This window comes from Leucoraja erinacea, chromosome 3, assembly GCF_028641065.1.
Source record: "Leucoraja erinacea ecotype New England chromosome 3, Leri_hhj_1, whole genome shotgun sequence".
Lineage (NCBI taxonomy): Eukaryota > Metazoa > Chordata > Chondrichthyes > Rajiformes > Rajidae > Leucoraja > Leucoraja erinaceus.
In genome coordinates this window covers 47041524-47113612 of record NC_073379.1, presented here as the reverse complement: position 1 = coordinate 47113612, position 72089 = coordinate 47041524, and positions in this window count along the sequence as shown.

Below are 72089 nucleotides of genomic sequence, written 5' to 3'. Positions count from 1 at the left end.
CACATGAGGTATCGTTAAGTTAATGTATTATGTGAAGGCAAAATTAAGAGCAATGTTTCAAGAATAAAAGGGTCATAGAGTCTCCACCCTTTCAGAATCTTTCAAAGTACTTCATAGTCAAAGAAAATCATAAAATATAGTCACCATTATAACCATTTAGCCACAGGAAGGGGTTTTGGGAATAAAGGTAGACAATACTTTGAAATAAATGTTGCCCAGATTACCAGGAAAAGTTCCTCCACCATCCTGCTTATCAAATTTTGAATTTCGCACAATCCCCATTGAAAAAAATTGTATCAAAACTCAATTTTGAAATATTTCATTTGTACCAACATAACAACTTTCACGAGGCGATGCTGCTGAATATTTGAAAACCCTCTCTGTAAAAAGTATAGGATGACTTAAATGATCTTCCTTCAGTTTTAAGGTTAAATTGTCTTGTTTTGCACTTCCCACTGTCGAATCAATTGCTTTAATAATCTTAAACACTTAGATCAGCTCTGAGCCTTTATCCATGCGGGACAATGAGCCAAGTGAAAGTAACTTAATTCCTTAAACCTTCTAATGAACCTGCATTCCCTGTTGGGCTTCTTTTGCTGCAAAGCCCAGTACTGCACGGACTACTGCAGATGCAGGTAATTGTGGTGTAACATTCATTCCTTCATGTTCCATTATCACCTCACACCTGACATAAAGACTGAAATTCCATTTGTGGTCATAAGGATATTTAATCTTTGCTGCCCCTCCACAGTTTCTAGCTACTCGTCCTTTCAAAATATTTATTTCTGCTTTCGAGTCCCATCCGCTCAAATAGATCTTTCATTTTATCTTGTGACATGAGCACATTTAGATACGTGACTCTCAACTCCTTTATCTGAGAGGTGTTTACATTTCAGAAACAATGGAAATGCAGAAATGCAGGTTCTCTGCAGGAAATGTGGACCCAAGAAACTGCATCTTGTGACATGAGCACATTTAGATACGTGACTCTCAACTCCTTTATCTGAGAGGTGTTTACATTTCAGAAACAATGGAAATGCAGAAATGCAGGTTCTCTGCAGGAAATGTGGACCCAAGAAACTGCAGTTGTTGGGACCCAAACCCGAAGGATCACGACCTGAATCATTCCCAATCCCTGTTCTCCAGAGATGTTGCCTGACCCGCTGAGTTACTCCAGCACTTTGTGTCCTTTTGTCCTCAACAGAAAATACATTGACAAAGATCTCGACCTGAAATCTTAATGGGCCTGTCCCACTTAGACGATTTTTCAGGCGACTGCCGGTGACTGTCAAGTTGCGATGAACAGGAAGGTTGGCGCTGTAATTAAGAAGCTAAAAAGCACAGTGTATGGTGTCCTTTAAAAGAGGGTTGGGGGGAGAGTGGGGAAAATGTGGAGAGAGGGGGGAGAAGGAGGGAGAAGGAGGGAGAAGGAGTGGAGACAACTTTTAAGAAGCCAGAGATACACGGCTGTGAAGCTCAGCGGACATTTAACATTGCCGGTCGGTTATCCTTATACACGGCTGCGAAGCTCGGCGGACTTTAACATTACTGGTCGGTTATTCTTGGTTCTGAATACTACTGCTTACGTTTTTTTTCCCAATGAGCCAATGAAATTCATCGGTCAGCAGCGGCTACAACCTACGAGAGCCTAAGATAACCTTCGACCTCCTGGCAACCCACGAGGACCTCCTGGCGACCCACCTACGGCACGAGAATTCTCGCTGGCAGCTTCATTCGAGTCGCTGCTAATTTTTCAACATGTTGAAAAATTTGCAGCGACCATAATGAGGCCGTGACTAGTTCCCAGAATGCGGGAACTCCTCACGACCATGAAGGCGACTCCCCGGCAACCACCCGCGAACATGTGGCAACCATGTGGCGACTGCATAGTCTCTGCAGTTGTCTAAAAAGTCGTCTAAGTGGGACAGGCCCATAAGTGGCAACGAATGCGGTTAGACGTTCATCTAAATATTTACCTCAAAATTAGATATGAAAAAGCCTTAAAATCACAAAAACTTCAATTTCAATAAGGAAATATAAAATGAGGCTCGGTTTGGGTTATGGAGGCACTTCTTTGGGGGATTTTTAAAGACTAAAAGTGCAGTTCACTTCCTCATTCTAAACTTAACTTCAACGCAACATTTCAGATTCATAAGGAGTTTCATTACTAAACTATCTGCATGATTATGAAGATTTTATTATATATTTCTAAACTTTAGTTTTGCTTGCTTCATGAATAATAACCTATAATAGATCAGAGTTGTCAAACTTAAGCAATACTTGCATCTAGAGAGTGAACTTCAGTTACACCTCAGTGATACATATGCTTTTCCTGCAGCCTTAAAGTAACATTGGGGACCACAGCAGAATGTCATTCCCACCAACTATCCATTCATCCATCCATGAGCCCATGAAGTTATCACGCCCGTTTTATCAAATTGCATTGAGCAATGAGTAGCTTTGTGCTGTAAAATCAGTTTAAGATCAAAACCTGAGCAAAACACAAAGTTTGAAGAAGGGTCTCGACCTAAAACATTACCCATTCCGTCCAACAAGTGATGCTGCCTGTCCCGCCGAGTTACTCCAGCATTTTGTTTCTATCTGTGGTGGATGAATTCATTGGGTCAGGCAAACAATAACTTTTCAGGTTGGGTCAGGTTCTTTGTCCCTCAATCAGATCAAAACGCAATAGTTTTTGTGATATTTACAACTGGTAAAGACTTGTGCTGAAACAGCTTTACCTGACATTCAAACTCCAGGTTGCACAGGTCAATTAATATCAATGTCTCCATTCAACTATCAATTACAGTGGTTCAATTAGATTGTAAAATTCATCTGGAGAAATTAAACATAAAAAGCTGTCTATAACTTAACAGTTAAGCTAATAAATTATTTTGTTTAATTTGAAGAAATGGTTTGAGATGCACCAATTGTGATTATTTGCAACAAGCATGAAAGGACTCATAGCACGTGTCACACATGCATACACATCCAAAAATGGTGGAAATGTCCATGTTTTAATGAAATTCCGTCAAAGAAATACATCAATTATCAGTCATTAGTACCTAAGAAGAAATATTCATTGGATTAAACCAAATTAATTGGCATTTCTCAGATATGATATTTCGTACAATGGTTTAGGTGAACTTTTTAATTATTTTATCACCAACAAGCGATGCAGGGTACAGTGGTGGAGTTGCTGCCTCACAGCACCAAAGACCTGGGTTCAATACTGACTATGGGTGCTGTCTGTATGGAGATTGCAGTTTCTCCCTGTGACTGCATTGGTTTTCTCTGATTTATTCCCGCATTCCAAAGACATGCAGATTTCTTGGTAAATTGGCCTCTGTAAAAATTGCCCCATACACTATACAGGTGATATTGGTTGGCATGGACTTGGTAGGCCAAAGGGTCTGTTTCCACGTTGTATCTCTATCTCAGAATCTCTTGGCATGCGCTTTGTTAGAAATGCTTCTTCATGAATGGACAATAAGTATAATGACCTTGTTTTCTTTAACAGGAATTGAGATGCAGCACAGTATAATAAAATGCATGCAAACTAATACAATTTCAAACCAATATTACTGTCACCATCTCCTGGAAGCATACATACACCTGGATGTAAAGCACATTATTCCACATATGTCCAAGTAAGTCTTGCTGCTGAAATCCCTGATATCTGTCAGGGACAGAAGATCTCCCAAAAGACTCAAGTGAAAGCTTGTCTCCAGGCTAGTAAGCCAGGCCAGGCTATTACTTTTGCTAAAGATATACATAAAAAGCTGGAGTAACTGAGCGGGTCATACAGCATCTCTGGAGAAAAGGAATAGATGACGTTTTGGGTCGAGACCTTCAGACAGTTTTTTCGACCCAAAACATAACCAATTCCTTCTCCTTAGAGATGCTGTCTGACTCGCTAATTTCGTCTAGCTTTTTGTGCCTATCTTTGGTTTAAACCAGCAACTGCAGTCCCTTTCTACACATAATACTTTTGCTCGTAAGATATTAAATATATTGTGTTTTTTAGATGTGTCTCAAGTACAAAATCAATTCAGTCTGTCATGACATCCCAGAGACTTGGTGTCAATTTTGGAAGCTTGAAAGTAGAAGGGGACATTGTGTTGAGTTTACTGGGAATTGAAGGAATGTTCGTATTATGCAGAATTTATCAGATAAAGTATGCAATGCAAAGAAGGATGGTGATCGCTAATTCCATAACATATATTATTGATTGACAGGACAAGTTCCTAGAGTGTCAAAATATGGCTTTCTGACTGCTGAATGCTTTAATAAAGTATACGTTTTATCTTATTCTATATTAAAGATTAAACTACTTCTGGAAGCTGGAATATGTAATATGATAGCACATACTTTATAGCTCTGCATAACTACTAAAACAACAAATATCAGTCTTTTATCTCACTGCTTGAAGTATCACGTACAATTAAATTCTGGAGTTGCCAAGCCAACAACAGCATATGAGTACACCTTCATCACTACCTTCTCAAGGGCACCAGGGGATGGGTGATAAATCTTGTCCTTGCCAACAGCGATGGCCAAATACTGAAAAGTGAATATAAAACAAACCTGATAAAGTAACGTGTCCAACTGAGTGGCAAATACACACACATCATGATTATGTCTAATCTGTGTTCAATTAGTTATAGGTAGCTGGAATTGCATCAGAGCTCTGGATTCTGACTCATTGTCACTGAGTTAAAGAACCAGCTGATTTACAATGACCTTTAAGGGCCTGTCCCACCAGCATGCGATTGCATGCGTCCAGCGCGACCAAACGGAAGCGGAGTTCGCGCTAAGTACGCGCAAAGTTCGCGCTTGACGTAATTTACGTCAAACTCACCAATCAGCTGGGCAGGAGGTGGGCCGACTGAATTTGGACGTCGCACGGCGTCGGGCGGTGACGTCATCGCGCAATGGCACGCCGGGCGGTGACGTCATCGCACAACGCCACGCGCTAGGTGTACGCCGTCAAGATGCTGCGTAGGACGTCAAGATGCTGCGTACGATGTCGAGACATTGCGTACTCCCGTCAAGATGCTGCGTATGCCCTCAATGCGCCTGCGGGCCGATAGGCCGTTGCCGCACGGAATTTTTGAACAGTGCAAGATTTTTGGACCCCCGCGCGATGTCGGGCCCAGCCCCGCACAACTCCATACACCTCCGGCTATCGAAGTGTGACATGCCCCGAGGGAAGATTTATCCCCAAAAATCTACATAACCAACAGTAAAAAAAGCATTAATGAAAAAATTGAAGCAACATGCCTTCAATTATTTTGAAGGATTGATAAACGTGGACAATCTAAAACAAACAATATTATTTCTTTGTAATATACCTGAATCAACGCAAGTTATCTGCAGAGCTGAATGAGAGATAATAAATGCATTAAGAAGTAGTCAATTGAATCTTAGACACAAGGAACTGCAAATGCTGCTTTTACAATAAGGACACGTGGTGCAAGACTAACCCAGCAGGTCTGGCAGCATCTCTTGAAGAGAGGAATAGGCGATGATTCAAGTTGGAACCCTTCGGCAGACCGTGATTGTCTGAAGAAAAATCCCGACCCGAATCATTATCTATTCATGTCCTCCAGCTATGCTGTCTGAACCGCTGAGTTACTCCAGCACTTTAATTTGTTTTTCCAACTAAATCTGAGTTCTTAAGCTTTAGTTAACGGAGGAATGCAATTACACAAAGATAGAGCCATCAGCTGTAGAAGGACAACCTGACACAGCAAGCAATGTTAGGTACTGTTGGGTGAGAGAAACAAGCAGAAGTGGTTGTAGTAGCAGGGGGATGTGAAATGGCTGTGATACAACATATCATGCTGTTGCTTCTCCAGTGGGAAACAGGATATCACAATATTTCTGAAACATGACAAGGCTGTCTAATGGTAAGATGGGATCTGTTGCCATGGTTCTCTGAAATGACAAAGAACCCAGAAGCAGGAGCTGAAATTGCAAGCTGAACGGGATTCTTTTAACAACAGATCTGTGCAGATAACAACAGTAGATATCCTTGAAGCATTTTCTCACATCTGGGAGTCACTATTTCAATATCAATAGTGACTCCCAGATGTGAGAAAATGCTTCAAAGAGCCTTAGACAAGATTTACAATGATGTATATTGTAATTATTAGTGAAGGGCAGAAGGTTGGTGGAATAGCAAACAGCAGCAGGTTATGGATATCTCCATTAAAACCTTTTAAATGGCCATCTATCTACAAGAATAAATAAATTATGTACTGAACAAGCTGTGATCCACTGCCTCACATTACAACCAATTATTATTTATGTATTCATTTCTTTGTTGTCAACTCATCATTACTTTAAAATTAATTTCTTCCATCCAATGAATGTGATGTGCTTCATGGGGTCAGATAGGGTGGGATTTGAGTTTGGAATAGACAAGTCTTTTCTCCACTGTTAATTCCAATAGCGGGTTGCTACCAGATGTACTGGCAGTCTCTGCATCTTCAACAACCAATTTTCAAGCTCTCTACAAATTAAGATTCCTTTAGTTACTGTTTACAGTAGCATCATGAAATAAGCTTATGAAGATTTAATTCAATACAATATTTCGAGGAAAATTGCAGTGTGCTTGTTAGATCATTGTCATTTAGAGTAAGTTCATAATTTCTCCAGGAGTTTAGACTTTACTTTACACAATAGAGATAGCGTGGAAACATGCCCTTCCACCCACCGAGTCGGCGCCAACCAGTCATCACCCCATACACTAGTATTACCCGACACACGAGGGACAATGTAAAACTTTAACAAAGCCAATTAAGCTGCAAACCTGCACGTCTTTGGAGTGTGGGAGGAAACCGGAGCACCTGAAGAAAACCCATGCGGTCACAGGGAGAAAAATAAGAATCTGTACAGACAGCACATGTAGTCAAGATTAAACCTGAGTATCTGGCGCTGTAAGGTAACAACTCTACTGCTGTGGCATTGTATAACCCCTAATGAGGAATGTAGGTTGATATCACAAACATATTCAAAATATACCTCTCTACTCACATTCTTGACCAAAACCATTCAAAATTATGATAACACTAAAACATCGTTGAACTATAAACCAACAACATATTAGAGCCTGTGCATGTTGTTACTTTTAATCAAGCTTAAATGGGGCAAGAAGACATTATGGTCTGTTTTATATTCAGAAAATACTAAAAAATACATATTAACAGAATATGCAGAGGCTATCTATGGGACAATTAATTTGAGGTCTCTAAGAATATGAGAAGGCCACATTTGGAACTCTTATGATGTGACAACTCATTGGGACTCATGTGCCATGTTTTTACCATTTACTAAATACATTTTCTACTTTGTTTTCTACTTCAGGGACTGAAAACACACATGAAAGCATTGCTATGTGAAGCCCCATCAGAGTTGCGATGAATTTGCCAAAGAATGAATTGTAAGAATCAATAAAAATAATGCAGTGCTTTCAATGTAGCCAGTATCAATTAAGTTGAGGTGCACAAATCACAAAGTTCCTACACTGGACTACATACAGGCTCAGGAGCTAGAGCGATAGAAAGCTGGTGACATAATACTAAATTCAGTCTGGGCTCTACACTGAAGATTTTTATTGGAGACACAAGAGACTATAGATGCTGTAATACTGATCAAAAAGTAAAGTGCTGGAGGAACTCATTAATAGTTTTTCAAATAACAACATTTTTTTGCCAAGCCATCTTATTGTTACTTAAAGATAGATAGAGATTGGGTTGGGATGACGTTAGGTCTTTGATGTTCAGTTCACTGACAATCCATGTTGTTTGAAAGGCAAAGTTCTCAAAGAAGTTCATACTTGCTTTTAAGTTGTGTTAAGAATCCACATCAGATTTACTGCACACATTTACTGCACAAATTATGTCAATGATCCATGAGTCAGGAATCAACTGTATGGTTACATTATAAAAAAATGCACAAATATATATCCATGTTGTATGACACTTAGAAAATGTCTCACACTTTATAAATGGAAGACATTATCTACAATTAAAGGTTCTTGTCACTGTGTGTTGCCAGTCAAGTACATTTTCAAATTTCACCTTGACAAAAAAATATATAAAAGCTGATTTCAGATAGGTCATCTTATAATTGGTTCTAAATATTCTAATCTCAAAATAGTGTAATGCATGCTGTCTATTCAGGGTCACAGCTGGGGTTCTACTATCGACCTGAGGAACTGGGAGCTAATGAGGCACAAGCAGAAGTTCAAGGGGAATTTGCTTATGTTCAGTGCGCAGAAATCAAGGAGATGCGGTTTGAATTCAGTTTTGATATCTTGCATTGCTTCTTGTTAGGTTATTTTGGGGCAGCAATTTCAGGAGGTAATTAAAAAAGCTGCAATTAATTGACGTGAGAAAATTTAGAGTTCTGCTCAAAACTTGTGTGTTTTCCCATGACGTTACTAAACTACGCAGGGCATCTTGCCCCAGATTTTATTTTGAGTCCATGCAGACTTGGCTGATCTCAGGGGAACGCCAATTGACTGCTGCATCTGACTTACGATGCAGAGGACTGACAGGGATCCTCTCCTGAATGCTAATCGGTCCCCCCTGATTAGTGTTATTGAATGGAGGTTGGGTAATTAAAAGATTATCGTAGCAAAGTCTTTTCAGGACCATCAATTTAAAAAAAAAATTAACCAATCTGAATAGGCTTTTCACTCGGGATCAAAATCTGTTTGGTGATTCTGATATATCAGGTTTATTGAAATATTTTAGTTTACTTTAGTTTAGACATTCAACATGGAAACAGACCCTCCGGCCCACCGAGGCTGCACTGACCAGGGATCACCCAGACACCAACTCTATTCTGCACACTGGGGCAATTAACCTTCAAACCTGGAGGTCTTTGTAATGTGGGTAGAAAGCGGGGCACCTGGAGAAAACTCACAGGGAGAACGTGCAAACTCTGTATAGACAACACCTGTGGTCAAGATCGCACCAGGGTCTCTGGCGTTGGAAAGCGGTAACTCTACCGCTGTGCTGCTGTGCTGCCATGTGGCCCAATATATGACAGAATTTCAGAAGCATGCGACTAAGTGGATGCATGCACATTGTCATTACTAAATCTTGCAGATGTGGAACAAGGTATTAAACTGCAGCTGCCACCTTAGCTACCGGTGGTTATTTCTGGGTATACAGGGATGGATACCAGCACAAGACTAATGGAGTGAACAACAACTTTCCTCCTGTGCATCCCCAATCTGCATCATACTACATCAAGGGCTGTGTTAAAACAAAGAAACAATAGAAACAAAGCTATGGACATTAATTTTGATTATTACTCCCTGTCCCCAACACCACTTTCTCACTCTCTCTCCTCACTCTCTTTCACTTTCCTCTTTCTCTAGAAGTAAATGCTCCACAAAAAAAAACTATTTGGTAATCCTGTAATATGCCTGGGGATAACATAAGGAGTGGAAACTTTACTGTCACCAGCAGTGCAGTGTGAACAAGCTGATGGTCCCTTCAAGTCTTCCAGCACTAGATGGCACAGTGTTCCTGCTGAGGATGTTCTACATCATATGTTGTTGATCTCTGAGATCCAGACAGCTGATAGGATCTGATACAGGGTTGGTTAATTCAGTGTCTGGCACATTTATGCTTCCATACCTTCATCTCACCTGCTGACTAATACATAAATGGTGGTGTTGCAGCTATTTCTGAGAGATGGAATGAAATCTTTATGACTCGCGTGATGATCTTTCTGCATTGTTGTAACATTACATTCAGTATTAGATGTGTACTTAAAGTCATCCAACCATGCATATGCACCATCTACACACATCCATACATCTACGCATTAACACGATCTCAAAGGGCTCCAAAAGCAAAGGTGTATTTTCTTTAACTAAAAGAAATCAGGTTTGAGAAAAGATGGAGACCTAAATAGTCATAAATTCAGGACGGTGTCCGAGGTCTAAACCATCTTCAGTTGCTCCATCACCGACCTTCCTTCCACCTGAACTTGGAATGTTCTCTGATGATTTCCTGAATGTTGTTTTGCTGCTGGCATCCACGGGCCTCTTCATTTACTGAGAAATTTTGATGGAATTGGAAATCATTCAATTATCATTGATAATTAGACGCAAGGAAATGCAGTTGCTGGTTGACAAAAAACAAACACAAAATTGCTGAAGTAACTCAATGGGTCAGGCAGTATCTCTAGAAGTCAAAGATATGTAATGTTTCCATCCGAAGAAGGGTCCCAACGTGAAATCTTCCAAAGATGTGTAGGAAGGACCATCAGATGCTGGTTTAAACTGAAGATAGACACAAAAAGCTGCAGTGAAGGGGCTGTCCCACTTGGGTGACCTAATTGGTGAGTTTAGAAGAGTTTGAAAAAATGACATGTTGAAGACCTCCTTCGACTATGTAGAAGACTTCCTTCGACCTCCTTCGACTATGTTGAAGACCAGCTTCGACTAGGTACGACTAACTTCGGGAAAATTGGATACCGAATAGTGGAGAGTGAAGACAACCTCCTTCGATCTCCTTCAACCTCCCTTCGACTCTGATGAAGACTATCTACGACTACCTTTGACTACCTTTGATTACCCTCGATTACCTACGACTAACATGCCGACCTACTACGACTACACCTACGAGTAAAAAAAGTATCAATTTTTTCCACGGCAACCTTTTTTAATTGCAGGCATTTTTTAACATATTGAAAAATACGCCGCAACCTAGCTGAGGCTTCGAGTACGCAGAGCCCACTCTTGAGCATGAAGGAGAGTTACGAAGACCTCCTACGACCTCGTGTCGACTATGCTGCGAGTATGAGTCGAGGGCAAACTTGCCAGAACACGCGGATTAGGTCGCCCAAGTGGGACAGCCCCTTAACTCACCGGGTCAGGCAGCATCTCTGGAGATAAAGAATAGGTGACGTTTTGGGTTAAGACCCTTCTTCAGATTAAGAGTTAGGGGAAGGGAGAATAGAGATATAGACGGTGATGTAGAGAGATATAGAACAAATGAATGACGGATATGCAAAAAGGTAACAATCTGATGCTGCCTGAACCACTGAGTTACTCCAGCACTAGATGTTTTTTCTATCATCAGTGAACATTCTCATCTTGACAATGGAAGTTTGGCTATTAATAAAGCAACTGAAGATCAGACCCTGTGGAACCGCTGAAGTCATGTCCTGGGATTGGAATGATTGACCATTGACCATGACTATGATTCTACCTGCAGGATTAAGTTCCCCTTGTGACCACATTCAAACATTGTCTTGAAATCAGAGACCACCACTTTTAATACATGACCAAAATAAAATTTGAGGCATCACACTCGATGTGGTAATTTCCAAATTTTAATTTGTACTATACAATTTAATTTCTTAACAGTAGATAAACCTATGTTCTGGATGGAAAATAGAAAAAGATATTTAATATTTCTTACAATAATGCCATTGGAGTACCAATGAATTTATCACAGCCAAATTAGATGTCACATAAAGTTTAATCTTGAAATGTATCTATAATGTTTTATTTCAATCAGAATTGATGCTGAATATATTTTAATTGAACAGAACTATCATTTTGTGCAAAAAGACTGAAATTGCTGTAAAAGTTGAAATAAAACGAGATCCAGAGGACATAGGTTTGCGGTGAAGTGGGGGGAAGATTTAATAGGAATCTGAGGGGTAGCTTTTTCACACAAAGGGTTGTGGGTATGTGGAATGATCTGCTAGAGGAGGTAGTTGAGGCAAGGACTATCGCAATGTTTTAGAAACAATTAGACAGGTACATGGATAGGACAGGTTAGAAGGGATGGGTATGGGTCAAACGCAGGCAGGTGGGACTATTGTACATGAGACCTGTTGATCGGTGTGGGCACGTTGGCCCAAAGGACCTGTTTCCATGCTGTATGACTCTGACTAAAATCAAAAATTGCCCGAAAATCTCAAGCAGGCCAGGCAACATCTATGGGGATGTTTAAGAAGGAACTGCAGATGCTGGGAAAATCAAAAGTAGACAAAGAATGCTGAAGAAACTCAGTGGGTGAGGCAGCATCCATGGAGAGAAGGAATATACGACGTTTTGGATCTCTACCAACCATTCCTCTTACAGAGGCGACGTCTGAAGAAGGGTTTCGGGTCTGAAGAAGGGTCTCAAGCAGAAGCGTCACCTAATTCCTTCTCTCCATAGATGCCGCCTCACCCACTGAGTTTCTCCAGCATTTTTTTTATCGACGTAGCATCTATGGGGAGCTCAACAGAGTTACTGTTTCAGGTAGATAACCTTTTGGTCAGACCAGAATAATGACTCTAGCACTGATAAGGTTAAGAATGCATGTGATGAAACTGCTGTATCAATATATCAACTTGGATATTTCTAAAACATATTTTATCAAAAACTCTTTGAAAATAAAATTGTCCTGTTTGCTATCTCTTCCTAAATTGATTTTTTCCACCTGGCTGGTTTCTCATATAGCTGGGAAAGTATTTTAAGCATAAATATACCGTAAAATGGTGTGGAAACCAAATAGGTTACTGCACTATTTCTCCTAGCTATTTAAGGAATAAACTAATAAAAAATAAAGATTTCTAATTTTAAATGCGAGCTTCACCTACTGTATATAAAGCAGCGCTACAATAAGTTTATGCTGTCCCGCTTGTATATATTTGATATGAGCTGTATCTGGATGGCAGAAATAAAATCAGTGGGTAACAGATAATGATCCAGCCATGAGCAATTGAAGATATACATCATCTGTCACTTGGAATAACCAGAGAAAGTCAAACTGAATTTATCAAAGAAAAATCTATTATTGAGAACCAGGGTGATATGGGAAACAAACAATTTTCAAAGTGGTCCCTAATGCTAACAGGTGAACAATGCAACTTTGGCAATGTGTGGAGATTATAATCACCAGTCACCTCACTGACTTTGGCTTCTTACACATTCAGTTCAAAGTTCAAGATGCAACATCCATTCCATATCCTCTGTTTCTTTAGCTCTGTCACTCTGCGCACGCCGGGGACTCTAACATCAAGAACCCGGTGTGCGACTTCGCACCACTTTAATGTGGCTTTAATGGCCGCGGGACAATCGCCATCGCCAGCCGGGGTCTTTGACTTTGACTTTGACTCTGACATCGGGGGGGGAGAGTGCAGTGGAGAGATAAGTTTTTTTGGCCTTCCATCACAGTGATGTGATGGATGTTTATGTAAATTATGTTGTGTCTTGGGTCTATTTGTTTGTAATGTATGGCTGCAGAAACGGCATTTCGTTTGGACCTCAAGGGGTCCAAATGACAATTAAATTGTATCTTGTATCTTGTATCTTGAATCTGTTCTGATGATGATCCACTCTGCACCAGTGATTTTGAGACGTCCTGAGTATGGTTCCCCTTGTTATCAAATGTTCTCTCAACCACATCCATTCTTTATCCCACATTTCTGCTCTCAACCACATCCTTCCATCAAGAGTAATAAACTTGGTGGTCTCCACATTCAAAAGATAATTTTCCATAATCTCTGCAACTTTTAACAAAATGTCACAGCAGACACATTTCCTCTCTCCAGCCCTTTCTGCATTGATCATGTTGGACCTCTCTTTCACCTTAGTTTAGAGTAACAGCATGAAAACAGGCTCCTCGGCCTACTGAGCATGCCGACCGTCAATCACCCATTTCACACCAGCTCTCTGTTATCCTAGTTTCTCATCCACTCCCAACACATTAGGGTCAATTTTACAGACGATAATTAAACTACAACCTGCATGTCTTTAGGATGTGGGAGGAAACCGGAGCACGTGGAGGAAATCGAAAGGCCACAGGGAGAATAAGCAAACTCCACATAGACAGCACCTGAGGTCAGGGTTAAACCAAGGTCTCTGGCATTGTGAGGTAGCAGCTCTATCATCTGCACTACCATAACCATTCATAACTAATCTCTACCAACCATTCCTCTCAGTATTATCCCATTCCACTGCAGGAGTCGCACACATGCCTTCTTACATCTTTCACCATCAAGGGACTCAAACCAGACTTACCAGATTCAGCAGCAATTCCATTATTTTGATTCAGTGTACTGCATGTGATGGGCATGATGCAGTCTTCCCTAAACGTTGGGCGGCACAATGGAGCATATGATAATTGTGCTATTGCTTAGGTCCAGTGACCCAGGATGGATCCTAACCTTGGGGGCCGAAAATGTGAAGTTTGCACATGCTCTTTACGACTGTGTGATGATGCCCTGAGTGCTTCAGTTTCTTCCCACATCTTAAAGTAATGCTAAGGCCTGATAAGGTCATAAGGTCATAAGGTCATGTGATAGGAGCAGAATTAGGCCATTCGGCCATTAAATCAATTCCGCCATTCAATCGTGGCTGATCTAATGCTCCTTCCCAACCCCATTCTCCTGCCTTCCCCCAATAACCCCTGACACCCGTACTAATCAAGAAAGATAGATCAACAAGCCATAGTAAATTATTCCTCATACAGAGGGATGGGAGGAGAGGTGAGGAAGGGAGTGACTGATGGGCATGTGACAGTATAAGTTAATGGGAATCAGGTAGTGATGTGGGAGTAAATTGACATTTCAGATGAGGACCACTCTTGGTGAAGGCTCACCATGACAGAGCAATGCCTGCTTCTCTCTCCACAACTGCTGCTTGGTTGGCATTTTCCCTCCATAGATACATCATCTACAATCCATGGACAGATCTGATGTATCTTGTTTGTCTTGCTCTCTCCACAGATGTTTCCTGACTGGCTGGACTTTCCCAGTTTTCCCCTTTATTCTCGATTTCTAACAACACACAAATCCCTTACTAGACAACTCCAATCTGAATCCATCTTCTCATGGGCTACACACGGGTTTTCTTTTTGGTCTCTCCATCCTCTCTAACATGCCCTTTTTCTAACTGTTTCAAGTTCCAACAAAGGGTCATCAGCCTGAAATATTGGCATTTGGTTTTTTCTCTCTCCTCACAGATGCTGTAGGACCGACTGAGTATCGTCAGCATTTTCTACTGAGAAAATATTTAAAAAATTCAAGTATTTTACTGCTGGATATTACGCAAGATTTGGACTGAAGAAGGGACCCGACCCGATACATCACCTCTTCATTTGCTCCAGAGATGCTGCTGGGTTACTCCAACATTTTTCATTTAGCGTTTGTCTAAACCCATTTCTGCTGTTTCTTTTCATCACATTTTGTCTTCCCTTGTTTTCCCTTCCTTCTGGAAATACTGTGTATTACAACACAACTACTACTCAGATGCCTATTAATACCTCTTTCCGATACTTCTCGGCCCCCTGCTTTCCGGGTTCAACCCAAACTGATTCAAATTTAATATCTTGATCTGCTGAGCCAAGATTCTTTGTAACTACTCTCCTGATGCCTTACCTTGTTTTCAGCAACAGACCATCTCCTTTTCTTTTATGTTCCAAGTGAAGTGAGATCACCAAAACATACACTTGTTTCCCAAAGAAACATAGTTTCAATAGATATGCATTATTTAAAAAACGAGGCAGTCAAAATCCATACAAATGGGTTGAAATGTGCCCTGTTTGTCTTGAGGACTTTTACACTTTGCTTTTGTGGTCAGTTTGGGTAGTCATAGCAACATAAAAGATTCTGACAATCTAACATATTTATTTGTCTACAACCAGACCAATGATTGAGAAATCTTGGGCTGAAAGGAAATGTTTGTTGAATTTTACTAATCTGAATTCTATTTGTTATTCAGACTTTACCTGCAGCTGAATATCTGCTGCTCATAAAATAGTTTCTCAACAGGTTGAAGGAAAATATTATCATAATGTTAACCTCAAAACATCATGGGCTCTCTCACGGCCATGTCCATAGACACTCACTCAAAACCATTTTGCACTTGCATTGCATAAGGGAGGAGAAGTTTGGTGCAAGAGTCGTGAAGGAATTTGGTCAAGTGACCCACTCAATAACCCACTCACGTCTCTCCTGGTGACAATCTTCCATTTTGAGAGAAAGATGACATGATATTTTAATTAATTCAGTTTTCGTCTAATTACTTCAAAACAAAAATGTCAGCATTCATTCTAATTCCAAAAAAGTCATTCATGCACAAAATATTGCACGTGCTAATCCAGCAGCGATAATGTCACCACATAAACTGGGTCAGAAAACCAAGGGTAAGTGAACTTTACAACAGCAATGTCTACAATGATGAGGTCATATATTTCAGATGCAAAAGATTAATCATCCGGTGAAACAAAAACAGACACAAAAAATGATCAGTGCAAAGTGACTGTCACTTGTTTTATAAATTGACAGAAAGTCAGCTTAACATTTCCACACTATGTTCACCACATAATTCCTTGAAGGATTTGATGCTAACCAGCAAGAATGCATTATTTTCTTGGAAAGACTTGGGAAATTAATTTTGTGTGGAATTAGGAACATTCAGCATGACTGTTAATGGCAAAATCATGAGCAACTCTCGGTGCAATGATGTTCAGCATTATTTACTCCTCGTATTTAATGACTTTAAAAATGCGCTTGGCAAGCCTTTTACCATGAAAATAATTTAGCTTGAAATTTCTTATTGGGAAGTGTCCTAAAAATGCCCTGATGCTATGTTGCAGGCACTATTTGCATGAGATAACAAACAAACTATAGAGGAAATTTGAAGAAAATCATTTTTTAAATTTCTTTCCAAACAAATGAATTGTTCATAATTACGATGATTATTGCTTCAAGTTCTTCTTGCGGTGAATAATGAATATAACACAAATATGCAAAATTTCCCACTGGATAAGACTATGATTCCATAAATTTCTGGGAGATATGATGCCAAAATATGGAGGAAGCAAATATCCAAACATTTGCTTAGTGTGGCCTGAGGATGGATGTAACCAAGAGGATGTTGAAATCCCCTCAGTTTTGATTCTAAATGGCTTTCATCATTTCAACTTCATAATAGGGATAGATTCAGCACTGATTTAACTGATTTAAGTTTGCTCAATGAAATCATTGGACGACTGAGATTGCAAACTAATTGATCTAGAAGTGGAGAATCTATAAACAAGTTATAAAATGGGAGCGGTGACAATAAGAAAACATGCTGAAAACCCTAACACAGAACATAGAAGAGTACAGCACAGGAACAGACCCTCTGTGTCGACATTATGCCAAATTACACTAAACATCCTCTGTATATTGTATGCATATTTAAAAGCATCTTAAACAGGTGATTTTTTTGGTGCACCAGCAAAGGACAATTACACAATGATATCCCTACTCCAAAGAACTTTCATAAACTGCACCACAAGTACAAGAATCCAAACTTTGCTGAAAGGAAACATGTGAAAGCTCCTATACCATAATATGTCTGGTGCTGGTGTCTGTTTCACACCAGTGAAAATTTCAGTACTTCATTGTATTTATTTATTTGGCTGCACAGTAGAGCAACTAGTAGAGCTACTGCTTCAGAGTGCCGGAGACCCAGGTTGGATCTTGACCACAGGTTCTGCCTGTGTGGAATTTGCATATTATCCCTGTGCGTTTCCTCCAGGTGCGCTGGTTTCCTTCCAAATCCCAAAGATGTGCGGGTTTGTAGGTTAATGGAACTCTGTAGATTTCCCCATAGTGTATAGGGAGTGGGTGTGAAAGTGGATTAACATAGAACTAGTGTGAACGAGTAATTAATGGTTGGCACAGACTTGATGGACGGAAGTGCCTGTTTCTATGCTGCACCTCAAAACTAATCTAAACTAAACTACTTCAGCTTTATGGAAAGATCAGTCTCAGGGAAAAGCAGATAGTAGCTATGGGAATGGGCTTGCCCATTATTTCAGTTTACTTTGCATTCAATATATCTTTTACAGTGTATAGGTATAATATGAGGCTCAGGAGCCCGGTGATTGAGCAACCAGATGTCAGTATGCATGTAAGTATGTGCGTGGGCACATTTGGAAGTAAGCCCGTGCAACACATGTACACACCTTTGTCAGTACGTGTTGGTACGTGTGAAATTCAGCTTGGGGAAATGCAGAGATCGTCCGGACTCAACCTGAAATCATTAACTAAGCTCACACTAGAAGCCTCAAAATGAACAGCAAGCCTCAATTTGTGAAACCATCAGAAAGCTTGATTTTCATGTGGAGCGGGTTGCTTTTGGAGCGGATCAGACTTTCTGCAGATGCACTCAACCTCAGAAGGTGATGTTAAGCTGAAAGGATGCAAATTAATGCTTTCTCCATCAATTGTTCTTGTGAGGTTTGGGGCAGTGTGGAAGTGGAAGCCTTGAAATTACGGTTTCTTTTAACCTCAACCAATTAACCCGGACCACAGCAGAATGATAAATATTGTTTACTAATTTCTAATGACCAGGATTTGAAATTAGGCTGTTTTATAAAGCCAAACAAGCAGTTGTTTGTAGCAGAACAATACCCAGTTTTATTTACCTGTATATGACAGCATTGGATTGTTTTCAATTCATGCATTGAAATGATACATTGTTTCAGGCAATCTGCATGGCAATAAATCATCTATCTGTACGCGACATGGCTTTGCAGCAATCTCTCACTATATTAACAAAATCTGTAGATTGTCACAGTAGAAAAGGTCCATAGCTTAGATTTATTGCACCTCTTTCCTGTTACTCAATCCTGACCCTGCATTTATGACAGATCTGTTTTCAATAACTGGCATTGACTTGGCTGATTGATTTCTGCAAGCATTTATCTGAGTTCACTATTGACTGCACGGTCAGTTATATATGCCCGACACAATTCGAAAATGTATTCTGCAGTGCCAGCGGATCGTTTTACTCCATTGGTCACTGTTAATACCTGTGAAAAATGAAGGCAGGAACAAACACCAAAGCCATTCAGCTCACGTGACAGGACAGAACTTTGGCCCAAAGACACCAAGCAGAGATTGGTGAGGACAAGACGAGGTAGGTCTTCCACTCATATCGATTATTTCATCATAGATCTCGTCTGTTCTCCTATAGCCCCAGTATCATCAACTTGCCCAATGCTTTTGAGCCACTCTTGAATGTGGTCATTCAGTGTTCTTGCCTCTTCAAATATGGGTGAGTACTGATACATCATATAATCAAATGCCTTAAAACATCATGGTAATGTGGACCCTACATTGGAAACAGTGAGTCTCAGCCAACTGTTAGTGGCTGTACCACTACCTACAGTTGGTCTGTGCTGCAGGAGTGGATAACATCCATGGATCCATAGATGTTTGTTTTGCCACCAGTAGGTGGAATTTAGTTGGCAAGAGTGATGAAACACAGAGCCATGCTCCGGAAGTGGTGGCGCTGTTGAACAGCTGCGGCTCGCCTGCAGTCCGTCTGTTTTTACTTTTTTTCTGTTGTTTTTTTGCCTTGTTTTAGCTAAAGTTTAGTTTATTAGTGTTATTAGGTTGGGGGGGGGGGGGGGGGGGGGGGGGGGGGGGGGGGGGGGGGGTGAAACATGTTTTATAGTCTCTTCCTTTGGGGGAATGCAACTTTTTCTTGTCGTATCCCCCTTCTCTGCCTCCGTCTGCGCTGAGGCCTAATGGCAGAGCTGGCGGTCTCCAACCTGTGACTGACCTCGAGGCTACGGAGGCAGAGCCAGCCTGGACTTACAACGCGAGGCTGGCTGACTTCGAGCTGTGGCGGCGGCGGCCCGACTCGCTGATGCGGCGTTCCAGCTTTCGGCAGCGGCCCAGAGCTGAGGCAGCGGGATTAGGAGCTGAGGCAGTGGGACTAGGAGCTGAGGCAGCGGGACTCGGAGCTGAGGCAGCGGTGGCCCGACTCGCTGAGGCGGCGTTCCAGCTTTCGGCAGCGGCTCGACTTGGAGCTGAGGCTGTGGCGTTCCGGCTTTCGGCAGCAGCGACATCACCACGGAAGTCCACTGGACTGGAAGGCGGCATCTTCGGCCTGGATCGCCTCAGCCCAGAGGAAGAACAAGGAGGGAAGAGACAGAGACTACGACTTTTGCCTCCATCACAGTGAGGAGGTGCTTGGTGAACTCACTGTGGTGGATGTTAATTTGTGTTTATTGTATGTTTTGTTATTTATTATTATTGTGTATGACTGCAGGCAACAAAATTTCGTTCAGACTGAAAGGTCTGAATGACAATAAAGGACTCAATTCAAAATTCTAAAATTCTAAAAGAAGAGGGTGTTAGGAGAATAAGTAAGACATATCTAAATTGCACTTGTCTGGATCAGTTGAGAATAGGAGCAAAATATATGCAGTCCTGAACAATTTAGAGTCCAGGTTTGGTGCAGAAAGTTGTTTTCTGGCGATTGTCTGAGGAAATATATAAATAATGGGCAGGTAATGCATTGTTTGTTAGAAAGGTAAATTCAGTTTGGTTTTGCTTTGGGTCATGTCAACAAGCCACTGTTAATAACATAATAATTGTTGTTGTTTAAAACTGATTCACAACATCAGAAACATAAACGCTTTGAAAAACCTTCCAAAATTGTGCATCAGGAAAAGATTACCACGGCTAATATTAGTCTCTTTCAGACCAAGGTAGGATCAATATTGGTCTGTTCAAGACTGAGATAGGATCAACATTCCCTCCCACACCACCCCCTCCCCGGGCACTTTCTCTTGCAACCACAAGAAATGCTACACTTGTTGCTTTACCTCCCCCCTCGACTCCATTCACGGACCCAAACAGTCGTTCCAGGAGCGACAGAGGTTCACCTGCATCTCCTCCAACCTCATCTATTGTATCCGCTGCTCTTGATGTCAGCTGATCTACATCGGTGAGACCAAGCGTAGGCTTGGCGATCGTTTCGCCGAACACCTCCGCTTGGTCCGCATTAACCAACCTGATCTCCCTGTGGCTCAGCACTTCAACTCTCCCTCCCATTCCGAATCTGACCTTTCTGTCCTGGCACTCCTCCATGGCCAGAGTGAGCACCACCAGAAATTGGAGGAGCAGGACCTCATATTCCGCTTAGGCAGTTTGCACCCTAGCGGCATAAACATTGACCTCCAATTTCCGGTAACCCTTGCTGTCTCCTCCCCTTCTCAGCTCTCCCTCAGCCCTTGGGCTCCTCCTCTTTTCCCTTTCTCCTTTCTTCTCCCCCCCCCCCCCCCCCCCCCCCCCCCCCCCCCCCCCCCCCCCCCCCCCCCCCCCCCCCCCCCCCCCCCCCCCCCCCAACCCCCCCCCCCCCCCCCCCCCCCCCTCCCCCACCCTACATCAGTCTGAAGAAGGGTTTCGGCCCAAAACGTAGCCTATTTCCTTCGCTCCATAGATGCTGCTGCACCCACTGAGTTTCTCCAGCTCTTTTGTCTACCTAGGATCAATTATATTGGGAAAAGGAAATGACAGAGAAATTAAACAAATATTTTCTGTCTATCTTCTGGGATTAAGAAATAAAATATTTGGGAAATAATGGAGAAAACAGGTCCACGGCAAATGTGAAGTTTACAAAAGTAGCAGCAGTAAATAAATAGTTTGGAGAAAGTTAATGAATCTGAAAGTTGATAAATCCCCAGGATATGGTGAACAGCAGCTATAAACAAGGAACCGTAGACATTTTAGATTGACATCAGTGGAAGTAAAACTGCAGAGATTTGTTCTTGTTAAGGAAATATCACATAGAAAAGAATACAATTGAGTAAATCAATATGGATGAATGAAAGGGATAGGTAAGTTATATTGAACAAATCTGTTGAAAGATTTTTGACGTAGAAACAAAAAACTGCAGATGCTGGAATCTTGAGCTGGATTAACAAAGCAGGGCAAGCAGCATTTCTGGAGGACATGTAGAGGTGACATATTGGGTCGGGACCCTTATAAGGTTTTTTATAATATTGTAACTGGAAGTACTAATAAAGATGAACTGAGCTGATGTGGTATATTTGGACCTTCATAAGGCTTTCAATAAAGCAGTGCATAAGAGATTATTAAACAAAATTAGTGAAGTTTGTATTGGGGATACCATTGTTGTAGATTGAGTATTGATTAATGGATAGAAAACAGATAGCAGTTATAAATGGGTCATTTTAAGGTTGGGAGAATTTGACGGTTGGCTTTCTGCAAGGATTGGTGCTATGACTACAGACCTGTGCAATTTATATCCATTTTGGAGGGATATGGATCATGTGCAAGAAGATGAGATTAGTTTAATTTAGCATCATGTTCGGCCTATTGTGGGCCAAAGGCCTGTTCCAGTGCTTTACTGTTTTAGGATTAATGGAATACAATATGGAAAAATGTAAAGTCAACCCCTTTGGTCATAAAATAAATTGAAAGATGGAATACTTTTTTTTAAATGGTGAAGGATTGAAATGTGCTATGGTTCCAAGGGGCCTGAATGTCCTTCCACTTAAATCTGAAAGTTAACGTGGAGGAAAACCTGTAGCTAGGAAGGCAAATAATATGATTGCAAGAAGATGGAGATGCCATTTTTCAATTATAAAGAGCAGTGGTGAGATAACACTTGAAATGCTGTAGTGTCTTCAGGTCTGGCCCCTTTACCTATAGAAGAATGTTCTTGTGAGAAGTGGAGTGCACTTTTAGGTCACTCATTTGATTCACAGGAAGGCAGGTTTGTTGTAGGAGGGTAAAGTGAGGAGATTGGTCCAGCACTCTCTGGAGTACAGAAGAATGGAAGATCATCTCCTAAAAATCTGCAAAATTCTTACAACACTGGACAGCATTCACATGGGAATGCAGTTTCCTTTGACAGTGGAGTGTAGAACTTGGAATCACAATCACAAGATAAGGGGTTGTCATTCCGCACTGAGATGAAAGATAATATCTTCATCTGTAGGTTAGTGAATCATTGGAATTCTCTATCCAAAATAAACAAGTTGTTGAGGATATTCAGGACAAAGATTGATAGATTTATAGATACACACCATCCCCAGGTTACGAAAGCACAATTATGGACACATGAACGAACTTTCATAATATTATTCATTCAAAAGTCCAAAGTACATACATAAATTCATTCCTACGATCCATAGAACTAGCTTCATTCCTCTTTAATTTTTTTGTGATTATTCTTTCTTATCAGCCTTTCATCACAATACAGTGGCTATCATATAGAATGATTTTTGTGTATTTACAGACTAATAGACAAAATCCATTGTAAATCAGAACTTGCTTGTTTCGTGGGGATGGCCTGTATTATAGAAATGCAGGGAGAATGTGGTTTGTGCTGGAAGGTGGTGCTTGTGTGAAAAGTCGGTCATGATATCAGAGAATGATGGAGAAAGTAAAGAGGGTAATTTGCTTAACCCTCCTATTTCTTATGTTCTGCAGTTGTACTGTTTTGTGCACAATCCAGCACTTTGGATGTAATCATCAGCTTTGTATGTTTGAAGGACTACTTATTCGGACGAAAAGCTGCTGTATCATTTAGCCCAATGATGTATACAGCGGAAGGTCATTGCTGCACTGATCACAGTTGATTGATAATTCAAGTGCTACGCTCGGGGTGAGGTGCCTTCATGTGTCAGATGTATGGTGACGGGACAATTCTTTAATGGAATGATTATTTCAGGGATGTAAATATATGGAGAATGGATGAAGAATCTGTGATCCTCATATGCACATTCCTTTTATGGTTCAAGTAGCAAGTTAATGCAGGATACAGCATCAACTTAATACATCCATTATTTTACAAATTTCCAGCTTCAGCGATTCTTTGATTTTCCAGGAAGTTAATGCTGACTGGATAGTTCACTTGTGAATAAGGAACTGTGGCCCTGAACTACCAGAAGAGGAGGGAGAATCAGACTGCATGTGGCGGATTTTTGTGGGAGGTTTCACAATACAGGAAATATGTAGAGGCCTTGGAGAGGGTGCAGAGGATATTCACTGGGATTAGTTTAGTTTAGTTTAGATAAACAAAGCGGAAACAGGCCCTTCGGCCCACCGAGTCCATACCGACCAGCGATCCCCGCACATTAACACTATCCTACACAGACGGACAATTTTACATGTTATACCTAGCCAATTAACCTGTACACCTTTGGAGTGTGGGAGGAAACTCACTATGTCAGAGAAAACCCACCCAGGTCACAAGGAGAACGTACAAATTCCGTACAGACAAGGACCCATATTCAGGATCGAATCCAGGTCTCTGGTGCTGTAAGGCCTTTAGCTCTACTACTATGCCACTGTGCCGCCCAAATATATTTCCTGATATTTCAGGGCATTTCCTGAATTAGAAAATATTAGATAGAGGGAATGGATGGACAAACTTGGATTGTTTTTGCTGGAGCATTAGAAGTTGACCTGAAAGAAGTTTATTAAATAATGAGATGCATTGATAGGGTAGCCAGTCAGAGTCCTTTCTTCTCAGGATAAAAATGTCAATTACTAGAGGGCATTGGTTTAAGGTGAAAAGAGGAATGTTTAAAGGAGATTGATGATGGAAGTTTATTTTTTCACAGAGAGTGTAGGTGCCTGGAATGTTATTGTTGGTGTCCATCCGTCTGTGAGAGATGATGGTGCGGCTTTGACGTTGTCCTGCTTGAAGAGGGGAACATTTCATTCGTGGTTGCATTTCCTATTGTGGCTGACTTGGCCTATCCTTGACAGGCAGCCTCTCCCACACCTTGCTCAGGTGAAGTGTCTCTGGCCATTGGATTGGGGAGTGTGATGCTGTGGCTGTTGACCACTCTGTGGCATTCGTGCTTGGCCTTTGTGGCGTTGACGCCTGAGCCACATGCTGCAATGATGCTTCAAACCTGCCTGGAGGTCCTTTATCCACCACTCCCAGTCCTCAGCAACTGCTTCCCAGTTGTCAGTGCCCTGTTAATTTAAGTCATATCTCTTTTAATCGTATCCTTTCCTCTTGGCCTGAATGCATTGGCAAACTCCCGCATAACACATCTTTGGGTATGCATCCTTTTCCGCTGTCTTCATTGCATCCTGAGAGTTTCTTGGCAAGATAAAAATCACCAATTAATCTGTTCTCTCCCTGACTGACATCCCTGTAATACTCAAGCAGAAGCAGCTCGGCTGGCTTCGACACATACACAGAATGGAAAATGGATGCCTGGAATGTGCAGTCAGGGGGAAATGGTGGAAGTAGATACAATAGCAATGTTTAAGAAGCATTACAATAAACACATGAGTATGCAAGGAATAGAGTGATATGAGAGTTGTGCAGGCAGATGGAATTAGTTTATTTCCTCAATCATGGTTGATGCAGGAATGATTGACCAAGGTGCCTGCTCCTATGCTGTCCTATTCTATGTTCTTTGTGGTGTATATATGTGAGGGTATGTTCATTTTACTTTTTGCTGTTGTAGATATTCACTGTTTGGAATCATTTGTTCACAATGATTCTTCAAACGTGTGATTGGAACAGGGAGCAGAAGTCAATGCTCCACTTCCTGAATGACTCCAACACGTAGCGTTTGCTCCAGATTTCAGCATCTGCAGTTCTTTGCATCCCTGTTTCCTGAGGCGTGTTCCTGTGCAGGACACCATGATATTGTATCCCCTATTTTCCTTGCAATATAACTAATAGGGACTAAGATGTACCCTGCAAATTTAACAGTTTAATATCAGCTTCTGGAGTTCAAGGTTCCATGTCAAGTTATAGAAACATAGAAATTAGGTGCAGGAGTAGGCCATTCAGCCATTCGAGCCTGCACCGCCAATCAATATGATCATGGCTGATCATCCAACTCAGTATCCCGTACCTGCCTTCTCTCCATACCCCCTGATCCCTTTAGCCACAAGGGCCACATCTAACTCCCTCTTAAATATAGCCAATGAACTGGCCTCAACTACCTTCCATGGCAGCGAATTCCAGAGATTCACCACTCCCTGTGTGAAAATGTTTAATTAGAGGGTAAAATCGAATGTAAAACAGTCTAAAGTAGAAACATTGCAGCAAACTAGTTAATGTAAGTGCAGGATTACACAAAGGTTAAAAATTCAGCCTTGCATTCGGTGTTGCTTTCTGACAGCTCCACCTCCAGCTTCATCTCAGTGAATCCAGGATAACTGCTCCACAACCACCACACCGTTATTCTGTAATCATTTGACAGGCACAGTTTCTCTGCAATACATTGACTGAGTGCCCTACAGACTTCATACTCAAGCATTCATGCAATCCAGCCAAGCAGCGGAAATGCTTAATCACCATCAAATAATGAACTCTGAAGGGGCTCAGCAGGTTGAGCAGCTTGGGGGGGGGGGGGGGGGGGGGGGGGGGGGGGGGGGGGGGGGGGGGGAGCGGTGGGACTGACAACACTTCGAATTGAAGCTGATGCAAGGTCTCGACTCGAAATGTTCACATATTATTCTACCCCCTCCCCTTCCCCCACAGATGCTGCTTGACCCATTTAGTTCTTCCTGCAGTTTGTTTTTTGTTCCAGATTCCAGCATCTGCAATCTCTTGTGTCCCCATTTTAATCATAGCATTTGACTGAGTAGCAGGCGCTACACTATCTGGTTGTTTACCAGACAATAGGAGCATTCCAAAGCATGGTAGTCCTCAGTAATTCAAACCTAGGAAAGTGCAGTTACCTATAATCATAGTTTGTTACTTGCCATAAGTTGAAAGCAATGGCATTTTGATTCAGCACAACCTCTCTGGAATGCATGTAATCATGTATGTGAAATTCTTCAGATGACAAGGTCTCAATCTAGGTGCCATCATTTGGAGGAGGATTGAGATACTTTTCAATCCACCTTTTGTTCACCAGATAACATAGTGGACAGTAAATCTTTCGATTTCTGCTGCGGTATATTTATTACCAGATCACAAAAGAAGCCTGCTCACTCTCATCGTTTTTGATTTAAAAAAAAAAAATTCTATTAGAAGTAGACATATTATAAAGTATAGTTACATATTATAGTAAAAAGACTTTTCATATACATCAGTCATACATTATTAAAATTTTCAATTATCAATTACTTCTGCTTCTAGTGTTTTTATTTTTTTATAGAAAAAGAGAGAAAGAGAGGGTAGAAAGTTACAAATTAAAAAAAAAAACAACAGAAAAACAAAGGAGGTGGAATGGATTACCTGTAATACGTCAATGGAGATAGGTTCGTAGATTATAAAGTATAGCTTTTCATCTGATCCTGAGTTCAAGTTTCGGTTGGGTCCTCGTGCTGTGCCAATCTATCCCTTCAGATAGTTAATGAATGGAGCCCAGATTTTATCGAAAAGATCTTGTTTGTCCATTAAGACAAGTCTAATTCTTTCTAAGTATAGGGTCTCCGACATTTCCGCAATCCACATTTTATTGTGGGGGTTGTAGGGCCTTACAAAATTTTAATATTAATTTTTTCCCGATTATTATACTGTAGTCGAGGAAATTTCTTTGGTTTGTTGTGAGTGTTAAACTTTGTTCTGATATTCCAAGTATTATTAATTTTGTGTCTGGGTCCAGTTTTGTATAACTTCTGAAGTTATTTCAAAAATATCAGTCCAGAAATGTTTAAGTTTTATACAGTTTGCAAACGTATGTGTTAAATTAGCCTCTAGATGTAGACATTTATCACAAATATGAGAGATTTGTGGGAAGATTCTATTTAGTTTTATTTTGCTGATCACTAAGCTCAATCTATTAGATAAAATTTTAGTTAATATTTTCTGATCAGTATTTAAGAGGGCTATAGCTCTGTATGAGTGGTGTAGTCTATGTAAGATCTTGAATTGTATTAAAGTATGTCTGGCATTTAATGAACATTGATGTATTTGTTGTAAACTTTCGTCCCACATATCATTCGTTATAGGCTGACCTATTTCATTTTCCCATTTGTATCTATATGGTTCGGTCGGTGGTACCTCCTTGTTTAGTAGGGTGTTATAAATATAAGCTATTAGTTTTTCAGTATTATGATGCTTGTTCAAACATTCAGCAAGAATTTCTGATTCCCTAGTCCTGTAGACTTGTGTGTTAGATTTAACATAATCTCTAATTTGTAGATATCTGAAGAAATTATTTGAGTGCAGTCCATAATTCTGTTGTAACTCTTGAAATGAAAGAAAAGTGCCTTTCCCATAAAGATGTCCTATATTTTTGATTCCATAATTTTTCCATTGTGTGAAACCTTTGTCCACAAAGGATGATTTGAATAAAGGATTATTTACAATGGTAAGGCATAGTGGTATATTATTCAATTTTAAATCTTTTTTTATTTGTTTCCAAATTCGTATTCCACTATGTATTATGGGGTTTTCTTTATAGGTTTTTTTGTGCAGTTTTGTGGGGGCAAATATGATCGGTCCAATTTCAAAAGGTAGACAGTCTTCCTTTTCCATCATTAACCAATCTGGTTGTTGATCCATTTCTTCCAGCCAGAAATTCATGTTTTTAATATGGACTGCCCAAAAATAAAATAAGAAATTTGGCAAAGCCAAACCTCCATTTATCTTTGACTTACATAAATGTTTTTTACTTATTCTATGATTCTTATAATCCCAGATAAAACTTGTAACAATGGAGTCGACTTTTTTGAAAAAAGTTTTTGGGATATATATCGGAATTAATTGAAGTAGGTACAGCAGTTGCGGTAAAAAAAATCATTTTTATAGCATTAATTCTCCCAAGCATAGAAATGGGGAGTGTTTTCCAGTATTGAATATTCTTATGTAGTTTATTCAGTAAGGGTGGGAAATTTAGTTTAAATAAAGAGATATATGTCTTAGTTACATAGATTCCTAAGTATTTAAATTTATCTTTAACTATTTTAAAAGGGGATTGTTGTATTGTATGTAAATTGAATTTTGTTATTGGCATGATTTCGCTTTTATTCCAATTAATTCTATATCCCGAAAACTGACCAAATTGAGTTATTAGATTTAATAGGTTTGGAATACTAGTTTCTAACTTTGTAATATATATTAATACATCATCTGCATATAAGGAGATTTTATTCCTTGTGTCTCATTGTATCCAAATATTCCTGGATGGTTTCTAACACTTTCTGCTAGGGGTTCGATTGCAAGAGCAAATAATAGTGGGGATAGTGAACATCCTTGTCTACAGCCTCTAGAGAGATTAGATTTAGTTGATAACATTTTGTTTGTTAATATTCTAGCTGTTGGATTAGAATATAACAATTTAACCCATGTACTGTACTTCTCTCCTAGTTTAAATTTTTCCATCACCGAAAATAAATATGGCCATTCTACCTGGTCAAATGCTTTTTCAGCATCTAACGAGATAATTGCTAGATCTGCATTAGGGATTCTATTGGAGTATATAATATTAAATAATCTTCTCAGATTATAAAATGAATACCGTTTGGGGATAAACCCTGTTTGGTCGGGATGTATTAATTTGCTGATCACTAAGCTCAATCTATTAGATAAAATTTTAGTTAATATTTTCTGATCAGTATTTAAGAGGGCTATAGCTCTGTATGAACCTGGGTCTTCAAGATCCTTGTCCGTTTTTGGTATGAGTATGATTGTAGATTCATTTAGAGTTTCTGGGAGTTTCTGTTGAGTATAAGCGTATTTGTACATTGTCTGTAGGCGTGGGGAAAGCAGATCATAATTGTTTTTATAAAATTCAGAATTTAGACCATCGGGGCCTGCAGACTTTCCGTTTTTTAAAGATTTGATTGACTCTTCGATGTCTTTTATCGTAATTTCAGCCCCTAGCAATTCTCTCTCTTTCTGATCTAGACCCGCAACCTTACAATTCTGTAAAAATGTTTCCATTCCCGTTGATTGTTCTGTTATTTTAGATGAATACAATTTTTGGTAGTATTGTAGAAATCTATCATTAATATCTTTAGGCAGTGTTAATGTTTCTCCCTTGTCTGTTCTAATTTTGTAAATTGTTTTTTCCCCGTCCAATTTGCGAAGTTGACGCGCTAATAGTTTTTGTGGTTTATCACCAAATTCAAAATTTAATTGTTTTGTATGTTGATAACGTTTTATAACTTGGTCTGAGTATATCTTGTTTAATTTATATTTCAGTACTGCAATTTTATTGTGTTTTATCGTGGATGGTGCTGCTGCATTTTCTGTGTCTAATTGCTTTATTTCCATTTCCAGTTTCTGTTGTTTGGCCCTATTCTCTTTATTAAAAAATGATTGGGAAGAAATTAATGCTCCTCGTACAAATGCTTTAAATGTTTCCCAAAGAAGGGAAGCAGAGATTTCAGGGCTATCGTTAGCCTCAAAAAACATTTAAATCTGTTTTACTAGGTATTCATTACATAACTTATCTTTTAAGATTTGGGGATTAAATCTCCATTGTGACTGTGTCTCTACCATTCCATTTAGTTTGATCATAAATGTTAATGGAGCGTGGTCTGAGATTATGATGTTATGATATTGCGAGTTATAGGTAAATGGGATAAGTTTTGAATCTACTAAAAAATAGTCTATCCTTGAGTAAGTTTTGTGTACTGGTGAGTAAAATGAATATTCTCGGCCCGATGGATTTTCAATTCTCCAAACATCCTTAATATTAGTAGTATTAATGTATGAATTTAAAAATTCACTTGATCGAGATTTTAGTTTTCTTTGAGTTGATGATCTATCCAAACAAGCATCCAATGTACAATTTAAATCTCCACCGATTATTTTTGTTGTGTACATTCGGGGACATTGTGAAGAATTCTCTTAAAAAACAGAGGGCTATCAAAATTTGGTCCATACACATTGAAGAGAGTCACCTTTTTTGAGTATAACTCCCCTATTATTACAATATATCTGCCTTCAATGTCTTCTATCATTGATATATGTTTAAAGGGTATCCCTTTACGAATTAATATTGCAACACCTCTAGATTTATGTGAAAATGAAGAGTGGTACGCTTTAGCAATCCATTTTGCTTTCAATCTGTGTTGTGCTTCCTTTTTAAGATGTGTCTCCTGGAGAAATATTATATCTGTTTTCAATGATTTTAAATGAGCTAACACTTTGCCTCTCTTGATAGGTTCATTAATTCCCTTAACATTCCAACTACAGAATTTAATTCCTTCACCCCCAATTTTTATATTCATGTCTTGCATCTTGTGATTAAGTGGTAGAGCAGATGATTCAGCACACTCAACCCTACTTTATACTCGAACATCAGGTAGATGAATTTTAGGTCACTTCTGATTTCCATCTGAACATATCTCCTTAAATAAAATATGCAATTCCATTCCAAATACAAAAATATAATATGATATAAGATAAAAAAAAGTAATAGCAAATTGGGTTAGTAAAGTGTGGAAAGTAAAAAAGAAAAGCAACTACAACTACAATTAGTGCAGTTAGTGATAGCCACCCTAATGGCTGCCGTGAACCTCCATTTGTTGATTTAGGTCCATTGTCAAGGTACGTGAAGCCAACAGTTGTGAACCTGGGTTTTAGGATGGATAGTGACTTTAAATTGGATCGCCAAATATGCGCAGTGGTTAAGTCCGGCTTCTTTCACCTAAGGAAGCTGGCGAAGGTGAAGCCCATTCTCGAGCGGCAGCATTTTGAGACAGTAATCCATGCCTTTATTACATCTAGGCTGGATTACTGTAACGCGCTCTATTTTGGTGTTGCTCGTTCTTCACTGGCTCGTCTCCAGTTGGTTCAGAATGCTGCTGCTCGCTTTTTAACAGGGACTCGAAAGAGGGAGCACATATCACCATTCTGGCCTCCCTACACTGGCTCCCAGTGCACTTTCGAGTTCATTTTAAGATACTGTTATTTGTTTTTAAATCTCTGAATGGGCTCGCCCCGCCTTACCTCTCCGAGCTGCTCCACCCATATGCTCCTGCCCGGTCCCTCAGGTCAGCTGGTCAGCTGCTACTGGAGGTACCGAAGTCTAGTTGGAGGCTCAGAGGGGATAGAGCCTTCTCTGTTGCTGCTCTGGCACTCTGGAACACCCTGCCGTTGCACATCAGACAGGCCCCCTCACTGTCCATCTTCAAATCCAGTGTTAAAACACATTTGTACTCCCTGGCTTTTGACCATGCCTGAGGCTTTGCTTCTGTTTGTGGTGTTTTTGATGTTTCTTTATTTTACATGTCTTTTCCTACTATTTCTTTTGATTGTTATTTTTGGTGTGTATTAACTTTTTTGTCAATGATTAGTGATGTACAGCACTTTGTTGCAGCTATGTTTGTTTTTAAAGTGCTCTATAAATAAAATTATTATTATTTATTATTATAAGCATCTATGGACTTCCGTAGCTTTTGGTTAATAAAAATACTAGCTCCGTACTTTCCTTGAAAGGAAAGTTTCCAATTCGATGCAAACAATTTGTGGGGGGGAAAGAAATAATGATTATATTCCATTAATGATATAATTAGTAGTCTCAAATTGAAATGTATAGTTTTGTATAATATAAACATTTATCAAAGAATAATCAAAAACAAAAACATCAGAGAGAGAGCCACCATACATTTTTCATTATAAAATACCTGAATCACACTTTACTTATATTTCATACTTTTAGTTAATTCTTAAATAATCTGAATAATCTTATTATCAATAGTTAGTGTTAGTTAGTATTCTTGATTATTAATAGTTGTTAGAAGTTAGTACTAAAATGTAAGTATTATATATCCGTTGCAGGATATTTACCCAATTCTTATTGCGAATTTTAGGCAACTCTTAAATATAATAGTTTAAAGTTTAGAGTTCCATATCTTCTCTGCGAGATAGCAGTATCCAGGTAGGTGTTGAGTGTTGAATATTTTTCAATCTTCGATCTTGTCCTCGATGTTCTTGGCAAATTCAAATGCTTCCGTGTGCTTGATGAAGAAGTATTCCTTCTTCTCGTAACTAACTCTTAGTGTTGCGGGGTATAACAGTCCATATCTCAGATTCTTTATGTTCTTCAGTATTCTTCTTGTTTCTGTGAACAATGCTCTTTTCTTAGCAACTTCCACAGGATAATCTCTGAATACGCTAATCTTGTCTCCTTCATATACAAGATTTCTGCTTTTGCCAATTTTCCTCATCATGTCATCCAATACATGGTCGTATTGGACCTTTACTATCATTATTCTTGGAGGGTCGCCCACCTTTGGGGGACGTCTCGGCACTCTGTGCGCTCGGGCAAGTAATGGCGCCTGGTCCAGGTTCAAAATTGTTTTCAGTACATCTGCAGCAAATTCACGGGGGTCACGAGTCCCCTCTCTGCCTTCCTGGATGCCCACGATTCTTAAGTTCTGACGCCTCTGTCTTCCCTCCAAGTCTGTACATTTTTCGGTTATTTGACGCAGTAACTTTGATAGGCGTTGGTTCTCGGTGATGAGTTGTTTTGTAGTTGCGGTACTTGTCTCAGCAAATTCCTCAAGTTCTTTTACAATCTTGTGGTGTTGGTTTAATGTCTGGAAGATAGGTTCAAGTTTAGAATCAAATCTGGATTCCATCATATTCAGTTTTTCATTTACTTCTTCAACATTTTGAGTCAAATTTCTTTCCATATCTAATTTCCAGTCTTCCAGGACTTCGTGTACCATCTCTGTAACATCGTCTTTTATTTGTTCTTTAATTTCTTTTTTAAAAGATGTCAGCTCTTCTTTAAAGTTCAGTCTAAGATTTTTAAGTTCCACCATTAAATTAGAGATTTCCTGTGTAAGAAACGTTTTTAATTCTTCCATCTCAGTCTTTTTCTTCTTCTTTGAGATGTCTTCTCGGGATGCTGTTAAACCTGAGGCCGAGGCTTCAGTTGGGCCTACCTCTTTAGTCTTGCCGGTTTTTGTCTTGGGAGGGGGAGTATGCTGAGTCGACATACTGCCGGTGTCGCGCGCCTGATGACGTCACGGGCCTACTGCAAAACAATCGGTGCCGTTTTCTGCAGGTAGGATCTGTCTTTTCCCCCCGTTTTTTCGTTTTTTTTTCATGGAGCTAGTTGGCCCGAGTCTCTCCTACACCATAGTGCCACCGGAAGTCCTCATCTCTTTACTCTCTACTATGTATCTGCTAACAGCAAGACAAGGAAAATCATCTTTTTGATTTTCCTTGTCTTGCTGTTAGCAGATACATAGTAGAGTAATTGAGAGATACAGCATGGAAACACACTCTTCAGCCCACAAAGTCTGCAGCCATCATCAACAACCCATTCATACCAATCCTATATCTAATAATCTCTCCATATTCTCATGAACTCCACCCAGATCCTACCACTTGCCTACATATTGGGATCAATTCACAGCAGCCAATGAACCTACCGACCTACATGATTTTTGGAATGTGGGAGCTGCCATATCCCGATGAAAACCCCGCTGTCACAGGGAGAATGTGCAAAATTCCACGCAGACAGCATCCGAGGCCAGGATTAAACCCGGATCTCTCGCACTGTGAAGAAGTGACTGGACCAGCTTTGTCACTTACTAAGTCCGTTCATCTTTATAGTGATTTCAAACTGTAACATTAAGGCGCTGTCCCACTGTGGTGACCTAATCCGCGAGTTACGAAGAGTGTCTTCGACCTTCAAGCTCGAGGGCACACGCCTGGAAAACCTTGAGCTGGATCGACCGACCCACCACACACACACACACACACACACACACACACACACACACACACACACACACACACACACACACACACGCACACACACACGCACGCACGCACGCACGCACACACACACACACACACACACACACACGCACACACACACACACACACACACACACACACACACACACACACACACACACACACACACAAGCACGCACACACGCACACACACACGCACAGTTCTAAAAGTCTATAATACGTTTAGTGGGCATTTTACATACTGGTCGTTTTTTCTGGGTCCTGAAAACTCTAATGAGCCAATCAAAATGCGCGGTCAGCAAAGGAGATTGCCTACGGCTGCCCTCGACTGCCTGTAACTAAATAGCGACCCCGCTCCACTGCATTACGAGTTAAAAAGAACCATGCCGACCAAATTTTACTAGCGGAAAATATTTCAACCTGCAGAAATTTTTTTTGTGACCTAGCTGAGGCTGCGAGCATTCAGGAACTTCCCTCGAGCATGAAGGAGAGTTCCAGTGACCTCATAGAACCTCCTAGGACCACGTGTCAATCATGCTGCGAGTTTGAGTCGAGGGAAAACTCATCTAAACTCGCAGATTAGGTCGCCGCAGTGGGACAGCCCCTTAACTGAAGATGTGAGGACATACTAACCAGCTTCTACATTTTTGCTATGTAACAAAACTTGAAATTGTGAAAATTACAACACTTTGGGAGCAAAGAAAGCTTGCCCTCAGAGTGTCTTTTTCTTAAAGATTGAGGCCAATTTGACCAATAAAATTAACAACGCAACATGTGATATCTTATATTTTGGTCTTAAATCAATGATTACCCCGTGAAGAAAATTTAGAAAGAATCTCAAAATGAGTCTCCATTTGGAATTTGAAAACAGATCACAATTGTACTTTTACATGCTATTTTATTCCCTCGTTGAAATTCATGATATTCAGTGGCCTTTGACCTGGTCATTTCATCATATTGCATAATGAATACAAGTGTATAGTGCTGTAGAGTACATAGATGTCCACCGGGTGGTGCCATACATGGCAGCCTCACCAACAGCCAACAGCCTGTCTCGACCCTTTCTTCTTTTGTTGTATTTAGTCTATTTTTACTTGTATATTTTAGTGTATCTTTAGATTTTGTATTATGTGGGGTGTAGAGGGGTTGGGGGAAATTTTTTTAATCTCTTCCCTCAATGGAGATACGACTTTTTCCGTATCGTATCTCCATCCGCACTGAGATCGTGGAGCTGGCAGTCCCTTTGTTCGGGATCGATTTTGGGAACTCCAACCACTGGAGCTTTGACCATCCTGAACGTGGGAGCCTCGATCGCCCCGATCGCCCCGATCGCCCCGATGCAGCAGCTTCGATCGCCGACTGCGGGAGCTTCGATCGCCTGGACTGTAGATGTTTTGATTGCCTCGACCAGAGGAGAAAAGGAGGAAAGAAGGTAAAAGTTATTCACCTTCCATCACAGTAGGGAATGTGAGGACGCCGAAAAACAAGATGGACGTGCCACCTGCACTGGTGAGGACTCGGAGGGAGTGCCGTGAGTGCAGTGATCTCAGTGTTGGATGGCTTTCTGACTGTTCAGGCGGAGAGGGACTGCAGAGAGAGTGACAGCGGTCGGTACAACTCTGGTCACTAAACGATGAAGGAGCGTGTGTGTGGCCCGGGCATTGAACTGATGTCTGTTGGTCTCCGCATATGCTGTGTGCCTTGGGGATTCTCACATGTCGCCGTGGTGGCTATGTTTAATCTCTATGTAGTTATGTATCTTGTTGCTTTTTTTTGTATCACTGTATGGTAAATCAAATTTCACTGACAATACATGTGGCAATAAAGGACCATTGAACCATTGAGTATCAACCAGTCATTCCACTGATGATGGGCCTGCATCTTTGATTAACAGAGGGATCTTGTGGTGCAGGTCTATAGCTCCCCAAAGTGGTTATACAGATGGATTGTTTTTTTTTGTTACGGATTGTTTCAGGACTTCAGTTCCTTGATTTACCTGGAAGTTAATGCCAACTGTATAGTTCACTAGTGATTGAAGGACACTTGCTGACCAGAGCTGCCAGAAGAGAAGAGAGAATCAGGCTATGTGTGAGGGATTTGCATGGAGTTTTGCATTACAGGAAACATGGGGATATTTTGGAGAAGGTGCTGAAGATGTTCACCAGGTTGTTACCCGGACTATAGAGTATTAGCTGGACGGAGAGATTTTGATCTTGTGACCAAAAATAAACTTTATGCAGAATAAAAATATGTACAAAACAAAAACTGTGCAAAAAAACCTCTTCAAACATTCTCAGCATCAGCGCCTTCACCAGAACAAACAAACAAGCACAGACTTATCCCTGGGCAGAGGATTCTAAACTAAAGTGCCCCCCTCCTTCCCCCACACTGGGTCCCCTTTCCCCACACTGGGTCCCCCTTTGTTCTTCCCAGACATCATGGTCCTAATGATCTCTTCTTGTGGAGTACTGTTTTATGCTCTTTGTACTCCCATTTAGTTGCATATCAATGCAATCAGATGTTGGGTTGAGAACATAATGGGTGGCCGATATTCTCAAATTTAGCTGCATGGACCAAAGTTCAGTTTCTACCTGAGTGTGCTGTCAGCAAAGACTGAAATATTTAATAGAATGAATATTTAAGTGAATACTTAAATTTCAACTATGCAATGCATTTCAGAAGTGAAACAGGCCACAATTAATATTAATACGAGTAGACATAGTATTATCCAGCCTGTTGGAAGTGCTATGTTTCGATTTGCTGACAATGGCCAGAATTGAAAGCAATGTCTGTGCGTAATGCAAATATGAAATCAACTTACTTTGAATTCAAGATTATTCTACACCAGATATGAGGAACATTTCTTGGCCCCTTATTTCCCTGATTAAGAACATAAGAAATAGTGTTCGGATCAGGCCAAATAAACCATTGAATCTAAGGATGGGCCATAGAAGGCGAGGAATGGTGGAGAAAGTTCAGAACTCTCTTTGCCTGCACATTTCTAGAATAAGTTCAAAGGCTCAAGAGTATTGTTGAATTTTCAGGAATGAGGCAGACAAAGTGAAAGAAATATCCAAGGGGAATCTGTTAGGAAACAGCAATCATAAAATTATTAAATAGTTATCTAAAAGGATATGGATTTTTTTTGTATTAAAAAATAAACTCTATTTGAAGAAGGGCCAGTTTCAGAGGGATGAAAACATTAGCCTGGGTCACCTGGAATAAAAAAATGGCAGGCAAGTTGTGCAATGGTTGCACTATAAGGAGGAAATAGTTCAGGATAGTTTAGGTACACATCCGTCAGGAAAAAAAGGTAGGGCAATTAAAGAAAATGTTCCCCAACTAATCAAAGAAATAGGATATAAGATAAAAGAGAAAGAAAGTCAAATAATAGCAGTTATCAGACCTGTTCTTCAAGAGTGAGGTAGAAAACAAATAATTTGATGGTCAAAGGAAGGGATTGATAAAAGACTGGTGGTAACCATGAACGGACAAATATCTTCCTTTGTAATCCCACCCAGATTGGATTCTTTCAAAGTTGTAAGGGTGGAAATTGTGGCAGTGGCTTTATTCTTCCAAACATCCGTAGATTAAGTGTGGTGCCTTGGTCATGGAAAATTGTGAATTATGAACTCCGTAAAACACTAAGCTGTAAGGAGAGCAAGAGATTTTTACCAGGATTTGAGAGTATTAGCTATAAAAATTTGGACAAACTTGGATTCTCTGAAGCTTCAAAGAGTGAGGGGCAAACTGATAGAAGTGCATAAAATTATGAGAACCATAGATTTTACCCAGGTAGCAATGTCAAATACTACAGGGCATAGATTTTAGATGAGAGGAAGAAAGTTTAAAGGAAACTGATGAGGCTCAGTTATTACACATTGATATATTACACAGTGAGTTGTTGGTTCCTGGAATGCACTAGCAGGGAAGAGAGTGAAATCAGAAATAAAAGTGACATTTCAGAATTAGACTGGGAATGCAAGGATGTGGATCGTGTGTCGGCAGATGTGCAGTTTAGATTGGCATCATGGCCAGTGCAGACGTCATGGCTGAAGGACCTGTTCATGTACTGTACTGTTTTATGCAATTATCAGTCCCTTGGACAAATAGATTACTTTAGGAAAACCACTGTGGATTGGTAAAGCTCATGTTGGAATAACTTGGTAAGAGTTTCTAATGAGTTATTAGAGTGCATCTATAAAGGAAAGGTGGTTGATGAGATGGTGGTGTATGGACTTCAAAAGGCTTTTAATAAAATTATACGTTATGGGTTGTTGTCAACTTAGACTTAGAAACTGATGGAATGAAAGGGTTTGGTAACAGCATGGAGAGAAAATTGGCAGTGATTGGCAAAAGGGAGTAGTCATGAACAATTGTTGTTTAGACTGGAGGATAATGTATCGTGGGGTTCCCCAGAGTTGGTTCTTGGGTTGCTTTTTTTCCAATATATATTCATGATTGTGCTTGGCTGTACAGGGCATAATTTCTGAACTTGCAGCTAACGCAAAACTTGGAACGGAGTAAACTTGAGAAAGATCAACTGACCTGGATAAATCAGTGCCCTGCCAGACACACAGGCCCTCTCATAGATGAACTGAGGCCTAGGCCAATTTCAATTCTAGAGGACCCCATGCCAAGATCAAGCAGAGGCCTCTCAATTTTAGAGGCTCCCAAATCAAGATCCCTTTGAAGCAGACAGGCATGAAGCCCTTGCCAAATGGCACTCATCGCCCCCCCCCCCCCCCCCGTCCCCCCCCCCCCCCCCCCCCCCCCCCCCCGTCCCCTCTGATAGGGCCTGCAGACACATGACAGATTAAATTTAATACAGCAGTTTAAAATCTTGAAATATCCTGTAAGAACCTGTTCCAAATGAACGTGGAAGGCTGAGATTGAGGAAGGATAAATGAAGGTGACAGGTGAAAGAATTGCAACTAATAGTTGGAAAACATTTTTTCTTTAGTGTTTTTTAGTGAAACAACATGGAAACAGGCTCTTCGGCGCACTGAGTCCACACCAACCCGCAATCACCTGTATACGAAGTCTATCCTACACACTTGGGACAATTTACAGAAGCCAATTACTTACAAACCTGCATGTTTTTGGGAATGTGGGAGGAAATAAAACTGAAGCACCCAGAGAAAACCCACGTGGTAACAGGGAGAATGTACAAACTCCACACAGACCGCACCCTCCGAACCCGATTCTCATGAACAGTTCTCGGCCTAAATGGCTTTGCTCTGGACACAAGCTAAGGTGAACCCCATGAGCACTGTACGGGAGACAGTGATGGGAGGGTGACCACAGTTATCCTGAGAGTGGTCAGCCAATTCACACTCTGTGTCCTGGTCATCATTAAATTAGATTAGATTTGATTTTTTTTGTTGTCATTTGAACCCAGAAGTTCAAATGAAATTTAGTTTCTGCAGTCATACAAACAAGAAGAACCAAGACACAAAACAATTTACACAAACATCCATCTCAGCGAATCTCCTCCTCACTGTGATGGAAGGCAAAGTCTTATCTCTCCACATTCTCCTCCTGATGTCAGAGTCAAAGCCCTCGGCAGGGGATGGTAAATAAGTCCCGCGGCAATTATAAAGCTGCGCCACACGATGCAAGGTCACGCTCCGGGTCTTGGTGTTGGAGCCCCTGGCGTGCGCTAACAAGTCCCGCAGCAATTTGAAGTCACGCCAGACGATGTAAGGCTCCGCTCCAGGTCATCCTCAACCCCGCAACTCGGGCGGGAGAAGTCGCCGTTGTGGAAGCTCCGAAAAGCGGTCTCCCAGCAGAGACCCGCGGGCTCCCGCTGTCACCGTCCACCAGACCTGCGGCTGCAGCCTCCGAATCTCCGGGGTCGGGCCGCAGCAGCTCGTCACCACAGCTCCTCCGCCTCCGAACTCGGCCAGCTCCGCGATGGTGGGTAAGTCCGCAGGCTCCGCGACTGGAGCCCCAGGTCGTTCTGGTTGGATGCCGCTCACGGCGCTGCCACGTGGCTCACGCCGCCCAGACACCTAAACACCTTTGGCATTCTGGTCCAACATGTAGATTACCACTTATCTGGAGAAAAGCTTGCTACACAACCTCACTGCTATGAATTTCTTGGCAAAAGCTGCTGACAATAATCTGAATTAGGTGACCTTTGCTGGCAGAAACAATGAACTGCAGATGCTAATTTACAAAAATAAAGACACAATGTGCAAGAGTAACTCAGCAGATCAAGCTGCATCTCTGGAGGACATGGATAGGTGATGTTTTGGGCCGGGTCTCTTGTTCAGAAGATGGGTCCAAACCCGAGACATCATCTATCCATGTTCTCCAGAGATGCTGCCTGACCCCCTGAGTTACTACAGCACTTTGTGTCAACCTTTGATGACAGTAAGTCAGATATCCAACTCTTCCACTGGGTGGATCTACCCTCTGATGCTGCACCATCGTTGTATTCATTGATAATGAGTAGGGCACCATCTCATCACTGGAAATATTTGGTACTAAGATCTTTGCTCCTAATTATTTTGGACAGATTGGATAATGCCCCAGGAACTTCATGAGTATATTCATCAGAGCCTGAGAATCAGGTGACCCCTCATTGACCAAAACTGAGTCCCCTGGGGAGCTAACACATGGTCTGCTCTTGGGCCTAGCCTGGGTCCAGATCACCATATGCACAATATGTTCATGTCTGGCAGCAGAATTCCAGCATTTCAAGTGGTGAATATAAACATCAAATACAGAAGCACTGAGCCTTCTAAATCTCATTGGCTCAACTGTATATCATTTATTTCTAAACAAGGAATAATTTTTATTATTAATCTTGTAGTTCCTTCTACTATTTCAGAGTTTGCAATTTACACACAGTCATACTGTGTGTAAACAGGCCTGTCAGCCTAACTTCTCCACACCGACCAACATATCCCATCAACACTATTCTCACCTGCCTGTATTTGGCCCATATCCCTCTAAACTTGTCCTATCCATGTATTTGTCTAAATATTTATTTAATGTTGCGATAGTACCAGTCTCAACCACCTCCTCTGGCAGCACCCTTTGTATGAAAAAATGACTTCTCAGGTTCCTATTAAATCTTTCTGTGGACAGGGGTCTCTACCCGATCTATTCCTCTCATGATTTTGTACACCTCTATAAGATCACCCCTCATCCTCCTCCATGGAATAAAGTCCTAGCCTGCACTCAGGTCCATGATTCCTGGGATGTCAGGACTTTCATATGAAGAAAGACTGGATAGACTTGGCTTGTACTCACTGGAATTTAAAAGATTGAGGGGGGATCTTATAGAAACTTACCAAATTCTTAAGAGGTTGGACTGGCTAGATGCAGGAAGATTGTTCCCGATGTTGGGGAAGTCCAGAACAAGGGGTCACAGTTTAAGGATAAGGGGGAAATCTTTTAGGACCGATAGGAGAAAAACATTTTTCACACAGAGAGTGGTGAATCTCTGGAATTCTCTGCCACAGAAGGTAGTTGAGGCCAATTCATTGGCTATATTTAAGAGGGAGTTAGATGTGGCCCTTGTGTCTAAAGGGATCAGGGGGTATGGAGAGAAGGCAGGTACAGGATACTGAGTTGGATGATCAGCCATGATCATATTGAATGGCGGGTGCAGGCTCAAAGGGCCGAATGGCCTACTCCTGCACCTATTTTCTATGTTTCTATGTTTCTATGAGTCATGCCAACATCCTCGTAAATTTTTACTGTACCCTTTCCAGCTTACAACATCTTTCCGATAACATGGTGCCAAGAACTGAACATAATACTCTAAATGCGGCCTCACCAATGCCATGTATAACTGCAACATGACCTCCCAAGTAGTAATTTAAAATAGTGTGCGATCCAGTTAAATCGTAAAAGCCAATGACTCACTTGGCAATCAGGAAGCAATTGGCATCATATGTAGCTAAACATTATAATTAGTTCATTTTATAAATGTTAGTTCAGCATGGTTGAAGAATTATTCAATAAATCTTGCTGAAGATGAAGGGAAATTTTTAACTAGGTTCATCGGCCACTTTCCAACAACCTCCATTCTATGCGATGCAGTCAAGAGGAGTTCTTTGGAATTTTCACCTCTGTAGCATTTCAGAGATTCAATCCAGACTTCATTAATGGCATTTCAGCCACCCATTCTTGTATTTTTAGCTAGCTCATACATTGGTGAAGTCAACCATTAGATTACAAATTGCTTGCTTTTTTTTTGCTAATGCAGGGTAGATAGGCTGCATATAAATCAGTCTAATTCATTTTTGGTTATGCTGTCAACAAAATCAGAGTGAGGATCCCTTAACGTGGGCAGAAGTGTGTGGTGGGTAAGATCTCAATTGTATATTACAGTTATAAAGAATTAATTGTTTATGGCAAGCTATCGCATTGATGATGCACACAGGGCTACAATGCACAGCTCATGAAACAGCAGGATTGCAGATGGAATCTGTCCTTTTCCAGTCTTTTAAAAGATTGGCATATGATTTGAATAAAGCCCCCCAAATTCTTTTGTTTCCCTTCATGCTTACTTATGCTCATGCAAGAGGCTGGAAATACAACTGACAATAATGTCGCCAGATGAGCAATGGTGCAATCGGAAAGGAAGTTAAATTAAGGCTGAGCCACAGAATGATGAGGTGCTCAATCACTTATCGGTCCTCTTTGCACAGCACCACATCTAATCATTAAATGAAAGATGATTACATTACATGTTTACGACCTGCTGATTAGTCTGGATGCTCTTCCTTCAATCTCTGTTTATACTCAATTACTCTTTTAGCTGTTATGATTATAAAAAAATCCAGCAATTTTTGTGCACAATGTAGACAAATCCAGTTGCACACAACAAAACTACTTTCATTTCATTAACCTGCATGTCATTTAGGTTGACCTACACAGTATATGTCAGATACATATATTTCTGCATATTTAGTTGCTACATTTATCAGCAGGCTGCTGAGAAAACACTGATAAGCAGTTTTAATGAACTGTGTGAAAAGAGTCATTCATCCCTGAGCTTACTTTGCACATGTATTGAATAAGATGCTCCTCTTCACTTTGAAAATCTTGGCAAATAAACATCTCACTTTTCCCCTTTTCAACTTAAGGACTCACTTTATATGCAAGAGAGCTCACTGAGAAAAAATGCTTCAGCATCATAATCAGAATAAAATGCAGTTATGTAGGATACAAACACCACCTTGAATTGATTGTTGTTCATTGCAATAGCTATGTGGAAAGGTTACACATATATGTATCATGTCTCATAGCCAAACCAAACAAGATCAACCTTGCAATGCTTTTCTAAACCAGAATTACTGTACTCTCCCCTTCCACATTCTCCACAAATAGTTATTTAATATTTATACAGATCGGCTGAATGCTTGGTGAGAAAGCTATTGACAGTGAGAATCAATGGGAAGAAGCAACAACTATAATCACCAATCAGCTTTTATATTGACGAAAAAACATTGAAAATTGATAGGCTGAGATGGAGAGAAGCACAAAATGGAAGTCTTTCTTTTCCAATGGAACAGATATGAAGTTCCCAACAACCATCACACTCTTGAACATGCAAAACCAACTAAATATCTAACCACAAAGTGTTTAGGTTCATAAGTTTATATTTCATAAGTTCTAGGAACAGAATTCAGTCATTCAGCTTATCAAGTCTACTCCGCCATTCAATCACGGTTGATTTATCTTTCCCTCTCAACCACATTCTCCTGCCTTCTCGCCGTAACCCCTGACACCCGTACTAACTAACCCTATGGTCAAACAAGGAATTTCAGGTTTTTTTGCACTCATATTGTTTTTTAAATTTATTTAATTTTTTTTGTTTATTATGCTGTCTCTTATGGGGCTTTCTCACGGGGCGACTTGACGCAAGAGGTAACCAGAGTTGAACATCGTGGAAACCTCGTACGATAACCGTACGGCATTCCTGGACCACCGTGGACCACTGTGGTGCTAACGGCAGGTACTCGTGTAACTTGTTGACTCGAGAGAAAATTCAAGTAAGCTTGAATTTCTCCAAGAGTGACGTACACTTGTGGTTGAACATTGAAACATTATATGAACGTAGTGGCCACTGCGATATCCATAATAACTCTTGCGTTTACCGTGGGAACTCCTGCGAACGCCTGAAGTGTGATAAAGCTTTTAACTCAGCAGTTTGATTGTCAGTGCTTGTTTACCTCATTGTTAAATAAATATATTTTTTACTATCAGATTGATGTCTGCAATTCTTCATTAACACATCACTACAAGATGAATGTCTCTAATGTTACAATCCCTCTCATGCTGAAACACAAATTAGTTGAAGGGAGGTGTTATAATCACATTTTCATTCTTTTTCATTTTTGAGTGTTCAGGTCCCTCAATTGCTGAGCTATTTAAACGTTTGAAAGTTTCACCTCTCAGTAGATAATAAAATAAGACAATCATCATGGTCAATGTGAGACAAAGTCTTTATTCCTATTTGACAATATAAAAAGACGACTTCTTGCACATATTGAGAGAAGGTGCATCACACCAAACAACATTTGTCTAAAAAAGGGCTTCGCAAACATGAAAATCAACAAATGAGGCACGCTAGATTTATTTAAACAGATTCTATTCATTAACCTCCGCAACAAGCCTAAACTCAGGCAATAAAAGAGACAATGCAATGTGCTAAATGGCAGGTTTTGCGGACGACCATCTTATAGGAAGTACTTTTCAGAGGACAACACTTTAAAGTGAAACAAAGAGAAGTAAGCAGGATTACAACGGGACATTATTATCAGCTTATTTTCTATGCATGTCTGCTAACATGCAGTAGTGTTCCTGTGGTCGGCTACCCATCAATAGAGCTGTCCTGCCACGGCACACTCCCCAATTGTGAATTGTAGTAAGCGCAGAGATGGCCTCTTTGCTCTTTCCCACTGTATGTGCCCGAGTTACCTTTGAAACGCTGCAGTGGGACCATTTCCGCCTCGGTTACACCACTTCTCCATGTACCTAGTATTTATAGTGTGTGAAAAAAAAGTTACATCATTTGTGCCACGTGATGATTTAACTACACTTCACAGTCCCCAATGTTCATTCAAGATTTAACGGCAAAGCTCGGGAGACGGACAAGTCACTCGCACAAATAACAGAAATGCCGAGTACCCATGGGAACTCTTTATCTACCCCCCGTTATATCGTGTGATATCATGCTAGACCACGACCACTTCACTCTGGTTACATCTTGCGTCAAGTCGCCCCGTGAGAAAGCCCCATTAGTACTTTGTTTACAAACCTGTTATGCTGCTGTCAGTAAGAATTTAATTGTTCAATTTTTAAGTGCAAATGACAATTAAACACTCTTGACTTGACTCTCTTGAATATTGACTCTTGAGTTGCAAGCTTAGTTCAGTAAAAAGTAGAATGGTAATATTGCAAAATGTATTCTTCAGTCTGTCAGTGCGGGCTTGTAAGAGACTCCAAATCAGCCCTCCTTGATTGAAATAGGTCTTTCTTCAGGGACACTAAATATCCTAAGAGTTTGGATAGTTCCAAGAGGTGCAAATCTAAACTCTCTTAATTTTCAAATGTTGCTTAAACTATCAGGATTACTTAGAAAATATATGCTTTCCTTGAAGTTAATTGAGGTTTATGCCAGCTCTCCATGATAACATGGTGCCTCTTGGTGCCATGTCATTAGCATGTTTGGCAAGTCCATTCTTATTGTGTTTTCTTATCAAATCTTTCCAAAGATTTTACATTCATGTTTTGTATGAGTTCTCAAGACTTAAACATAATACCCAAAAGGTCCAACATAGTACTCAGCCAAAGAACCTATCTGAGATTGTATTTCTGACATTTGCATGTTAACTAACGTGACCAGAAAATTAGATGAATATTACACTCATGTTAAACTCAGATAGAAGAGCTTCATTACTTCAGCTCAGTGATGGGTAAACACTTCAACTGCAAGTTCAGGGTTAAGTGTATAGTCATCTACAGCAGTGATTCCCAACCTGGGGCCATATGGGGCCATGGCAAATTTCAGGGGGGTCACAGAAAAAAATTGAGATTTAGGGAGCCACATGTTCAATGAAGGGGGCCACAGAGCTACCTACTTCAGTCTGAAGAAGGGTTTCAGCCCGAAACGTCACCTATTTCATTCGCTCCATAGATGCTGCTGCACCCGCTGAGTTTCTCCAGCATTTTTGTGTTCGATTTTCCAGCATCTGCAGTTCCTTCTTGAACAGGTTTGCAGGTTAATTGGCTTGGGATAAATGTAAATTGTCCCCTAGTGTGTGTATGATAGTGTTAATATGTGGGGATTGCCGGTTAGCGAGGATTTGGTGTGGAAGGGCCTGTTCCGTGCTGTATCACTAAACTAAACTAAACTAATCCCACATTTCAGCAGAAAACATCTGGAGAGAATTAAAGGCAATGTCAAAACTATTGGTGAGATAGTATATGTAGATTATATGGCGTGTTTCAAAGAATATCCAAACTATTTTGTTGCTCATGCGCTTTGGATACCACATTATATTTTTCATGGTGTTTGGCTTTCAGCCAGAACAACAGATAAAAACTCAAACTTGGTTTCACCTTTCCCTGAACAATGATAATATAACAGATTAGAAAATGGGGATCATTTTTACACAAAGGAAACACATTTCTTCAGGTGAATGACATATCTCAGTACAATCGCTGTTTAGTTTAAGTAAAAAAGTTTCAGATACTTTAACTGCTTTTTATTGCAGCCAAATGCAGATTAATTCAAAATTAAGTTACCTTTATTAATATTTGTTTCATCTGTTTTGATTAGGTGAGCAATCAAATTCTAATTTTATTAACAAATAACTAACAAGTATAAATCAACAGATGTTACAAATTAAACATATTAGTAAAATGATATACCCTCAAAACTTTACGGGTGACAGTATAGCATATGTATAACACACTGTCACAATAAAAGCATTGGTTTCAGGACAAAGACTCTTCACCAGAATCTCAGTTCTGGTAAAAGGGCATCAATCTGAAAGACTAACTTTGTTTCTCACCATCGATGCTGCGTGACCTGCTGAATATACCTTGCTTTTTTTTTTATTGTTTCAGATTTCCAGGCACCTGCAGTATTTTTGCTTTTTCAAGTATTTAAAGTAGACTAATATTTCCTGATTTAGCCTTTTTTTCAGCCTGAATGACAATCCCCGACCCTGAACAGTTAAAGTAGGTGAGGATAGTGGAGTGAAATAGGTAAAGAGTTTTATTCAAAAACAGGAAATGCTGGAACAACTTAGTGTATCAGGCACCATCCATATGAAAAGAAGTAGTAAAATGTTCAGGTCTGAGCCCTTTGATCAGAATGGAGAAAAGAGAGAATGTACCGAGATTGTACATTCTCTTGTGACCCTGTGAGTTTTCTTTGGTTTCCTCTCACACTCCGAAGACATGCAGGTTTGTAAGTTAATTGGCTTTGCTAAGTCGTAAAATTGTCCCTAGTGTATGTAGGTTGGTGTATGGGGTGATTATTGGTCGGCATGGACTCGGTGGGCCGAAGGGCCTGTTTCTGCACTGTATCTCTGAATTAAAGTCTAAAGAAAAGTTCAAATTCACTTTTATTGTCACTTAACCAACTAAGGTACAGTGAAATTTGAGTTACCATACAGCCATACTAAGTGAAAAGCAACAAAACACACAGCCACATAAAATAAAATTTAACATAAACATCCACCACAGTGGAATCCACATTTCTCACTGTGATGGAAGGCAATAAAGTTCAGTCATCTTCCTCCTTTGCTCACCCATGATCGGAGCCTTTGAACCCTCTGCACTTGCCGCTACCGATGGTCCGATGTTCACTCCCTCTCGTCGGGATGTTCGAAACTCCGGCATAAAGTTGGATTGGAACACTCCGCAGCATGGAGCTCCCGAGTTGTCTTCTTCTTACTGACGACCGCGGCTTCACAATGTTATGGTCCCCAGGCCCCGTGGTCGGAGCTCTGCTGGCGACCCTCGGCAAAAGATCACAGCTCCCGATGTTAAAATCCACACCATGGCGCGGCCCATGGCTTTAAGCTCCGGGCCGGTCTACAGGAAAGGCCGCACCACTCCACGTTGTAGGCCACGGTGGGGGAGGGGGGGTCAGAAATGCGACACAGAGAAAAATCAAATCTCCATCGTGGTAAGTGACTGAAAAAGGTTTCCCCTGATTCCCCCCCCCCCCAAACCCCACATAAAACAAACCAAGAAACATTAAATCATACTTTTTAAATATACTTAAATTAATAAAAAATAGAGAGGGAACTGACAGACTGTTGGTGAGGCAGCCACTGTGGTGGCGCCACCCAATGGAAGCAAGATAGACTTGTTTCCTTTAGACTTTATTTTTAAATATATAGACAAGATAGACTGGTTTTCTTTAGACTTTATTTTAGAGATACGGTGCAGCATCAGGACCTTTTCTGCATGGTAGTCTAGGAAGCAGAGAAGGTGGGAAGGAAATTGGATGGAATATAGAGAACCTCTTTGACATGGCAGTCAAAAGGCAGGTAAGCTCCTTTAAATGTGTTGCTCATGCTGTACAGTCTGAGTGATGATGAGCCCAGAATAAGCAAATGGAAGGGACAAAGAGAGAAATGGCAGGCAAAAATGGTCAGTCTGGATATAAATAAAAAGAGCAAATTATCTAAAGTTAAAAACTCGATAAAGTTCTGCAGGCTGCCTTGCCTCCAGATAAAAGAATTAATGTTCCTTGAGTTTACACTGGGTCTTGTTTTAAGAGGCCACAGATACAGTTCCAAATGGGAATGGCCTGGGGTAAAATGATTGGAAGCCGGGGGCCCAGAATCAGTGCTGCAGACGGAGAGCAATTGTTCCACGATGCAATCGCCAAAAATATATTTGTTACACTGTTACCACCAAATGCAGTCAGTCAGATTGAAAGAGACGCATGTGCATCAAATCTGAAAAAGGCTCCTGGCCCAAAATGTTACCTGTCTATTTCCTCCCTGGATGCTGCCTGAGTTCCTCCAGCAATTTGTTTTTCCCCTCAAGATTACAGCATCTGCTGTCTCTTGTGTCTGCAAAATGCATCATTTTCATACTTGGAAAGACTTTAATGTTTTTTGTTTAAAACATGTAAATTATGTTTCCCAAATCACCGTCCCATCAGCTAAACAAGTCAGAGACAAGACCTTCTCCTGGTAAACTGCGACGAACAATCCTCACTTAGTCCGCAGTCTTATCCACATTGCCACTCGCCAAAGAAGGCATCTCACTTGCAGCCTCCAGAATGGCCAGAAGCAAAACCTTTTTAGCCATATGACTTTCTGTCAGGAAACCGGCAAATCAAACTCTAAAGGCTCGGGCCTCTGAAACACAGCCTTCCCTGCACTCGTAGCCTTCCCTTGAAAATGTCACTACTTGTGTACAATTGTGAAAATTCAGAATTTAAAATGTTGGGATATCATTAGACCTTTGCTTTATGAACAACACACCAGTTAAGCCCCTGTCCCACTTTCATGTCCTTGGCACACTAATTACACGATGCGCGACGGTCCCGCGAAGGTTATGCGCGACTTCATGCGCCCACACAGCCGTCTGGAGCGCTTGACGTCATTTAAAGATGGAAACAAAAAGCTGGAGTAACTCAGCGGGACCCGCAGCATCTCCGGAGAGAAGCAATGGGTGATGTTTCGGGTCGAGACCCTTCTTCAGTCTGAAAGAAGGATCTTGACACAAAACATTACCCATTGCTCTGCTGTTGGAGGTGAGACATTGCGTCGTGTCAGGGTGTTGGCCCTGTCCCACTTTGGCCATCAGTTACGTGACAAGCCGGTGGCGCGCAAAGATTTTGTTCGCTACAATATCACGGAGCGGCGCACGATACCGCGCACAACTCCTTACCCCTCCGCGCTTCTCAATGGGACCGGCCCCGAGCGGCCACACGATGCCCGAGCACCTCAATGCGATGACGAGGTCACGTAATTTGCGTGCCAAGGGCACGTAAGTGGGACAGAGCCTTTATAATATATTTAAAAAGGAACTGCAGATGCTGGAAAAATCGAAGGTTGTTAAAAATGCTGGAGTTACTCGGCGGGTGAGGCAGCATCTATGGAGTGAAGGAATAGGTGACGCGACCCAAAATGTCACCTATTCCTTCGCTCCATAGACGCTGCCTCACCCACTGAATTTCTCCAGCATTTTTAACTAATATATATCACCTGTTTCAATAGACAACAGACAATTGGTGCAGGAGTAGGCCATTCGGCCCTACGAGCCAGCTCCGCCATTCAATGTGATCATGGGTGATCATCCCCAACGAGTACCCCGTTCCTGCCTTCTCCCCATATCCCCTGACTCCGCTATCTTTAAAAGCCCTATCTAGCTCTCTCTCTTGAAAGTATCCAGCGAACCGGCCTCCACCACCCTCTAAGGCAGAGAATTCCACACTCACAACTCTCTCTGAGAAAATGTGTTTCCTCGTCTCCATTTTAAATGGCTTACCGCTTATTCTTAAATTGTGGCCTCTGGTTCTGGACTCCCCCAACATCGGGAACATGTTTCCTGCCTCTAGCGTGTCCAAGCCCTTAACAATCTTATATGTTCCAATAAGATCTCCTCTCATCCTTCTAAACTCCAGACTTTCATCCATGGTTTTACTTCAACATCAAAAGTGGGCAGAGTATGCAGAGTCCTTTGCTGTGTTGACAGTCCCAATGAAGTGAGCGTGCAAAAACCTGTGCAACATCCTCACTAACAAATTTAAAATAAAATTTGCACAACTCAAGAACTGGGGACGTATCTTCATGAGAGAAGAGAATAACAGAGAAAGTTGACATTCAATGGGACTGCCATCAACAAATCCATCATCATTTATGACCTCCAATACACAAACAAAGAAATAATAAACTAGACTACTCACCTAATGAGTGCATTATGGGAATTATGTTGTTAATTGCTCACTTACTAATATCACAAAGCCTTTACATTGCTTAAAAATGTTCTGTCAGAGGTATTTTGGAGTACTGTCCAGTCGCCTAGATAAATTCACATGCCATAAACACTTAAGAAGCTCAGCGCCATTGAGGACAAAGCTGTCTGTCTGATTGACACTCCATCTATCAGTTTAAGCGTCCATTTATTTCATCAACAATGCACCATAGCAGGACCATGTTCTACTTATCGAATGCACTGCAAGAAACTGCACATCATTCTTCAAACAATTCATAACCTTCACCCTGTAGACCAGAAGCAGGTCCATGAAAACATCATAATTTCCATGTCATCCACCATTATGATTTTGAAATTACCCCTGCAGCCCTTGGGCTGAGGCTGTGAACATCGTCCCGAACAATAGGAGATCCATAATCACAGGGATTCCAGTGGTTTTGGAAGTAGATCTTCCACAGTTTTTCAAGGGGGTCTGGAAATTTGCTAAGCATTCCAAAAAGGGTTGATAGTTCAAATGGATTGATTATTAGTCAGAAGATCACAATGCTGGGCTGTTATGTCCTAATGGGCGCAAAATTGTGGAGTAATTCGGAAGGACAGGCAGCATCTCTGGATAGTAGGAATGGGTGACATTTCGGATCAAGACTCTTCTTCAGACTGAGAGTCAGAGGAGAGGGAGGCACAGAGATCATGTGTGAAAATGACATCAAAGAGGATGAAACTCAAGGAAAATGTAGAATAGATCATTGTTAGCACGGAGAAGATGCAACAAAGCAGACAGAGATAAAACAACAGGGCGACAGTCAGACTTGTCAGAGAACTAGGAAGGGGAAGAGATGGGGAAAGAGCGAAAGCAAGGGTTACTTGAAGTTAGAAAAGTCAATATTCATACCCTTGAGGTGTAAGCTGCCCAAGCTAAATATGAGGTGCTGTTCCTCCAGTTTGCGCTGAACCTCACTTTCACAGTCTGACCCTTCCTTATCTCTGTGTCTCCCTCTCCACTGACAGTCTGAAGAAGGGTCTTGACCCGAAATGTCACCCATTCCTCTCCAGAGATGCTGCCCGACATGCTGAGTTACTCCAGCATTTTGTGTCTACCTTCGGTTTAAACCAGCATCTGCAGTTCTTTCCTACACATCTACAGATCTTTCCTACACGTCCTAATGGGGTTCTTAGTAAGGCAGATCTTCACCAATTCTAAATTAGAAGGTATGATTGTGTCCTGCAGTAGGAAATACAGAGCAAGCAAATGTGCAACCCTTGGGCAGCTTGACAGAGGGTAATGGATTTTGGTTCATTTGAGAATAGTACTTGGTGACGGCAGATAAGGTTGCAGTAACAATAATAAATGCCTCTCGGCTCACTCACACTCTCATTTAAGGACATTTGCTGGCAAAAAGTGGGACAAATGAAGAGGAAATGTAAAGGCAGAACAGAAGTGTTTAAAAATAGTAAAAATGGAATAATGCAGTGTAATTCCTCATCAGCTAAAAACTAGATTTATGATATTTTGAACGGTAAATCAAAATAGCAATTCCAGTAAAATTGAAAATACAGAGGAATTTTAGTGACTGATAATAGTTATGAGAAAAACTTATTTTCTGAACAACTTTAGATTTACACTTTCCAGATGTACATGGCTGTCAAAATTATTAATTGACAATTTTAAATGCTGGCTGTTAAATTTTACTTATTTCATTCTAGACTTTCATTCTATCTAACATTGTTCTATTTCAAAGAATTTCCAAATCATTCGCTTCTTATTCATTTTATTTTCAAATCCTTCTCACCCCATTGTTATCATTTGTTTTGCTCTAACCTTTCTCTATGTTTTAAGCCAAGTACGATGATTCCGGGAATTCTAATATATATTTAAAATGTGATCAGTGGACATCATGGTCGGCAGGGATGAATGGGCTGAAGGGCATTCTTCCATGCTATAGTGGTGAATCTCTGGAACTCTCTGCCACAGAGGGTAGTTGAGGCCAGTTGATTGGCTATATTTAAGAGCGAGTTAGATGTGGCCCTTGTGGCTAAGGGGATCAGGGGGTATGGAGAGAAGGCAGGTACGGGATACTGAGTTGGATGATCAGCCATGATCATATTGAATGGCGGTGCAGGCTCGAAGGGCCGAATGGCCTACTCCTGCACCTAATTTCTATGTTTCTATGTTTCTATGCTATATGACAATGATTGTTGATGTAAGATGCATGTTGCTGTTGTTTAGCTTTGGAAGACATATCATGCCTTTGGCAAGGGAGTGAGAGATAATGATGCATTCAAAATTGTACACAAATCTCTGCACATCCCTGTGTTTATATCAAACTTTGTATTAAAGGTGAGAAGTGATTGGAGTAATTGAGATATTTCTGGGTGAGTAAATTAATTTCTACAAAGTGCTTGAGACTAATGTGCTTGCATTATCATCAAAATTCAGAGTCAGAACACCAAAAACTGCAGCAGGAGCTAAGGCCCTTCCACAAGCTCGGGTATTGTTCAATCTTTCCATAAACTAGGGTACCGTCCGATTCACCTCTACACCATTGTGGACATTGGACTTTGTCTATGGAACTGATGTGCTACGATGCTGAGAACAATATCCTGAACTCTGTATCATACACGTTACTCTTATCTATTGTACTTGAGCTTGACTTGATTGTATTTATTTATAGTATATCTGATCTGTTTGGGTAGCATGCAAAACACTGTTCCATTGTACCTCGGTACACGTGACAATAATAAACCAAAAACTAAACCTAATAAGCACTGTCTCAAACACTGTTGCAATTAGAGAAATGTGTTGAGGAATGGAGACAAATGGGAAAACTGACAGGGTAGACATTCTGTGATGGACAATAAACTCTATCATGACAATGGAACACCTGGGGTGTGCATTAATTGCCACAGTATACATTTGTGGGATACTATGAAATAATTAGAGAAAAAAGTTATACACAAATCTCTGTATCAAAACTAGGGTGGATAACTTCAGTCTTTACTTATCACTGATCAGCCCTGAATCATCCCCCCTCCCACCTCATTAAACTGGCTATCTTTGCTCTACATTCTCAGTCCTAACACAAGGTCTTGACCCAAAATGACAACCATTCCTTTTCCTCCACAGATGCTGCTAGACCCACTGTGTTTCTCCAAAAGTTTTTTTTTGTTTCAGATTCCATCATCTGCAATTTCTTGTGTCAGCAACTCCAATCTTGCTTTATTTCTCATTCTGCTATTATCAAACCCGAGATCTAAACTTGCACCGTTGAATTTTCTATTTCTGAAACTGTTCATGACTCTTTATAAATGCCCTAAAATCATTGTTGTGTTGGATAATTGTTCTTTTAATTTGTACATAGCCTGCACGGTGAAGTGAAAATCTTCTCAGTCTTCAGTGTAACAGAATGTTAAAATTATAAATTCATGCATGAACGTCATTGCTGGAAATAACTAAAAAAATTCTCGCCAAAATATATCACTGTTCACAATATCCACACAACATACGAACAACATCGTCTAAGTGTTAGGTAGAGGAAATACAGAACACAGGGAAGATAGTAATTAAACCAACTTTACAATAATTTATTATTTTAGAATTTTGGATTGAATCTCTTTGAAAGTTAAACCCTCAATTATATTCAAAGGCATATTCGAAATGGTTAATGTTGCTACACATATTTATTTTGGGTTGAAATTATGCACAGTGTTCCACGAGATGAAAGATATAATAGTTACTTCAGGATTTCTGAATGCATCAATTGCTTACAGAACTTGGTGTGTTCGTGGCCATTCCTCTTGCAATGGAGCATAACTGGGAGAATGAAGTAAAGGGGGCGGAATAAGCTCAGAGAATTGGAAGGGAACGAATAGTGAAGAGTGCTTTCAGCAAGAGGCCATTTTCATCCAATTTGTGCAGGGACCAGTCTTCCCTCTCAGAACTTTAAAGAAAATTGTGCTTGACTCCAACATTTCATCAGCTGCAATCTCTGAGCAGTGCAAGGACAGCACTGCCAATTGTTCTTTTCAGTGCCAGTTGTCGAGAAACCAACCAAACTGGTTTATCCCAAGCTACAGCTGGAAATATCTGCATACTCTGGCAGTTTGATGTCCACTGAAAGGGAGATCACTTGTGGGTCTCCATCGAAAAAGAGCCAACTACATCTTAGTTTCTTGCTAGGGTCGCAGCAGGCAGCCAGAGTATGTACATTTTCTCTCAGAGTATGCACATTGCAAGTTCTACCAACACATGATATTTTGAAACAAGTTAGACAAAAGTGCTGGAGAAACTTGGTGGGTGGGGCAGCATCTATGGAGCGAAGGAATAGGTGACGTTTCAGGTCAAGACCTTTCGTCAGACTAGACCCGAAACATCATCTATTCCTTCGCTCCATAGATGTTGCCTCACCCACTGAGTTTCTCCAGCATTTTTGTCTACCTTCGATTTTTTCGGCATCTGCAGTTGTTTCTTAAATACTTTAAAACAATATCAGTTCTGCCTAAGATAGACACAAAATGCTGGAATAACTCAATGCGTCAGGCAACATCTCCAGAGAAAGGTTACTGGAAAGTTACAGTATTAAGCTCCCCATTGGCGTACAAGACCAATCAACAGTGGAGTTGGTGTAGACGGCATGCAGAAATAATTGCACCCACATTGTGTTCTGTGGGTGCAGGTAAATTGGGCACTGTAAATCGTCTGTCATTATCCCATTTGGCCTTTAGTATTTTAAATGACTACTATCTACAAAAATCCTCCTGCTTCGCAGCACATAAAAGTACTTCTTAATTACACTTCAAACATAATTATTACTTTCTAGTCAAAATGTGCAAAGCAAATCACAACAAAGCATGAGTCCCATTATTGACAATATTAATAGAAGAACTTGTTTTCATTTCATTAACAGTGCCCTGGGATATTTTATATCTATCTGAATAAGCCCAGTCAACACAGCAAATCTGTCAATACTGCAGTGAAATGTCAACCTGGATTATGTGCTTGCTCTGGAATGGCACGTGAAGTACAGGTGTCATTGGACAAAGTCACCATGGATTTATGAAAGGTAAATCATGTCTGACAAAACTTATAGAATTTTTCAATGGAGCATAACTGGAAGTGGATAAGGGAGAACTAGTGGATGTGTTATACTGGACTTTCAGAAGGCTTTCGACAAGGTCCCACATAAGAGATTAGCATGCAAACTTAAAGCGCATGGTATTGGGGGTTCAGTATTGATAGAGAACTGGCTGGCAGACAGGAAGCAAAGAGTAGGAGTAAACGGGTCCTTTTCAGAATGGCAGTCAGTGACTAGTGGGGTACCGCAAGGCTCAGTGCTGGGACCCCAGCTATTTACAATATATATTAATGATCTGGATGAGGGAATTGAATGCAACATCTCCAAGTTTGCTGATGACACAAAGCTGGGGGGCAGTGTTAGCTGTGAGGAAGATGCTAGGAGGCTGCAAGGTGACTTGGATAGGTTGGGTGAGTGGGCAAATGCATGGCAGATGCAGTATAATGTGGATAAATGTGAGATTATCCACTTTGGTGGCAAAAACAGGAAAGTAGACTATTATCTGAATGGTGGCCGATTAGGAAAAGCGGAGAGATGCAACGAGACCTGGGTGTCATGGTACACCAGTCATTGAAAGTAGGAATGCAGGTGCAGCAGGCAGTGAAGAAAGCAAATGGCATGTTAGCATTCATAGCAAAATGATTTGAGTATAAGAGCAGGGAGGTTCTACTGCAGTTGTACAGGGTCTTGGTGAGAACACACCTGGAGTATTGCATACAGTTTTGGTCTCCTAATCTGAGGAAAGACATTCTTGCCATAGAGGGAGTACAGAGAAGGTTCACCAGACTGATTCCTGGGATGGCAGGGCTTTCATATGAAGAAAGACTGGATAGACTCGGCTTGTACACGCTAGAATTTAGAAGATTGAGGGGGGATCTTATAGAAACTTACAAAATTCTTAAGGGGTTGGACAGGATAGATGCAGGAAGATTATTCCCATTGTTGGGAAGTCCAGAACTAAGGGTCACAGTTTAAGGATAAGAGGGAAGTATTTTAGGACCGAGATGAGAAAATCATTTTTTTACACAGAGAGTGGTGAATCTGTGGAATTCTCTGCCACAGAAGGTAGTTGAGGCCAATTCATTGGTTATATTTAAGAGGAGTTAGATGTGGCCCTTGTGGCTTAAGGGATCAGGGGGTATGGAGAGAAGGCAGGGATGGGATACTGAGTTGGATGATCAGCCATGATCATATCGAATGGCGGTGCGTTGATAAGAATGTGGAAAGAACAACATGGGTTAGGGTAGGTTTAGTGTAAAACTGGGTGTTTGGTTGTTGACATGGGTGTGGCGGTCCAAAAGGCCTTTTTCTGCGCAGCTACGCTCTAATTTTGAAGCCTCTACCCACTTGACCATGAACGTCCCTTGACCTCTGACTCAGGCTAATCTTGATTAAAATGATTTGCAGTCTCACCAATAATACAATATCCTTCTTATAATTTGGAGACAATAACCATACAGATTTACTTTTGAGAGATACAATGTAGAAACAGGCCCATTGGCACACCGAGTCTGCGTCGACCCAAGATCACCCTGTATACTGGCACTCTCCTACACTAGGGAGTGTTTACAATTTACACAAGCCAAGTAACCTACAAACCTGCACGTCTTTGGAGGGAGGACACTGGAGCACCTGGAGAAAACCCTTGTAGTTACAGGGAGAATGTACAAACTCTGTACAGACAGTACGCACAGGGGATCGAACCTGGGTCTCTGGAACTTTAAGGCATCAACTACCACTGTGCCCTCGTGCACCCTTTCTCTAGGTGTGTCTCATTAAAGTTTGTTACGAGTTCTGCAAAACTCTTGAGTTTCCAATTCTTGAAATAAACCCTTCTGCTTGGTTTGCTATTTTCATGGCTTATTAAACTGCATCATTACTTGAAATGAATTGTGTATTTGTATTCCCAGATCCCTTCCCTCCTCGATCTTATTTAGATTCTCATTTTATATATGCCCTCTTTATTTTTCTACCCAAAATGTAATATTTAACTGTTGAAATTCATGACAATTATGTGCCTTTTCTGCAGATTTTAACAGCATCTTGTCATAATCCTGTCCAATTCTCTTTTTAATTTGAGGTTACGTTCAAATTTATTTTTGGTTCCAACTCAAAGCGGTTGGTGCGTTTGTGAGCACCAGTGGTCCCAATGATCATTCAAGATGGCACGGCCCTGTCCAGTCATCGTCGTGGCAGCTCCGCGGAAACTGTGCTTATTTTTAACTTTCATGCTCTTTTTAAACTTATTTCTAAGTTCTAACTCCCTAATACTAACAAAGTATGGCAGGGAAACTCTCTTAAATCTAAACTCTAGCATAAACGGAGACCTTTTAAACGCTGTACTCACCGATCCAGCGTGGCCGGCAGAGATCCCCGCGGCAACAACAATGGGAGCGCGGCTCCAAGGAAAACCCCGAGAAAACGGGTCGGGGTAAGGGGGGGGGGGGGGGGGGGGGGGGGGGGGGATTCGGAATAGGCTGAGAGCCCAAACCTTTAGTCCTCCACTGCTCAGCATTCTTCTGGCGAACGTCCTGTCCCTGGAGAACAAGCTGGATGACCTCAGGGCGAGGGTCAGATTCCAGCGGGACATAAATGCCTGACCGAAACATGGCTGACCTCGCTGATTTCAGATCAGGTAATCTGCCCAACCGAGTCCTTCACTGTCCACTGTGTTGACAGAACAGAAGAATCTGGGAAATCCAAGGGTGGAGGAGTCTACTTCATGACCAATAACAACTGGTGCAATCCTGGAAACATCAAGATGCTTTCCCGTTCCTGCTCGCCAGACCTGGAGCACCTGACGATCTCATGTCATCAATTCTACCTTCCCCGGGAGTTCGGCTCAGTGATAGTCGCAGCCGTCTACATTCTACCACATGCGGACACCGACGTGGCACTATCAGCCCTACTGACCACGCTGCCATTTTCCTTCTGCCGGAGTATAAACAGAGGATAGTTTGGGAAGCGGTAGAGACGAGGGATGTAAAGCGGTGGTCTGACCAGTCAGAGGCCATGCTGCAAGATGAACTGAGAGATGTCGACTGGAATATGTTCGAAGCAAGTTCCAGTGACGTCAGTGAGTTCGCAGAAGCAGTCACAGACTTCATCTCAACAATAGCTGACAACATCGTCCCCATGGTAAGGGTAAGCACCTTTCCGAATCCAAAACCCTGGGTGGACAGGTCCGTTCGTGTGGTCTTGAATGCTCGCACCGCTGCTTCTAACTCTGGCCTGGCATCCGGAAATATGGACGTCTACAAGGTGGAATCCTACCGACTGCGAAGGGCGGTGAAGGACGCAAAAATGAGGTACAGAGACACGATGGAGTCACAGATGTAGCAGCAGGACACCAGATGCCTGTGGCAGGGGCTACGGACTGTAAACAATTACCGGAGCACCCCACCCCCCCTCAACCGGAAGTGCCGGCACCTCCCTAGCTGATGACCTGAACTCCTTCTACGCTCGTTTCGAGACAGCAAGCGTCATCCCAGGTCTGCCGACTAACGACAACACCGCCAGCGGGCTGGCTAACGAAGCTGGAGGGAGGTCCATCACTGGGGATGTGCACCCATTCTCATTGTCCGAGCACGAAGTGAGGAGGGCTGTGACACGTGTGAACACGAGGAAAGCTGTAGGCCCAGATGGCATCTCGGGGCGAATACTTGTCTTGTGCTATGCAGCTAGCTCCGGTGCTCACTACAATATTCAACCTCTCACTGACCAAGTCCGTGGCCTGCTTCAAAAGATCCGTCATTGTACCTGTACCTAAAAATGCCTCCCCAGCCTGTCTGAATGACTACCGTCCGGTGGCCCTCAGCTCGGTGGTCATGAAATGCTTTGAGAGGCTGGTCAAGAAACACATCTGCGCCTTCCTCCCTCGGAACATGGACCCGCTACAATTCGCATACCATCCGAACAGATCCACAGACGATGCGGTCTCCCAGGTTCTGCACACCGCTCTCTCTCATCTTGACAGCCCGAAGGGGGGCTATGTGAGGATGCTGTTCATAGACTTCAGTTCAGCCTTCAACACGATAGTCCCCACCAGACTTGCCCTGTGTGCCTGCGTCCTGGACTTTCTCACCGCCAAGCCCCAGGTAGTCAAGATGGGAGGAAATACATCGAAGTCCCTCACCCTGAGTACCGGATCCCCCCAGGGTTGCGTCCTCAGCCCCCTACTGTACTCCCTGTACACACATGACTGTGTGGCTAGGTTCAGCTCCAACTCAATAATCAAGTTTTCTGATGACACTGTGGTGGTGGGCCTGATCTCAGATAACGATGAGAAGGCCTACTGGGAGGAGGTGGCTGATCTGGCACTCTGGTGTCAGGACAACAGCCTCCTCTTGAATATCAAAAAAAAACAAGGAGCTGATCGTGGACTTTAGGAGGGCACATCATCCGAGGACGTACACACCATTGAAGATAAATGGGGATACTGTGGATAGGGTGAGCTGCTTTAAATACCTGGGAGTCCACATCTCAGAGGATCTGACATGGACATCACACGCTGCCGCACTGGTGAGTAATGCAAGGAAGTGTCTTTACCACCTCAGGCAATTGAGGAAATTCAGAGTGTCTCTGAGGATCCTCCAGTGCTTCTACTCAGCGGCTGTGGAAAGCATTTTGTCCGGAAACATCATGATTTGATTTGGGAACTGCTCTGCCCAGGACAAGAAGGGTCTGCAGAGAGTAGTGCGTTCGGCTGAATGCACTATGGGAATTACACTCGCCCCCCTGCAGGAACTATACATCAGGAGGTGTAACTCCAGAGCCAACAAGATCACGGGGGTCCCCTTCCACCCCAGCAATGGACTGTTCCAGCTGCTACGGGCAGGCAAACGCCTCCGTTGCCATGCTGTGAAAAGGGAGAGGATGAGAAGGAGTTTCTTCCCAGAGGCCATTAGGACTGTAAACTCCTATCTCACCAGGGACTAACATTACTGTACCATTTTACTGTTGTGTGATGCCTTTTTAAAATTTCTGTTTTTTTTCTTTTTTTCCTCCCACAAATATGTAATATGTGAATATGTGTTTCTGTTCCATTCTGTTTTCCAGTTTTTTTTGGTTTCTTTTTTTGCACAATCCGCAAGCATTGCCACTTTTCATTTCACTGCACATCTCATATGTGCATGTGACGAATAAACTTGACTTGACTGATACCTTGGGAACTCCAGTGAGCAGCTTCCACCAATTTTTGGTTCAGCTGTTTGCTTTGCAGGATTGCAGCCCACAAATGACCAAGATACAAGGGAGGTACATCACTATCCATTAGCACAGAGATACTAGCATAGGTGGTGAATCTGTGAATCTTTGCCACAGAGGACTGTGGAGGCAAAGTCAGTGGATATATTTAAGGCAAAGATAGATAGATTTTTGATTAGTATGGGTGTCATAGTTTATGGGGAGAAGGCAGGAGAATGGGGTTAGGAGGGAGAAGCAGATCAGCCATGATTGAATGGTGTTGTAGAGTTGATAGGCCTAATTCTACTCCTATCTCTTATGATCTTATGAAATACCTCAAGACCATTGGACGAGTAACAGGTAAACAGGGAGAACGGTAATCTGACTGAGTCATCCCAGAACACCAATCTCACTTTCAATATTAGCAAGACCACAGAGCTGATTGTTAAACAGGAAGGGTGAGCTACATCTGATGTCATTTGGAATACTGACGTGGAGAGAGTCAACAGCTTCAAATTCTGGCGGGTACACATCTCTGATAATTTACCTAGTTCCATTAATATGATTCAATCATAAATAAAGCTCACTAACACCACTTCTTTTCAGAGGATTTATGAGGTATGGCATGCCACCCAATATGCTATCAGATTTTTCTACACATCTATAGTGCAGAGTGTAATGACGTGCTGCATCATAGACTATTGTGGAAATTTGAATGCTTGAGGCTATAGAAGGCTGAGAAAGTGATGAACATATCTCTGCCCATCAAGATACAAGATACAAGATACATATATTTGTCACGTGTGCCGGTTGGCACAGCGAAATGTGATCACCATACAATAAAATAAAGAACACAACACTCGATAGAGTTCAACATAAAACATCCCCACACAGCAGAATCAAATGTTTCCCACTATGAGGGAAGGCACCAAAGTCAGTCATCTTCCTCTGACGTTCTTCCATGGTCGGGGCATCCGGAGACCTCCGCAGTCGCCGCTACGGGCAGCCCTCCACTCAGGCCCGCTCGCTGGGATGTTGGCACACCGACGACAGAACGGGAGGCCAACCTCACCGGATTGGACCTCCAAATGGGCCGCTTCCCAGCGGAGTCCGCAGTTCCCGACGTCCCCAGGCCGCACCGGGTGGAGATTCAGGCTGGCGGACCTCGGCAAAGGGCCTCAGGGACTCTGTGATGTCGGTCAATGCCGCCCACGCTGGGAGCTCCGCGAACCACAGCCCCGTGCTGTTGGAGCAGCGACTCAACACTCCAGAGCTCCAAACGGCGATCCAGGTAGGTATTGTCCGCTGGTAAACCCAACATCGCGCCGCCGCTGCAGAAGCTCTGGTCCGGTCCCCGGTCTCCCATAGGAAATGCCGCTCCGATCCAGTGGTAGGCCGCGAAGAGGGAGGGCGTGGATGCGACTCGGAGAAAATAGTCGCATCCTCGCCAGGAGGCGATTTCCCCCTTACCCCTCCCCCCTCCCCCACATAGAAAAACGAAAGAATCCCCAAAACAAAATTGTTTAGACAAACAAAAATCAAAAAAAGAGGGGGGAAAACGGACAGACTGTAGGCAGAGGCGCCTTCAATGCAGCGCCCCTAGTGATACTGGGGTACTGACCTTCTCACATCGAAGGGATTTATAGGAAGTGATGCCTCAAAAAACATCTAATATCATCAAAGAACGGCACCATCCAGGCCATGTTCTCTTCTCAATGCTAGCAACAGGAAGATACAGAAGCCTGAAGACTGTAACATCCAGGTTCAAGAACAGCCTCTTCCCTTCAACCATAAGGCTCTTGAACCAACCTACACAATCCAAACCACAACTCTCACCACTGAACCACAACAAACTTTGCACTACTGTGGTTGGTCTGCATACTTTGGTTTTTGCACTATCGAGGACTAGTTTACTAAGAATGACTGATATTTTATTTCATATTATGATTGTGGTTATTGCATCAAATGTGACAGTAATGATGCAGTATAGTAAGTATTTCATTGTTTCGGTCCTTATCTGATGCACATGACAAGTAAACACTCTTGAATATTGCGATTAGGGGAGAAAGCTGGAAAAGATGTGTGTGTGGGACAAAACCTGGTAAATGGTAGGCGGACACATGTGAGAGGTTGAGATGGGTAGAGATGAAACAGAGACAAAATGGTGTCAGATAAGGAGAGAAAGAGAGTGAAATGGAATGCCAGAGGGAGGGATATAGTGGAAGAGAATGGGGTGGAGAATGAAAGGAGAGCGGGATAATGGGATAAATGGGTGCACATGGCGGGTATTAGTGTAGATGTATGCATGAATCAGTTGTTTCCCTGATGGATCAAAGAGTCTGTTGCTGTGCTATATAACATGATATTTGCCCTGAGAGTGCAGTACACCCTCAGTAATACGTTAAAGTGCCATTTTTGAATACACACGAGTCTCTGAGACCATTTAAACCCACAAACCACTGACCTGAAAAAGCTTCCCAAAACAAGTCTGACACCTTATTCCAATCCTGGGTAATAAATCTTTTCTTAGACCCAAGTGGAAATGTAATTGATTTAGGCACACTAGTTCAATCTGTGCTATGTGTGAGCTGTTGAATCAAGACTTAAGTTCAGCGCAGTACACCCGACTTAACTGAAAGATGGCATGCCATTTGCAATTTCTATCAAATGCAATAACATGGACGTAGGTTCTGCTTATGATACTGTGAATGATAACATGTAACTGTGCAACACTACTCAAGATTGAGAAAAAGTTAACTGTGAAACTACACGGTTAAATCACATCTGAAATATTCCTAGAAGGACCGTAGAGCAGAGATTATTTTCACATTGTGATATCAATACATGAAATGGAAACCTATTAGCGTTACAATTTATTTTTGTGTAAAAAAGACTGAAATTTCTGAGACCTTTTCAAAATATTATTAGTGTGACAAGTTTCTTCTTCACAGCATCTATGGAACCATAAAATCATTTTAAGCATAGTTAATTAGCTATTGTAACATCCCTTCTTGGTCATCATGAATGCTTTTTACCTCTATCATGCTTCTTAACTTTTCTAATTTCTCTCAACTAGAATGCAGAGGAAATCCCCTTACATGCAAATTTAAAAAATCCATTCAAACAAGATTACAGGGCTTTTCACTTAAGAATATTAGCAGAAGCTCACAGCATTGTTCACCGTCAGGGACTGTGCTTTTGTTGAGAAGGCGTGTGAATTAGCAACAAAGGAATTTGGGAACAAGTTTGGAAGCAACCACCTCAAGGCAGTGCAATAAGTGTTGTTTCATTGATCCAAAAGTCCATCAATTCTGTTTATTTTCCATGCCTGCCAACAGCAGATCTATCAATCAATACCGCACACTGTAATAGAATCTGCATTTGAAATGGCAAGTAAACTCTTCACCATGTAAGGCCGATTCTCCCAGTGGGAATAGCAATCTCCCTCTTTAGGATGTATAAATAATTGAAATATGATATTATCCTATCATCAACATTTCTGCAATGGTATTGAGAGCAATTGAAATATTTTATTTAAATCAAAGATTTCAAATTATAAAGTACAAGATAAACTTTAATCACATCATTACTTTTTGTTTTAGCTTTTCTTTTATTTTGCCTGCAATTTGTTTTCATGTGCTCTTTAACTGTCCCTCTTGAAGCCAATTGGCATTCACTACAAAATATAGCAATGCCCAGTACATCAAATGTTGGTGAAGCCTCATTAGTTACAAATAATGTTTTATTTACTAATAAACTCAAGAGCTTTAGTCACACACACTTTCATTAACAACTTACAGTTAATGCTGTGACATTTTGTGATTATTCTATACAAATAATCCAATGATTTTTCATTAATAATATTTTAATAAAACAGAAGAGTTGAGAGGAATTGGAGCTACATGTTGCACCTTTTAATTTGCTCTGTAAATAGTTAGACTTTGATTGTTCATTAAACATTTTGGAAAGTTTTAGTTTGAGTTTCAGAGATATAGCATGACAACATGCCTTTCAACCCACAGTTTTAAGTTTTAGAGATACAGCATTTTAGTTTTAGTTATATAGCATAGAAACAGGCTCTTCAGCCCACCGAGTCCATCATCGATCACCCATTCAATGTTATTCCACTTTTACATCCTGCACACTAGGGGCAATTTACAGAAGTCAATTAAGCTATGAACCTGCACATCTTTGGAATGTGGGAGGAAACTGGAGCATCAGGAGAAAACCCATGCGGTCACAGGAAGAATGCACACATTCCATGCAGACAGCACTCTTAGTCTGGATCGAATCCGAGTCTTTGGTGCTGTAAGGCAGCAGCTCTACCATTGTGCCACTAAGCGCCCCAAAAGTTGTATGTTATTACATTGCTGAGACGACTCAGACAATAATACCCGTGATGAACCCTAAATTCCCAAATGTATTGGACAGGCATAAGAATTCATTAGTTCAGGTCAATGCTGTTCTTAATAGCTTATTTTTCAACCATGGAAACTTCCTGTTGCTTGCATGAGAAACCTAAAGAAATATCCAAAAGTTACAGGTGAAGTACTACACCAGGAGCTCAGAGGTGTCATTTCCCTCCACAGGACTAATCTCCATTACATATGTTTTCCAATAGACCCAACATGTCCAGGGAGTTGTAATAAAATTACAAAAATCATTAAATTCAGAACCGAACAGGTCCTTCAGATTTTCAAATATATATTTTTTTATGGTGTCTTGCATGCTTTTTGTATGAATAGTTTGAAATTAATTGTCTTTCAACATAGCAAAATGTTGTTCCTTGTGGCCAGAATACATATATAGCATTATCTTTTTTTCTCAACACTCTTTCATAATAACTTGCTAAATGGGAGATGCATAAACTTGTTGTATAGTACACTCCTCGTCAAATAAATAAATATAACTATTTTTACATGTAGTAAAATGAAAGCAGGCATAAGTAACAACGCAGGATGCACAATGTACTCATAAGTATTCAGGTTTTTCTGAATACAAGTGATTTATACATTTATGTTTTATTGAAGGTCAATCCACAATCAACAGGATGTGAAACGTGTTTCCTTGAAATCAAATTTGAATATAAAGTAATTTACAGAAGTGTAGAATCTTATAGCTCCTGAGACACTTTGGTCCAATATTGCGTCTGGATTCATTGCAAAAGTAATTATTTTCATCCAACAACCATCTATGTCTTTGTAGCCCTGCAACTCAGAACAGGGTCATTCACTGTGAATGTAATATTGACAGATGTCCTGTGCAGACCCAGAATAACTTGGTTTACCATAGCGCAGTTTCTGCAAAGTCTTTGAACTGAAACAATGGTCCTCATTTTCCCTGGAAATATCAGCAATTAACTGTAATGCTGCTGGCAATTCCTTACATAATTTAGATCAACTTTGGGATTTCTGCATCAACAAAAAAATCCTGAAATTCCACTGAATTATTTGTGATATTTTTCCTGAATGCACTCTAATGTCAGATTCTGCACAGAGTCCACTGCAGCAGTACAAAGCTGAAGAGATTTCCCAAGGCACAGGTTACAAAGCTATAGTTATACAACAATAAGGCATGACAGGCCATTCAGCCCACCTTGTCCACCCTGAGCAAGATGGCATTCTGTTTTTTTTTCCTGCTTTCCATTTGCCTGGTTTCGACCCATGTCCCTCCAAACCCTTTCTATCAATATATCTGCCTAAACATTTTTTAAAGTCATTTTTATAGCTTCCTCTGTCAGCTCATTCCAGAGATGGGCTACACTCTAAAAATGTTGCCCCCGAGATCCCTCAAATCTCTTCCCCCTCACTGTAAGCATGTGCCCTCTAGATTTAGAATCCTCTAACCATGGAAAAAATTATGAACATTCACCATCCATGCTTCTCATTAGCTTCTACACCTTAATGTTATCTCTTAGCTTCCCAAGCTCCAAGGAAAAATGTCACAGGCTATCCAGCCTCTCCCTATAACTCAAGCCCACAAATCCAAGTAACATCCTCATGAATCTCCTTTGTCCCTTTTTTAACTGTATGACATCCTGCTTATAGCAACCAGAACTGCACAAAGCACCCCACATGTGGTCTCACCAACACCTTGAACAAGTGCATAATGATGTCCCAACATTCGTACACAATACACAATACCCTTCCTCATGAAGGCAAGCATGCCAAATTCTTCACCACCCAGTCAGGTGGCCTGAGCCCTATTCCATAACTAATAATGGGCATTAGATGAATTACAGCTTGGGTTAAGGGGATGAAACTAACAGGAGGCAAAAGAAAATAAGGCAACCTACATGAGGCATGTGTGAAAATGGGGTCACATTCTGAAATAACTTCATGGCTGAAGGAAAATGCTCGAAGAGAGATCGAGTTTTGAGGTCAGAGACAAAATATGAAAAGGTGAGTAGGTCAGAGATAAAATTTGTGTTATCGGGGGCTAAAACATTAGGAATCCAAATGTAAAGTATGTGCTTAAAGTGATGCATGACTTCCAGACATGTGTGGAGCTGAAAAATTGCCATTCACAGAAATGTTAAGAAACATATCCTGAAGGGGAGAAAAAAGCAATGAAGGTACCACAAAAAGATGCCGGAATTTGGAGTAAAAATACATTAAAGGGGTTAAAGTGATAATAAACTATTTGAGTTTACATTTGAGTTTACAAAAACATTCAGCTTTCGTAATGTTTTTAACAACCAAAATCCAGTATCAGGCTTCCAGAAAAATAGCATCATAGAAAATAACTTGCACAAAAAATATCATGAGATATCATCTTTTTTTTTTTTTTTTTTTTTTTTTTTTTTTTTTTTGTTTATTTTATTAGAAGTTAATACATCACAAAACAGTACAGTGGCACCTAATTTTAGGTGCCAACTATGTAATAACGTAATCCATTCTATGTACAACCTCTAGTTTTATGTTATAAGAAAGAAGTAAGCAGAACAAGAAAAAGAAAGCAATAGAAAGGGGAAAAAGTGGAGAAATAGATGGTAGAGAGTAGAAAAACGTGAAGTGTGTATATAAAAAATAAAAAAAGGAAGAGAGAAAGAGGAAAGTAGAAATAGAAGAGAAGGCCCCTTAAAAGAGAATTTTTCAAATCTGTATTCGGAGATGTAGCTCTATCCGCGTCATGAACTGAAATCAGCAAACCTTACGGCACCGCTGCATCACATGATTCCAGAAAGTCGATGAAAGGAGACCAACTCTTTAAGAATTGGTCATATTTATCTATTAGTCGGAGTCTCATTTCTTCAAGGCGTGCTATGTCCATCATATTCCTAATCCACATTTTAACAGTTGGTGTGGTTGTATTTTTCCAAAATTTAGAGATATCATCTGTTTAACAGTGCATAATATATAATTTAAAATGCAACAGAAGAATGAACACATGACATTCTTGGCTGGCATTTTCCCATTCAGAAATGTCTAACTGTTAAACATATTTTACCACTGTTCAAGCAAAATACTCCAAAAAAATGTGGAATTGAATTCTATTCACCAGAGATGCAAAGTTTTGGATTAACAGCCGGTGAAATGTTCTGGCAGTAATGCTCTATCCATGTTTCTGAATCAGCTAATGAATTACATGACCTATCAATAGTGCCAAAAGCAAAGGCCCCACAAGTGTTGTTAACGATATTAATGGAGCACAGGAATTACATCCTTGTGGGATCTGTCTTCATGCAGTTTCTCTGGATATCTTTAATTGTATTCCCTCCTGGAATGTGAGCTTCTTTGACAAGATTACCATTTATTGCTAGACTATAATTCCGAAAAAATCAAGTTCAAAGAGAATTACGACCTGACAACATATCCACAGTCTGGGGTCACCAGAGGTTAGACCAAGTGAGGACCAAGTGAGGAAATATGTTTTTCTCAGAGAAGCATCAATAAACCAGATGAGCTAATAACTTTAATTTATGAAAAACAGTCTCGCAATGAACTATGTATTGCCATTTGCAAATCATCCCTCTAATTCATTGGGTTCCCATATTGAACAACTTATGCAGATTTTGTCAGCAAAGTTAGCTTTACACATTTTGGCCACTGTAATCTCTACTCTTCCTCCCTGCTCATTTCCTTAGTATTCTTCATAATCTCAGTTAATCTCAGGCAGTGGTTCCCAACGTGGGGCGTACGCCCCACAGGGGGGCAATTTGATTTTTAAGGGGGGCAATGGAGCGCGACTGAGGAGGTCTGGGTCCAAATATTCCATTTTTATTTTTTTGGATTTTCCATCAGATAAACATATGTAGTTTATGTTTCAGATGTTATTTTGAGTAAATAATTTTTTGGGGGTAAAAAAGGTCTTTATTGTGTAGTTATTACATAATCACCACAATGTTCTTTTGAAGCTTATTTAAACCAAGGTATTGGCGTTTTAAGCTTCTTCAGCTGAAACGGAGTTCACTTTTTAAATGATAAGAATTATATATCACCACATGGGGGGGGGGGGGCATCAGGATTTTAGAGGTGATTAGGTGGGGCATGGCCAAAAAAAGGTTGGGAACCACTGGTCTAAGGTGACAAGGCCATTTGCACCTTCTGTTCTTTTTTTAACATTTATATATGTGGCCACGCTACGTAGTCCTCCACTGAAAAATAAATCCTTATTTTTTTCACATTTGCTATCTGTTCATGCCACTAGCGCTGCTGGCTCACAAAATTAGTGTTACTTTTCCAGTCTGTCTTATATGGTTTTGGGCATGCTCTTCTATATCCATCATCAAATAAACATTTGTGACTAAGTTAACTGATAATGATGGAAAGAGGGATATGCCGATTCACGTGATTATGGCAGAACATAATTCTGTAGCATCTCACTGATGGCCAATAGTTTTGGAGCTGCAAGATTTGATCTGCAGCTGTTTCCTTTTGCATTATTATTATATCATATATCATGGAGAGTTTTAAAATGAGATATTACCTTCATGTGGTGGACATGACAATTGTCTCACTTTTCGATGCTTTTAAGCATAGATCTGTGGTGGAAAGATGGTGGAAGAACAAGACCAAGTAGCTTTCATAGGATCCCTGACCAAAAGACCCAGTTTGGTATTTAAGCAACTCTCTACTCAGCTAACCCACTGAACAATATTTCTCCAAGTGACTGAATGCTTCTAACCAAAATAAAATCTGTACTCTTTCCACGCTCAGTGTTTCTTCAACCATGTCCACAGCCTCCTTTGCAAAACTGGTGACCAAGCTGATGGACTAAGACAAGTGTGATGGAAATTGTGCTTGCGATGCTATGTGTACATTCGGATCTCTATCAATAAGCCTACATGCCAACAACATCACACTCTCCATTTTTTTGAAGCTTTGAAATGCAAGTTATCCATTGCCCACAGTCGCTTCACTGGCTTTAGTGTGCCTGAAGTAAATCTTTGGGATGTGCATTCACAACTGATATGTGCTGCACCAGTTGCATGGAAATGTACTTTAATAAAACTTCAACAATGTAAAATGGAGTACAAGAAGAAGGGGTCATCTATTTCAGAGAGAAACAAGACATTTATTTTATCAAGGGGGGGGGGGGGGGGGGGTTGGAATTCTGAGAGTAGTTCAACATGTTCAAGGCAGAGTTTGATGTCATTTAATCAGTAGGGATTTCTAGGGGCATGGGGAGAATAAGAGCATTGTATGGAGGGAAAATCTGTATCAGTCATAGTCTTATTGAATGGGCTTCAGAGGCTAGTTAACCTCTTCCTGACTCTGTGGTTTCTTATGTTCTTATAAATATAATGACGAATCAGGTGAATAAATAATGTTACTCAAGAAAATCAAGATTCTGGTAACCTTAAACAAAAACAAAAAATGATGGACATGATCAGAAGATCAGCCAACATTTGTGGAAAGAGAAATGTTTAATGTATTGGGTCAAGACCCTTCCTCAAACTGAGGAACGGTCTCGACCCGAAACATCGCCTATCCCTTCATCCACAGATGCTGCCTCACACGCTTAGTTTCTCCAGCTTTTTTGTCTACCTTCGAATTTTCCAGCATCTGCAGTTCTTTCTTAAACGTTTAATGTATTTGCTTGGTTACCGATGTTGATCTTGTGACAATTATTTTCAATGAAGTGCATCAGGTTGAGTTGAAGTAAAATACTCCTTCTCCTTTAATTAGACTTATTTGCAGTTCGTAACACATTCAGAAAAACACCCAGAATCTCACATATAAAGAAAATATTCCTTGCAAAAGGTAATGTTGTGATGTTAACCTCTAATCATTGAACTTTCAACAATACCGTCTCGCACTCTCACAGCATCTTCAATATGCTAGAATACTTGAATTCAAGATACTATCAATTCCAAGCAATGGTGAAAGAGAGCAAAACACCAGAGTATTAAAATTATTTCAGAAACATACTAATTTTAAACTGCAGTATGTGAAATGCAGTATATTACTCTGTTCAGGATTATATCCAAACAAAATATTAATCTTTGTTTC